The sequence below is a fragment of the Solanum dulcamara genome, chromosome 8 (genome assembly GCF_947179165.1).
Source record: "Solanum dulcamara chromosome 8, daSolDulc1.2, whole genome shotgun sequence".
Taxonomy (NCBI): domain Eukaryota; kingdom Viridiplantae; phylum Streptophyta; class Magnoliopsida; order Solanales; family Solanaceae; genus Solanum; species Solanum dulcamara.
The window spans coordinates 46,793,290-46,865,378 of NC_077244.1; the positions used below are offsets into that span (position 1 = coordinate 46,793,290).

Sequence of the window (72,089 nt, forward strand, 5' to 3'; positions counted from 1 at the left end):
AAGCCAATTCAAGTAGAAACAACCAACATGCACAAGGATTTTATACCACCAAATAAATCAGAAAAGCCTGTTTCTCCTGACAATGTACCAGGGGCGAAGTCAGCTGTAGAAGGTGAATCTTCCGGTCATTCGGATTAAATTATTCATATGCAATTCAAAGCATTGAAGAAGTCCATAAAGAAGTCTCTAAAGAGATACGTAAGTTTTTACTTTAAGATGTATCACATACAATATACTTTTAATTAGGTGATACATTCTGATTTTTCATATACATGTATCAAGGTTGACCGGAAGTTCAAGCGTTTGGAGAATAAAATTGATTCAAATCACATTGATCTTTTGAAAGCCATCGATAGTATGGCGAATCGAATGACTGGCACATCATCTCAAGTTAAAACAGATGATTTTGATCAAACATTCCATGTGGTTGAACAACAAGAAGCACCTACTGGATTGGAGGTGCACAATTTTGCAAATAAATCTGACCCACCCCAAAAAAATGACAAATCTAATGTCCAGGAAGATATTAAGGTACATACATCATGTAATTTTTGATATTTATGCTTTTAAACTTCTGGATACTTTTCATTGTCACGTATCAAATGTAAATGTTATTATGTTTTCATGGACCTGAACCATCCACCATGATAAAACAGGTGGACAATATATCGGAACAAAGAATTTCAGCAGATGTTCCTGAATTATTTGATCAGCAGGTTTATTCTGATACATTAAAGGTAATGTATCAAAAACAAATTGATGAACAATCTGATGCTATATATATATTTTGTATAAGCTCAACCTTTATATATATATATATATATATATATATATATATATATCTAGACATTTAGTACATATATATCATAAGTAAATGTTATTATGTTTCCAGGAAGATGAACCATTCGTCAAGATACAAAAGGTGGATGATGTATCACAATATAACATTGTAGCAGATGATGTATGATATCTGCAGTTTTTTTATTAAGTAATTGGTTTTTTAAGATAATGTATGATATCCGCATTTTTTTATTAAGTAATTGTTTTTTTAACATTTGTAGGAACCAAAAATATTAAATTTTACACCACAATTGAAGGATGTATCAGCATACCAAATGGAACCACAAAGATCAGAAACTGATCAGCTTATTGCTGATTCTGATACATTACAGGTAATGTATCAGATACATTACTGAGATAAAGTCAACATTATTAAGTTTTTTAATGACGTTATACATTACGTGTAGAACACTGGAAAGAAAGATGGAAGAGTAGCCGATGATAAAACAGACTAAGTAGAAGAGCAAGTTGAGGAGATTGAAAAAGAAAAAATTAAACCAAGCACATCAGAATCCAATACTTAAGCATCATTTTCGACCGAAACTCTGGATGTGATAGATGCTCTAATATACGGACTTCCATTACCAGTCATGCCATTGACAGCTGTTAGTCATGAGCAAGTTCAGGATGAATGTCTATTACACGATAGCCAGCTACCAACCACTCTTTCATCAAAAGCCAATGTATTGTCTGACGATGCGAAGACACCATTTCGAAGAAGCAGGATTCCTTCGAAGATCTTACAGTCGCCGTATCTTTCAAACTTTGGGTCGAGTGAAAAGGGAAAGGAAAATTTGTCAGCTGTTATGCATCAGACACACCCTTTTGAAGGTTTTGGTATATGCTATCATCCCCCATCCGAGCTTGTCACAGACTACTCTCAATGGATAGATAAAGGACTACTAAAATCACATGGCAACAAGTAAGTATGATATATTCAACTTATACCCATACAAGTTGTGTATTATATTTGTTATGTTATTAAACTACAAGCTTCCATTCAGGAATTCGAAGGAGGATCATTACAGATCTAAGTGCTCTTTATTCGGCTTTGAAAAAATAGACTTTGTAGTGGCATTTCCTAAAGATAAGAACTGATTCTACCTAATGTCACAGCCGAACAGATGTTGGAACGATGAGGTAAAAATTTTATCATAAATAATATGATACAACTCATACTTACTACCGGATACATACATATTAATGTATCTGATACATATATAGATAAATGTATCTGATACATACATAATCTGATACATGATGCTAGTTGTTATATAACTAATACTTTCTTAAAATGTGCAGCACATCGATGTAATATTTTACTACTTTCGGAAAAAATCAAAGATGCAGTTGAGTAATCAGTATCGATACACAACGACAAACTGCATTTTCAAAATTTACATCGAATATGCACACACACGCTACTATCACCTTCCACCTAACATTTCTACACAAGAAGATATGGCAAGGGCCACTGTTACAGCTCATCACGAGAGATCCATGAAGAATATAATAAGAGGTTTCTCAATACCAGCCGGTTTGCCATGACATTTGGTAGATGAGGTATACATTCCAGTAAACTGCGACAGGGATTTTCATTGGGTTCTTGCGGTAGTTATTTTGAAAGAGAGGTTGATACGTGTGTATGATTCATCGCCTAGACGAAGAAGTAGCAACCCTTCCCTAGAGATCCAAAAGATAGCAGCAATGCTACCAACATACCTGCAAGATAGTGGTTTCTTTGACAACAACGAACGTACTGATTGGTCGTCTCTTGATTCATACAAGGATAAATCAATCGGTAACATGATTGAACTACATCACCCATTTGCAGTTGAGTATGTTGAAGGAATTGCGCAACAGGGAAGTGACAGCTTGTGAGTATTAACATCGGCTATGTATACCTAAATCATTCATATGTTAATTTTACTTTTTTAAAACTTGTGTATTCCTTTCTTTGCAGGGATTGTGGAGTTTTCCTGGCCATTTTTGCTGAATATCTTAGTGATAGAATTTCTATTCCAAATACCGGACTAAACGCTGAATTCTTCCATTCAAGATATGCCACACTCTTATGGAGATATGGTTGTCAGAAGGCCATGGATGGTTATGTTAGCGATAACGACGATCCAAAAAAACCTAGGAGAGACATCTCTCCAAGCCAAGGAGAACTGATTGATGCCAATAGTTTTTTTTTGATAGTAAACATTTTAGGTCATTCTGATTCTTTTAATGTATCTGATACATAAACTGTAATGTATCAGATTTAATATGTTTTAATATTTCCATATATCAAATTTATTATGTTTTTCTCTAATTTCAAAATCGAATATAAAATCAAAGTTTATGTTTTATATTCTACTGTATCAAACTTGTATCGAGTATAATATTCATAAGTGTCACATTTTGTGAATTCTGATACATGAATCAAGTTTATTTATTATGATACATCATGCACATGTATCAGATTCTCATTTCTCAACATTTAATGATTCCGATACATTAATTTTTTGCATAAGAATTCTATGTCTCAAGATTTAACGTATATGATACATCTTGCTTATGTATCAGATTCGCATTTATCAAGATTTACTGCATATGATAATCTACAACCTATATCAAATAAGATCTTATGTATCACCCACAACTCTTGTGTAATTATGGTTGTCAAAAAGATAAGAATGTTTATGTTTGGGAAAATAACGATCCAAAAAATAAACCATGTGAGATTTCATTATCCAAGTCAAGGCGAACCGATAGACGTCCTGTATTTTATTTTAAAAAAAATTGTAGCAATAAAATGTTATAATCTTGATACATATCAACTGAAAAAAGATTTTTATATTTATGTCACGTGTCAAACTCAAATATAAAATATAAAAATAGATGTTACAAATAGAATGTATACCGAGATATCACAAACATCATATCTATTTAGGAATGAAATTACAAGTCTTTCTATTGTGGCCTTCGTGGCCACAACGTCCACAAGAATTTGTGCTACTTGTTATCTTCTTATTAGCGAACTTTTTTCTCCCTTTCTTTGGTCTTCCTGGCATCCTTTTGTATATTGGCGGCAAGACAAATTCTTCCAAAATTTCCTTCGGAGCAGTCCAATCTTTCTTATCTGGCATTGGAACCATTGGTAATTCATAAGTATTTGCCAACGCCTCTGGTTTGTAGTAATCAGAATAGTATGGGTGCAGGTCAGTAATGTTCTTGCTCTTCAACACTGCAATTGCATGTGGACATGGTATCTCGTCTAGTTGAAATCTACCACAAGTGTATGTTTTCTCTCTAGACACACAATGTATCTTATACCTAATTCGTAAACAGAATAAAGATATTCTGATGAAGCAACAACCTGCAGGAATTATATTTCAAATATATGTATCAGTACTGCTTCCTCACATACACAACTATGTATCAGAACTGATGTAAAAGGATAATAATTATCACAGGATATAAATAACAGATGAATCAACAGCCAGCAAGAAATAAATTTCACATATATGTATCAGAAAGTATGTATCAATTATAAAAATGATGTATCAAAACTGATGTATCAGTATGTATTTTAAACATGTTATGTTTATATGTGTCAGTACTTATGTATCAACTACACATTTGATGTATCCGAATTGATATATCAGTGTATAATGAGCACAGGCTATACCTGAATGACGAAGCAACAAACTGATATAAATAAACTTCACATATATCTATTAGTACTTATGTATCATCTACACAACTAATGTATCTACACTGATGTATCAGTATATATTTAGAACATGTTATGCATAACTGATTAATCATCAGCCTGAAGGAAAATAATCTTTACATATATGTATCAGAACTTATGTATCAAATGTAGAACTTATGTATCATAATTGAAGTTTCATTATTTAATTAGCACATGTTATACATAACTAATGAATCATCAGCCACCAAGAAATAAATTTCACATATATGTATCAGAAAGTATGTATCAATTACAGAAATGATGTATCAGAACTGATGTATCAATATATATGTATCAGAAAGTATGTATCAGAAAGTATATATCATGTACCAGAACTGATGTATCAGTATATATGTATCAGAAAGTATGTATCGTGTACCTTCATTCGCGAACACTTGATCGTGTTTGAAACTAGGATATCTTCGAATTTTCTTCCCAAAGTATGTTTTGTATAAGATGCTATTTCCCTATTTTTGCAGGTCCAAGAACCAAATAACATTCTCGTTTGCTCCAAAAAGTCAATTATAGGCAGCTCTCGTGCTTCAACAAGACATCCATTGATACATTCTGCGATGTTAGAAGTCATCATTCTACCCCTGTTGACAGTGGCATGAACCCTTGACCACTTTTCGTATCCTGCATTTTTTAAATATTGTGCCACCCGTTGATCGATTCTTTCAACTTTGGCCATTAATTTATCGACTTCATCTTTTCGGTATGCCTTGGCCATTGAATAGAAGATGTCACTTAGTACAGCTTTGCTCCTTCTGTATTTAGTACACACATTTTTCCATATATGCCATATGCATGCAAAATGAGGAACATTGGGAAATACCATGCTTACACTCTTGATTATGCTTTCGTTCCTATCTGATACAACACACATATTGTCCCTCTCACCAAATGCATTCTTAAAATTCTGAAAAATCCACATCCATGATGCATCATTTTCCGTATCAACAATACCATACGCCAACGGCAATATGCAACCTAATAAATCAATAATAGCGATACAATAGTTATTAGAATTTATCAGAATCACAACAAACATGAAAAATGAGATGACACACTGTTATTCAATAAGAAACAGTATAAGAAAGTAATATCTGCCCCATCAAGTGTGCTAGCTGATACAAACGTCCCTTTATAAGGTCCATCAAGATGTGCACCGTCAACAATAACTACTGGTCGACAAAACTGAAACCCCCTCATCAAGGGCCTTAACGCTATGAACAAATACATGAACTCATCAGTTGATGACTTGTGCATACTTATGTACGAATTTGGATATACGGTTTTTAGAATATGTATGTATATAGGCAGCTGTCTATATCCATCAGCAGGTTTTCCCCTTAACATCTCCAAAGCATGCTCTTTTGATCGCCATGCCTGTTAATAGGTAATATCAATTCCATACGCTGATTTAATATCCTCTCGTATATCATTAGGGGTGACAATTCTCTTATGATTAACCAATTTAGGTGCCGTGAATGCACTAACAAAAGCCTTTGTAGCATGAACTTTGTTGAAAATCCTATCTCTCAATGCACATGAATGTTCACTATTGAAATATCTAACTTTGAATATATCGGATTTTTTACAACATGAAGCTTTCATTCTCCAACAACAGCCGTCTGAAAGGCATACTAACACATAACTGCATTTGTATAAAAAAATTGAAATGTATCATACCAATATTTTTTCATATATAATATCAACAAATAAAGTGACATATTGATAGGAAGTCTGTCAACCCATGTACTTGATACATGCTTCTTTGTATGTATTATTAAAAAAAAAACATCTGATACATAGAGTCATATGAATCTGATACATACTGACAACATTATTATCATTTTTTAACTGAGTTACAGAAATGGAGTTTTGATGTATCATGACAGAAAAAATTATTTTATTTTAAGAATGTATCAGATACACACATTCATATGTATCTAATACATACTGTTGGATAATATCCAACATCAAAATTTCCAACTGCAGAATACGCGCATACCTTTTACTGTCGGATCTTTTAACCTTGAAATTAAATTCATTATTGATTTTGTATTTGGCCATTACATCAACTAGAGTTGCTTTATCCTTATAGAATTGATTCTCCTTCACTTCCGCACCATTTGTATCATCTATGTAGTTCATCAACTCCAATTCTGCTATATAACAATTTGCAATATTACCAGATTCTTCTAAACCAAAAATGTGGGACTCATTCGCATTTGATTCAGCACAAACGATTGCTCCAGATGTACTGTCGAATGATTTTATCTCACATCTTTTTATATCAAAGCTTGATATGCACAGGGGATAATTCACGAAACCAAGCTCTTTCTTCTTCAACTCTATGTAAAGATTAACACCCATATCATTACGAATATATATTGGCGACGAGTTACCTTCAACTATGTATCAGATTTCAATTTTTTTCTCTGATTCATCCACACTCAATTCAGCAGCTATTGCTGCTTTTAGATTTGAGTAAGATACATTGTCACCGACAACGATTCCATCACTTTTGTATTGTTCATAAGTAATATCGGATTGCCAAACTCCAGAATATCTCAGTAGTATCGGGATATTCATATCGATTAATTGATGAAACGCGAAGTTTGCTTTGAATTGATGCTCTGTTGTTTTCCTTGGAGTCGATGCTTTGACTTTTGGCTTCAAAATTCATGTACATAATTGTCGCCTTCTTTAATAGATCAGTAATTGATATAAAGAGCCAATCTTTTATCCATAAATAGCTGATGTGCATTAACTATTCTATAGCTAAAGTTATGTATCAGATACATAACTTATGTATCAGCAAAAGTGAAAAAATAATCGAAATCAACTTCAGTATGAATTGATGCTCTGTTTTTTCCATCCAGGACGACGCTCTATTTTTTGGCTTGAATCTTCATGGACATAACAATTGATTTTTTTAACAATTAATGTATCAGATACATAACTTATGTATCACCAAAACTGAAAAAAAAATTGAAATCGAAGTTGGTTTTAATTTATGCTCTATTTTTTTTGGCTTGAATCTTCAACTACACAATTGTTATTTTTTTAACCAAATTAATCCCATTAATTAGTTCAGTAATTGATTTAAAGAATCAATCATCCCTTATATAAAGATACTATCCATAAATAGATGATCTTCATTAATTACTCATTAGATAATTGATGTATCAGATACAAAACTAATGTATCAGAAAAGTTGAAAAAATGGGATATCGGGTAATTTTGATACAATGAGGGATGTATAATAATTAGACTTTTCCATTATGGGATTTAGGTAAAGTTTACCAAATTTTACTTAAATTTGAAGAAGTATGTATCCAACACAGTGCCATACACATTATACATGAAAATTTATGATTCAAAAACTTAGGATTATGTATCAAAAATAATATTTGAATATGATACATTACATTATAACTTGTAACGTATCATAACGCTGAAAAGTACAGATTATACATGATTTAAAAAGTAAAAAACCACTACATACATTAGAAATAAAAACCTTTGGTAAAGAAGAGTTTTTCCATAAAATTACAGATCTAACTTTTCTCCCCCACCCTTTTTTTTGGGGGGGGGGGGAGTTACACATTAAGTTTAGAAGAAGAAGATACATCCTTCTTCGAATTGTCCTTATCAACATTCAGATTCATCATTGCTAATTGATGTAATTGATCATGCACTTGTCTGAATCTGTTTTCAGCCCAACCATCATCATGAGAATCATAAACACGACCAATATTAATTACGTTCACTTTGATAATACCAATGCTAAAAGAATGAGTATCATCCATATGTATCAAGACTTTGAATATGCAAAAATAAAATAAAATATGAAGTGTAAGTTGAAGAAAAGGAAAAACTGCCTATTGAGGAAGTTGATATAGATTGACTGGAGAGAGAACTAGTTTAAATTTCAAACTTGTAATTAACTGCTAAGATTGTGGGAGTAAAAATAAGAAAAACCTGGAGGAGTGGAAAAAGGAAGAGGGAAACGTGGGTTTGGAGGAGAGAGAAGCAATGTATCCGATGGAATTGTGTTTTGGATTAAAAGGATGAATTTTTTTGAAATATTTTGAAATGGTAGGGAATAATAAAAAATATGGTAAATAAAGATGTGTAGATAGATAATTTTTCCAAAAGATAATCTAAAAGAAAAGAGCATAAGTTAGGGGGTTTGTGTCTTATATTACTAATCCTAATGAGTAAACAAGATAAAGAACCTCTACTAATTAACAAGCATTAAAAAATCAAGAAAATTAGATATTCTATAATCATGTCACAACCCGAGATTACCCCCTAGTCGCAAAATGATGCTTAGAGCCACAAGTGATTCCAAGCTAACCCCATGGTCTGGAATGATACTAAGACATACACATAAGCAATAGAAACTGAAATATAAGTGCGAAAGCCTAAATCTGAAATATATTTGTACAGCTCATAACATTGAGATAGACAAATATCTAAAAGATTAAACATAAGGTGAATCTATGTCTAACAGTCTCTACTAATATGAGTTGCTAGGAGAATCCCCTAACTAACTCTAACTGTTTGAAAACTGAAAGTAATTACTGAAAATAAACATAAGGATTGTCCTCGAAAAGATGAAGACTCACTAAACAAGCTATTGTGCTAATCAGAGATAGTACTAACTGCGATCGGAATGTTGAACGTTCGAACTTATATTATTAAACAATATAGACAGAAAGTATGCAGTCGGTATTTTGAATGTACTAAGTATGAAGGATAATGCATAATAAATATGATACTGAACGGTAACGACATGTTGATGCATTAACCAAGTAAATAATATGAATATTGAATAAGTTATACTGAAATACTGATATACTTAGTCGATGAACCCGCACCATATTTTTTTCGAATCGAAAGCCCCAACTAGAGAGCAATAATTGAAAAGATTGATTGTGGGAGATACTAAAACCGACATATAATCACATGAGCTACTACATGGAGTTTGATATAATCCCCATCAAAAGGATCAATATAATTTGCCAAGGTATAAAGATTGATCTGAGCTAATGTGTATCCACTAAACTAATATCTATACAGACTAAGGAGTCGGCCTCAACTGATAGAAAGCCCCTTAAATCCTATGGTGGCACATAATTCTAGGACTTAGAGATTGCTGCTAAAGGTTCACAGACGCCGACTAGAATTCTTCATCCCTAAATTTGCTCGGTGTTAAGTATATCTCCCATAGAAGACATGCAACTAAATTAAAAATAATAATAATATGATAATACTATATCATGTTGATAATTGATAAATACTCAGTAACTTATAAATCATGATAAGTGATATACCGAAAGATACTTTATCTGAAAATATCATAAATTATGAAAAACTGATAATATGAAATATTCATCTAAAATAACATATATGGAGTCATGAAAATACATATATACTGAGGATTCATGAAAAATACTATTTAAACATGAAATTAATATTAATACATGCAATCAAAGTCTAATCATGAAGAAGAACTAAATTGCATCAAGAATCCATGAAAATCATAGAAACTCTAAGTTTGGAGAGTTCACAAATTTGAAAATCTGAGGTTTCTTTGGAACTCAAATGGGTGAGAGGATACCCATTGATGAAATTTCACATACCTAGACTAAAGAACCTTAGTTTGAATTGGGGCTTGAAGCTTGGAACCCTAGTCCTTGCTTGAAAGAAAACGTGTAACACCTTGGAAGTTGAAAAGTTAAGTTAGAAGAGGAAAGTTCAGAAGTTTGTTGGTGCACTAATTCTACGATCCTTTTGTACGGATCGTAGGAACCAGTCGTAGGTTGAGTGTAAAAAGTTGGAAATTTTTGTTAAGTCTCAGATCAAGTCTATATTATGATCTACAGACCGTACAAGATCCTAATGTCAGTAGATGGGGATCGTAGGAAGGGTCCTGAAGGTTTGAAAAATATTGGGCCACTGAACTTGACCTACGGACCAACACGACGGTATGTAGGAGCGTCGATGGCCCATATGTGTGGTCGTAGATGATATTATACTTGGTGTGTTTCAGGAATTAAGATCCACGAGTGGTCCTACAGACCACAGGAGGGGTTATGGGCCATAGGTGGCCGCCTACATAGAGAATCAAAGAGTTGGTTTGTGAGGCTAAACAGAATGATAAGATCTCCGGATCGTAGATGGATGTATGGCCTATAGGAGTGGTTCGTAGGAGGAATGTCAAAGACTTAGGAATTTTATACTATTTTCCACGAGCCCTTTTGATGACCTATAAGAGGACCTACAACCCGTAGGTCAGCTCGTAGGGTCACTTCGATAGTTATTTTTCAAGACTATTTCAGTCATTTTCTATTCTAAAAAGTATCTAAGCTTTGCCATTTTAGGCTTATTCCTAAGTTCTATAACTACACTTACCCTTCAAAAATTATCCATCTCCTCTCATTCACTCAAAACTCCAAAACTCTCTCAAGGTTTCTTCTCCAAGGTTCCCTCAAGTAAAGCTAGGGTACTTCAAGTTCAAGTCTCCATTGAAAGATCTTTTTAGGATTTTTGATTCAAAGTATGTGGGAGTTTCATCCACAGTTCTCTTTCTATCAATGGAATCCCAAAGAATCTTCAATTTCACTTTATGATTTCTTCCAAAAATCTAGGGTTTTCATGATTATGCACTAGGTTCAATCAATTATAGTTTTATTCATTCTCAATGATCTTATTATGCTTGATTTGATCTTAGTTATACGTTTTCAAGGATTATTACATGAACCCATGCATTATGCCTATTTTATGATTATGAACTATGTTTGAAAATTATACATACATCATGAATTTAATAAACTATGATTTAAGGATGCTTTTTGATAAAGTATCAAGTATGATTTTATGAAAATAAGCTTGCTTCTAATAAATTATTCTGATTATGGAGGATTTCCATGATTTTCTATGAAAAAGCTTATCATGATATAGATGCTTTAGATAAGTGTCTTTTATAAATATGTTATGAAATCATGATATGTTAAATGAGCTATTCTTATAATTTATGTATGTTATGATGAATTTGGTATTACTAGATTCTTACCATTTTCAAAGCTTATGATGTGTTATGTATGATATTCCGTTGAGAGTTTACTTAGCACCGAGATGACTTTGGGATGGAGACTCTCCCACTAGTAGAGGTGGAGTCCTTTAGTAACAATCCCCTAGTCCCATAACTATGTGCCGATGTCATCGCCTAATGAACCATTTTCTCACCCTCACAAGAACATCAAACTCGGCAATAGGAAAAGCAAATCGGTGATACGCCGAGTTTACTTGGCGAGCCTGATGAAGCTCGCCGAATTGACTCAACACAAGACCTCCTCATCTATTACAAACGGCGATCATGGGGTACATTTTGTGCATCATTGAGTGCTTGGCGTACCACCAAAAAGGCACAAACCCATTGCCTACATGCAACCTATTTGGAAACACACTATGATTCAACAATTTAAGAAATTTCAACATAATTATTACCCTACCCATAATGATTCTAAGGAACGGGGTACGGAGACTTCCCCCAATTCGATTCAAACTCAACAACTTGATGATTTTCCCTTAAGAAAGACACCATCCAATCTATCATCGGGTTAAATCAAGTCGATTTTTCAATTAAGAGGCTACTCAGGCTCACCCAATTATGTACACAATATGCAAAGCATCTATCACAACTACAATCACTATGAGTAATACGAAATACCCAACACCCCATTCAATTTTATAACAATCCATTGGCCTACAACAAATTCAATTCAATTTCAATGTAGATGCTCAATGTAAAACTCAACTAAAATCACATGATGCATGATAACTAATTTCAAAGTAAACACAAGACCCTTGACATTATTCAATCAGTTTCAAAATTAAACAAGGCCAAGAAAGAATTTCAAAAAAATCGACCTCAATAGAGTAGATATCAATGAAAGCAAGGCGAGGGAACGAGGGAGATGCATTTCCACAAGCAATAAAATCTAACATGATGATATTATTTGCAAGAAAGTAAGACTAAAAAGAAAAGAAATCGGATGAAGGAAGGAAGGAAGAAGAAAGAAAGAAAAGAATTTAAAAGATAAAGAAAAACCCTTCAAGTTTTAGCACTTGGGACGATCGACAATCTTGACTAAGCCCGCCGAATGAGCTTGACGATGCATCAAAAAGAACGGTGATGCCCTAAGTCAAGATGTAACCCTTCAGTGGTCTGGTAAGTTTAATGATATGAGCACCATCGCTTAATAGAAAAATTGGTGACTCGCCAAATGGAATAGGCGATACACGATGACAATCCCAAGAAATGGGTGGTCCGTTACTTTCGGCGATCCTATTCGGCTATAAGCCGACTGACTGGGAGGTTTGTAACACTTAAATTAATAGAAATGCATGTCATTGTCATATATGAATTCGTCTTTTGTGTAAGCACAAAAACGGATGCTTGAGGACTTAACTTACTCCAAGAAAGTGAAGTACCATGACTCAAAATCTCATTAAACTGTGAGGGTGCCCATCATTCCTTATAGACAAACTTCATTCATTGATGAATCATTTAAAACGAGTAAAAAAAGCATAAATCATTTGAGACATTACTAGAATTAAGATTCATATCCCAAGTCATAGTAGAAACAAAACAAACAGAATCCATAAGATTTGATGATACAAGTACAGGAGCATTTAAAATTTCAAAAACACAAGTTGTCTAGAAAGAAAGACAGTAGAAGCAAATGAATCTAAAATCTAGTCTGAACTATAGTCTAAAACTCAGGTCCTATGATGCCTCAACCACCACTAGTACTTGGTACTGAAACTACACACAAAAGGTGTCGAAAAGTAAAGATGAGTACAAAAAATACATGTACGACTTAGCAGCTTCATTGATTGACCCTTAAATGAAGTGATGACGAGGGTTGGTCCTATACTACCCTTTTCAATATCTGATTACCTCAAAAATTATATCACACATCCCCACAAGTCATAAATGATATACAAAAGCTATGTAAAGGATTATAATAGGGAAAACACATAAAAAAACTCAAAACGACTTCAAGGGTCGTTACATCATCCATCACTAAAACTCATGCTCGTCCTCCAATGTAAAGAGAAAGAAAGTATTTGTATTTTAAAGAATCTGGGGAAATCTGCTCCACATGTCTAACTCGGTCTTCCAGGTAGATGTCTCTACCGAACAATGTCTCCACTGCACCTTCACATATTCTATCTCCTTAGACTTCAACTTCTGATTTTTCTTATTCAAAAATGACTTTCGACTCCTCCTCAAATGTCAAATTCTGATATAATTATATCAAATCCAATTGGATCACACAAAACTATCAAAATGATATTTCTTTAGCATAAAAATATGAAACACTAAATGAGCACTTGATAAATTTGAAGGTAAAGTCAACTCATAGGCCATCTCACCAATTTGCTACAACACCTCGAATGGACCAATGAACGTAGGCTGAAATTTCCCCTCATAACATAGTTCATAAGCGATACCATTAACCAAATTTTCTCGCTAATCATGAACTCCAAGTCACAACTCCTCTAATCTGCATAACTCATTTGTCTACTTTGAGTTGTGAGAAGTCTATCCTAAATCACTCGATGGAAAAACCCTAAATCGATGTTGTAAACAACAAATTTTTCGGGCCGAGAAAAATAAATAATCAAGACCGGAAAACTGGAGTAACAAAGTGTAATATTTGATTTCAAAATGTAATGCGGTTACAATCTCTATAATAATCCTCTGATTCTTCAAATAATATGAAACGCGTTGAACTTGAATTTGAATTTGATTTAGAGTCAAGGGCTTGAATAGCTTGATCTTGAATCTTCGTCTTCGAATTTGGATTTGAATTATTCGTCACGAACACTTGTATGGTTATGAAGAACAATAAATATGAACAAGTAACTTGATCTCAAACTTTTTGATATTTATCTTCGTTCTTGATCTAGAACTTGAGCTTGAATTTGATTGCTTGAACTTTGTAGCTTTGTAGAGAATTTGCGGCCTTTGATCCACGAGCTCTCTTCTTGCTTCTTGTTCTTCAAAAAACCTCATTCTCAGAAAAATGAGGACCCCTATTTATAGTTGTAGGGAGTGGTATGAGGTTGTGATTTGATTGGTTGGTTTGAACTGACCAATCATATTTTTTTGTTGAAGAGTTTTAATTTAATTGGTCAGAACATGTCACATAGACACGTGACATTATTCTAGTGGCTCATTTAATTTGACTTAGATTGCCACATAACTTTGACATGTGACATAATTTTAGTGGCTTATTTAATTTGACCTAGATTGCCACCTAACTTTGACATGTGACATGATTTTAGTGGCTTATTTAATTTGACTTGGATTGCCACCTAATTTTGACATGTGGCATGATTTTAGTGGCTTATTTAATTCGACTTAGATTGCCACATCATTTGGACTATTTACTTGAATTTAATATAGTCTAAATTAATTTACAGATTTAAATCCAATATAATTCTAATGTTTACAAATGCCCCCTACTTCAAATCTCGTCGAAGTATTTTATACAAAGACTAGATTTGAAGTATCAATCAAACGATAATAGTATGTCGTGCAATTTAATATGCATCATGAACATATTAAATTAATATGTTCCTCCGATTGGAGTAACATAGTTGAAATAAATGATGAGACTCCAATTGGAATATATATATATATATATATATTATTATTTGAGTCTCTCTCTTCTTTTTTTTCGTTTTTTTTTTTGCAAATGTCTACCCTTTATTCTGTCATCCAAATCCAATTAGAATTCTAAAAGGATACACTCCTTTTAGAATATGGATAGCCCAAATTTTCACAATTTTACATCCAATTAGAATTTGGAGAGAATAAATTTGTATCAATTTACTAGAGTCCTACCCAAAAAAGAATTATAATTACTTTGAAAGAAGGACTCCCTCACCATCATTACTTGTCTATAAATAGACTCTTTCCTTCTATTTATTTTCATCATTGGTATTGACAATTTTGATACTCCATTTTGGACATCCTCTTGAGTTCAACAATACACGAGGTACGTTTTTTTTTATTAAAAAAAATCGCATTGTTATACATATATACCCGTAGTGATGTTGTAAACGACTTTTGGGAGAGTAAAACACAGGTTTTTTTTTCATTTTTTTTTTCGTTTTTTTTTTTGCAAATGCTACCTTTTATTCTGTCTTTCAAATCCAATTAGAATTCTGAAAGGACACACTCCTTTTAGAATATGGATAGCCCAAATTTTCACAATTTCACATCCAATTAGGATTTGGAGAGAATAAATTTGTATCATTTTACTAGAGTTCTACCCAAAAAGTAATTACAATTACTTTGGAAGAAGGACTCTCTCACCATCAATATTTTTCTATAAATAGACTCTCTCCTTCTATTTATTTTCATCATTGGTATTGACAGTTTTGATACTCCTTTTTGCATATCCTCTTGAGTTCATCAACATATGAGGTACATTTATATATATATATATATGTTTTTTCTAATATTATTTCGTTTTTTTTTTGCAAATGAAAATATTACTTCATATGCAATAAACTTTTATTCTATTAGTCCAAGTCAAAGACTTTACACCATCTGAGACAAAGATTTTACATGATTTGTGGTAAAAACTTTACACCGTCTGAGTCAAAGGCATTCCATAGTCCAAGCTAAAGACTTTACACCATCTAAGGCGAAGACTTTACATGATTTGTGGCAAGGAAAAGGCAATCCATAGTCCGAGCTAAAGACTTTACACCGTCTAAGGCAAAGACTTTACATGATTTGTGGCAAAGACTTTACACCGTCTGAGTCAGAGGCATTCCATAGTCCAAGCTAAAGACTTTACACCATCTGAGGCAAAGACTTTACATGATTTGTGGCAAAGAAAAGGCATTCCATAGTCCTAGCTAAAGACTTTACACCGTCTAAGGCAAAGACTTTACATGATTTGTGGCAAAAATTTTACACCGTCTGAGTCAGAGGCATTCCATAGTCCAAGCTAAAGACTTTACACCATCTGAGAAAAAGACTTTACATGATTTGTGGCAAAGAAAAGGCATTCCATAGTCCGAGCTAAAGACTTTACACCGTCTAAGGCGAAGACTTTACATGATTTGTGGCAAAGACTTTACACCGTTTGAGTTAAAGGCATTTCATAGTCCGAGCTAAAGACTTTACACCGTCTAAGGCAAAGACTTTACATGATTTGTGGCAAAGACTTTATACCGTCTGAGTCAGAGGCATTCCATAGTCCAAGCTAAAGAATTTACACCATCTGAGGCAAAGACTTTACATGATTTATGACAAAGAAAAGGCATTCCATAGTCCGAGCTAAAGACTTTACACCGTCTAAGGCGAAGACTTTATATGATTTGTGGCAAAGACTTTACACCGTCTGAGTCAAAGGCATTCCATAGTCCAAGCTAAAGACTTTACACCGTCTGAGGCAAAGACTTTACATGATTTGTGGCAAAGAAAAGGCATTTCATAGTCCGAGCTAAAGACTTTACATCATCTAAGGCGAAGACTTTACATGATTTGTGGCAGAGACTTTACACCGCTTGAGTCAAAGGCATTCCATAGTCCGAGCTAAAGACTTTACACCGTCTAAGGCAAAGACTTTACATGATTTATGGCAAAGACTTTACACCGTCTGAGTCAGAGGCATTCCATAGTCCAAGCTAAAGAATTTACATCGTCTGAGGCAAAGACTTTACATGATTTGTGGCAAAGAAAAGGCATTTCATAGTCCGAGCTAAAGACTTTACACCGTCTAAGGCAAAGACTTTACATGATTTATGGCAAAAACTTTATACCGTCTGAGTCAGACATAGGTTTTGCTCAAAGAATATAATCGTTCATTATTGAGTTTCATTACCATGATTATTGAATTACTAATTTAAGCGCTAATATTTTTTTTTTACAGATTGAATCATGATTTACTTTAGAGATTTGACTTCCTCTTCTTGAGAGTTGCGATACCTTTTGTGTTTTGATAGTACAAGAGATATATCATTGTATGAGAGCACCAAGCCAAGATAGGCTCAATTTATTAGAAACCAAACTTCTTAACATATCCAAAATTTATAGTTCAAGTCCTGCAGGATAGTTCTAAGCAAACTTCAAAAATGAATTTCACATACAGAAAAGTTGACAGATTCACATTCGCATGATCTTATTAAAAGAAAATATTCGTATCTTAGCGTAGAGAATCCAAAAAAAAACTACAACATGTACAATAATCACAGCTAATAGCTTTATGGATTTGTACGAATATTTCTTTGAATTCAATTCAAATTCTGTCTTGATTGGCCCTCTTTAATTCACACATCATATATGACAATATACAAGAACATTGTGATGCTTAAATAATAGTGTGCCCCATTTCTTTTGAGCTTATGAGACTAAAATTAGGATGTAACTCACGGACTATGGTAGAGAGGGTCAAGAGAGACTATGGGCTCTTTGGATACTCATGCGACTGAACTCAGAATGTAATTCTAAGCGCCTACGTACCTCAGTGAAGAGGATCAAGTCATAATGTAGTTCTGAGAGAATAATTTTTGTTTTTATTATTATTTTTTGTCCTAACTTTTTCCTAGGCCGCCTCTTTCGAGATTTTCAATCTAGCGGATATTTTTTTTTGGGTGTCGTGCATAGTTTATACTCTTGTGGGCCAGGAGTAATATGCAGTTTATACTCGTACCTTAAGGAGTGTGTTTCTTTTCTTCAAGGATAGTATCTCTTTATGAACTTTCCATTAATGGGGCCAATGCACAATCCTTCTGAGTGAACCAGTTTATAAGCGCCACTTGAGTATACTTCTTGTACCACATATGATCCATCCCATTTAGCGGAGAACTTGCTTCCAGACCGACGAGAAGTAATAATGGGCCTTCTTACAATAAGAACTTGATCACCCACTTGGAAGCATCTAAGACGAACCTTCTAATTAAAAGATCGAGCTAGACGAGCTTGATAACATTGCAGACTTTGTTTGGCCTCTAGTCTTTTTTCATCAAGGGCCTCCAATTCTTCAAGGCGCAACCGAGCATTTTCTTTATCAGTGAGCCCTTCTTGAATGGCAAGGTGCAATGACGGAATTTGATGTTCAAGTGGAAGAACTGCTTCAACTCCATAAACAAGAGAGTAGGGAGTCGCTTGTGTTGGCGTGCGATACGTAGTCCTATATGCCCAAAGAGCCTCTTCCATTCTTTCATGCCAATCTCTCTTAGACTTGGAAATAACATTTTTCAACAAGTTGCAGAGTGTCTTGTTAAATGCTTCAGCGAGACCATTAGCAGCAGCATAATACATAGAGGAATTGCGTTACTTGAAGCCAAAAAGATCACATATCTTCGTCATTAACTTGTTATCAAATGGCTTGCCATTATTTGTCAATATGTATCGAGGAATACCAAAACGGTAGATAATATTAACTCGAATGAAGTTGGCGACATTCTCTTTCTTTACTTCTCTAAGAGAAATAGCTTCTGCCCATTTTGAGAAGTAGTCAATTGCAGCCAGGATGTACAAATGTCCACCAGAGGACTTAGGCAATGGTCCAACAACATCCAAACCCCAAGCTTCAAATGGCCATAAGGCAATAGTTGGGTGCAATACTTCTGGGGGTTGATGTATAAAATTCGCATGGAATTGGCAAGCTTTACATCTTCGGATGTAATCCAAGCAATCTTTCACCATGGTTTGCCAGTAATATCCCATCCTTTTTATGTGAAAATGAAGTTTTGGTCCAGACTGATGCGCTCCACATACTCTAGAATGCGCTTCTTGCATAGCTTGAGTAGATTCATCTGCCCCCAAACATCGTAAGAGAACTCCATCGAACGACCGCCTGTAAAGTATATTTTTATAATAAAGAAAACGAGGGGCTCATCGTCGGATTTCTGTTCTTCTTCGAAGGTTTTCTAGCAATATTCCATAACACAAATAATCTATTATTGGTTATCGCCAATCGTCAATTTCAGCTTCTGAAGTGGCGATAACTTGTCGAAATTCTTCTTCATGCTCATTTGAAGGCGGAGTTATCCATCTTTGGCAAACCACAACTTGTATTTCATCAGGAGATACTAATGCAGAAGCTAAAGCTGCCAATGCATCAGCCTTTTTATTGTCCTTTCTTGGGACATGTTGAATAGTCACCTCTCCAAGCCACCCTATCATCTTTTGAGCGTAATTGCAGTATGGGATTAACTCAGGCTTCTTTACTTCATAATTACCCAAGACTTGATTGATCACCAACTTGGAATCCCCAAAAACTTATAGTTGCAATTGTTTCATATCAATGTCCATCTCAAGCCCAAGTAAGAGTGCTTGATATTCAACAACATTATTGGAGCAGTTTTGTGTTAGAGTGAAGGAGTATGGCAAAACTTCTCCATGGAAAGTGACAAATACCACTCCAGCACCGGCTCCTTCACGATGTGCAGCACCATCAAAATACATCTTCCAAGGTGGCTGAATTTCTACTAGCATTGCGTCTTCATCAGGTAATTCATCAGATAACTTCCAATCATTCGGAATTGGATGATTGGCCAAGAAATCTACTAGCACTTGTCCTTTTACTGCCTTTTGAGATATATAAACAATCTCAAATTGTTGAAACTGGAGGTACCACCTTGCTAGCCTATCATTTAAGACAGGCTTGGACATGACAAACTTGATAGGATTCGCTTTAGAGACAAGTTGTACAATATGAGTCTGGAAGTAATGCTTCATCTTCTGAATTGAGAATACGAGTGCCAGACATAACTTCTCAATAGGTGAATACTTGATCTCATTTTGTGTCATCATCCTACTCAAGTAATATAGGGTATTTTCTTTCCCTTGATCATTTTCTTGTGCGAGAAGTGCTCCTACTGACCTTTCTTGTGCTGCAATGTATAAAATCAATGGTTTTCCAGGTATAGGAGCTACAAGTACTGGAGGTTTCATCAGATAAGACTTTATGTTCTCAAAAGCATTGGTACAAGCTTGGTCCCATTCAAAAGGAACATCTTTCTTCATAAGGCGACTGAATGGTTGACATCTCCCAGCCAGATTTGAGATAAACCTCCTAAGATATGCTAATTTTCCTTGTAAGCTTTTCAACTCATGAATATTTTTTGGCTCAGGCATCTTCAAAATAGCATCTATCTTATCTTGATCAATCTTGATTCCTCGATGTCGAACAATAAAACCGAGAAACTTTCCCGAAGTAACTCCAAAGGCACATTTTAAAGGATTCATTTTGAGTTGGTATCTTCGAAGTCGTTCAAACACCATTCTCAAATCTTTCAAGTGGTCATCACTCTTCTTTGATTTCACTACTAAGTCATCGACATAACACTCAACATTTTTATGAAGCATGTCATCAAAAATATTCTGCATGGCTCATTGATAAGTGGCTCCAGCATTTTTTAAACCAAAAGGCATCACTTTGTAGCAATATATACCTTTGGGAGAGCGAAATGCAGTAAGTTCTTCATCCTTTGGTGCCATGCGAATTTGATTGCATCCAGATGAACCATCCATGAAGGACATTTCCTCGTATGTAGTTGTAGCATCAATCATAAGCTCAAGGATTGGAAGAGGAAATTCATCCTTAGGGCATGCATTATTAAGATCTCTAAAGTCAACACAAACTCGTATTTGGCCATTCTTCTTTCTTACAGGTACAATGCTCGAAATCCATGTAGGATATTTGACTTCACGAATGAAACCTGCTTCAATGAGCTTGTTAACTTTAGTTTCGATCAAAGGAACCAATTTAGTTCTAAAGAGACGTTGCGCTTGTTTAACAGGACGAGTACCTCGTTTTACAACAAGACGATAAACTACAACTTTAGGGTCTAACCCTGGCATCTCTTTGTAACTCCAAGCAAATACATCCCTAAATTCCATAAGCAGCTCAATATATTTCTTCTCTTCATCGTCATCCAGCGAAGCACTCACATATGTAGGTCTTATATCATCATCAACCCCAAGATTTACTTTCTTCAATGCATCAACAGTATTCTTTATCCCTTCCTCGAGTTCAGGTGGCGCATCTTCAGCATCCTCATCTTCTTGAGGATCACCATCATTAAAAGATATGTGATGGCATGCATGAATATCAACAAACCCGTCATCAATTTTTGCATATAGTGGAGTACTTTCTTCATCACAAATTGTGATGTGATTTGATGATCCCATACTTTCTTCATCTTCATCTCGCTCCCTAGTGTGAACTATGGTATGAGTTCTTACTCTCAGAACATCTCCACATGAAACTACAAGTTTTGTTTCTCGCCTCATTCTAGAAGGGATCAAACTAGGCCAATTCTTGGGTGAATTATGCTCCTGAGCATATACCCATTCTTCCATTATTCTATAATTTCCTTGGCGCTTGTATTTCTTCTTCATTGGTCCCAATTGATCAAATACTGAAATTTTTTGAGCTGATTCTATTAGCCGATCAGATGCAAAAACATTAGGAGTCGTTCCACTAAGTCGATCAAAAATAGAAGGATTATTGTTGAACATCATCAATTCTTCCACATGGTAATGTAGTTGATGCTTATCCTTTTTATAGAGATTCGGATTGGTGACGATTGTTTGTAACCCAGGCCTTCACGCGATTGCTTGACATCATACCCTTTCTCTATCATCATCCTTTGAGTTGGATTTAGGCCATGATTTGCCCTTTCAATAACTTTATTTGGAAGCTTCCCTACTTTAGAAGCTTCATTGGGATTGTATCCTGCTTTCACCAACAACTTATATGCATTCGGGTTAAAACCCTCATTTGTACGATTTTTAGGGAGTGATTCATGTGAATCATGATTCGATGGTCTGACAAATCCTTGTATCATTTTTGAAGGTGATTTAATTGCATCATTTTGCTTGATAGGGAATGTCAACTTACTACTCTGCAACTTAGAGGGTGGGATCTTGACTTTGTTTGTCTTTGGGACATAGTGAGAAACAGGACTCATTCTCTTACTTAAAGATGCCTCACTTGTCTTAGGTACTTTACTCATATCTGAAAGCATTTTATCCTTTTCAATCATGACCCTCGCATTATCAGGTGCTACATCAACCCTTTTTGTGATATCAACAGGTATCGCGTTATCAATTTTAACTTCTTTTGAAACATGATTCTTTAAGTAGAATTTTGCATCAGCAAAGTGTGCTTTCGTCTCGGTGAAAGGTTCATCATTAGCAACTACCTTCTTTTGAACCCTATCTTCAAAGTATTTGAAACATTAATGGTAGGTGGACGGTACCACTTTGTTCTCATGTATCCATGGTCTTTTTAACAAGATGTTATACGAGGTCTTTGAGTCAATAACATGCATCCATGCACTCGAACGCATATCCCCCATTGTTATATCTAATTTGACAGCACTAATGGCTCTCTTCCCCCCTTGGTTAAAGCCTTGAATCATCAGACGACTTTCAGACAGTTCATTTATCGGTATTCCAAGTTCTTTCACAGTACAAATAGGGAGAATATTGACCCCAAATCCATCATCCACCATGATCCTAGTTACTTTATGTCCACACACAAAACCTACCATATATAAAGGACGATTATGCAACACTTCACCCAATAAAAGATCATCATTAGTGAATGTAAACTTCGCATCACAAGTGTCCACTTCTTCAGAGTGAGGCTTTATAGGGCCTTCATGTGATGGAGGTAATGATGGTGATGATCTTTCTACCATCGTCTCTTCTCTATCAATATTACAACACGAGGCCTTGGTGTCACGATGAGAAATCTTTTCACGAAACCAACTTGGCAAGAATTCCTCTAATGTCACCGGAGGACGTTGCTTTTGATAGTAATTTCCCTCGACTCTTGACTTCTTCACATTCTTCTTTACCCTTTGAGTTTTAGGGGTAGGTGGATGGTACCACTTTGTTCTCATCTTCACTCTAGTCACTTGCTTATTTGGTTCTCTTTGCAAGCTCGTTTTATGACGTCTTCATCGTGTCACTAAAATCCATCCTTCATCATCAGTATAAGCACCACAAGATTGGTTTTCCTCTAGAGGTTTATCTTCCCTTATTACTTCATTCATCAAAGGAACAAGCGATGATACGTTAACATCTATTGGTTTGAAGTCACCAAATTTAATCATCTTTGATGGTGATGTGGCTAGGTCATCACCACTATTATGTATTTCGACAAAGTTGCAAAGAACTATGGGGTCGAGTGAACCAAAAGTGACAGAGACTTGATTTGAACTCTCCTTCTCATCTTCAAGCAATATCTTTCCTTCACGGGCTAAGTCCATAATCTTTTCCTTAAAGATAAAACACTTTTTAATAGGATGGCCCATCAAATAGTGATATTTGCAGTAATTTGGATCATTAGTCCTCCCAGCCTCATCTGGACGCTTCATTTCAGGTAGCTCAAAGAGTTTTAATGCCAGAAGCTCTTCGAAAATTGCTGGAACATCTGAGTCCAAGAAAGGATACTCTTTTGCCTGCATTTCCTTCAAAGTCAGCTTTCTACCAGTGTTATTCTGAAAAGTCGTGGTCTTTACCCTTTGATTCTTGCTTAGATTTGTAGCCACTTTCAAAGGTACAGCATTAACACTCATCGACTCCTTGTTTCCAAACTTAGGTGCCAATTTTCCCCCTTTCTTTACCTCCAACTTGTCTTTTCCCTTGAGAGACCCATAAATAATTGGTCCTTTAATCCCGCTTGTAGACATGCTCAACTCCATATCATGAGCACGTGTGGCTAGTTCCTCAAATGATTTGGGTTTAATACCCTGTAGGATATAACGAAGTCCCCAATGCATTCCTTGAATACACATTTCTATTCTGGAAGTTTCACTAAGCCTATCCTTACAATTGAGGCTTGAATTTCTCCATCAGTTGATGAACTCAATGACGGGTTCATCTTCCCATTGACATGTATTTGTGAGTTCAACCATGCTCACAGTACGCCTTGTGCTATATAAGCGATTAAGAAATTCATGCTCAAGTTGTTCCCAACTATCAATAGAGCCTGCCTCGAGATCCGTATACCAGTCAAAGGCATTTCCTTATAAGGAGCGCACAAATTGCTTGACCAGATAATCTCCATATATTCCAGCGTTATTGCAGGTTTCAACAAAATGGGTAATGTGTTGTTTTGGATTTCCCTTTCCATCAAATTGTTGAAATTTTGGAGGTTGATAACCTGCAGGCATCTTCAAAACATCGATTCTTGAAGTGTATGGCTTTGCATACGTGAATGATGACTTTGAAGACACGTCATACTTATCTTTGATAGTTCCCATAATGAAGTCCTTCAGTTGATGAATGAGAATTCCTCCTTCAGCAGATAATTGCAGCTCATCACCCATATTTATTTGCTTTGTAACTGAATCTCCCTTTTCTTGTATCATCGGACGTTTTCCAGGTGCATGACTTGAGTCCCCCTCCATAACATTCTCAACTATGTCCGTCAACTTGACAATTCAATTATCCTGATTTTGCACATATTTTGTTAGACCTTCAATTGCCTTTGTCAAACTCGCCAGTTGTTCTTCAACAGTTGAGGTGTTAGTCATCATCGCTTGGATGGCCGTTATGGATGATGGGGCAAAGTATGGATTTTCCCTCAAACTGAAATCTGTCTGAAACAAGTTACGCGGAGTGACTGAGGCAAATCTAGTGATCAAGACATCATCTTCATCTTGAATAGTGCGATTCCTCGTGTTAAAAGGACTAAGTTGAGCCAACGACTTTTCAACAATATCAGCTATATTCTCTCCTTCTTCCAATTCATTCGGAAAGAATCTTGCCCCCTTTGAAGATGGAAGATCAAAAATAGGAACTGATGCGGACGACACTTGAAGTGCTTGTTGTCCTAGCAAGTTTGCTCTGTTCCTAGTGATGGGTCCCAAACTTCCTATAGTAGCATCCAGTATGTTCTCCACCTCAGAGGAAAACTTGGAATCAGTAGCCTTAGCAATAATAGTCCTGGAGTCAAACTTCTTAGATGCCATTTAAGTGTTCTTGAAGTTTGATGATCAATGTGAAGAGATGAGAGGTAGAGATTGTCCCACTGGGCGTGCCAAAATTTGTAAACAACAAATTTTTTGGGCCGAGAAAAATAAATAATCAAGACCGGAAAACTGGAGTAACAAAGTGTAATATTTGATTTCAAAATATAATGCGGTTACAATCTCTATAATAATCCTCTAATTCTTCAAATAATATGAAACGCGTTGAACTTGAATTTGAATTTGATTTAGAGTCAAGGGCTTGAATAGCTTGATCTTGAATCTTCGTCTTCGAATTTGGATTTGAATTATTCGTCACGAACACTTGTATGGTTATGACGAACAATAAATATGAACAAGTAACTTGATCTCGAACTTTTTGATATTTGTCTTCGTTCTTGATCTTGAACTTGAGCTTGAATTTGATTGCTTGAACTTTGTAGCTTTGTAGAGAATTTGCGGCCTTTGATCCACGAGCTCTCTTCTTGCTTCTTGTTCTTCAAAAAACCTCATTCTCAGAAAAATGAGGACCCCTATTTATAGTTGTAGGGAGTGGTATGAGGGTGTGATTTGATTGGTTGGTTTGAACTGACCAATCAGATTTCTTTGTTGAACAGTTTTAATTTGATTGGTCAGAACATGTCACATAGACACGTAACATTATTCTAGTGGCTCATTTAATTTGACCTGGATTGCCACCTAACTTTGACATGTGGCATGATTTTAGTGGCTTATTTAATTTGACTTGGATTGTCACCTAACTTTGACACGTGGCATGATTTTAGTGGCTTATTTAATTTGACTTGGATTGCCACCTAATTTTGACATGTGGCATGATTTTAGTGGCTTATTTAATTCGACTTGGATTGCCACATCATTTGGACTATTTTCTTGAATTTAATATAGTCTAAATTAATTTACGAATTTAAATCCAATATAATTCTAATGTTTACAGATGTTCCTTCCCATCGAATGGAAAACAATTCACATCCCTTGTTAACAAAGTCACAAAGTCTTCGTACTGATTCATCCACAAAAGAAGTTGCCTTGGAACAAGTAAACCGATTAAACAATGACCTTTGATGTCAAGATTTCCCGATAATATTGTGCGCAACACTTGCAAATCTAGAGCGTCTGGAGACAGTTTCACCGTTATTGCTTGATGGAGTCCCTCATCTTTAGCAAATTCTTCACATTCCTCCATTGCAAATTGTAAGGTTAGTATCACATGAACACGTTTTTTTAGGTTTTAGTATCATTGTTGGTAGGATGTGGTATTTGGTTTTGATTAAGCATGATGCATATAATAGTTTTGTAGTAGGATTGTGGAGGTTCTCCTTAGGATTTGAGATGGCTCTACCATAGCCCAAGGCTGGGGAGAGACGGTGGTAGGCATGAATGCCCTAGCTCACCATCTCGAGAGGGAGAAGAGAGAGGTGTATACGTCAGTCAACTAGTTGACACTACGATAGAACAAGTTGACTATTCACTTAAGGTGTAAAAAATATCTATACACTTAAGTCACTTACAATATATGATAAATATTAATTAGTAATCTGATCGAATAATAACTGACATGTTATAATAGGTCAAATGATATTGATAGCGTATAAGAAAATTATATTATCGATGTATATAATTAGTGGAGCAACCAGATTTTCACTAAGGCCTCAAATTAATACAAAAGTAAAAACATAATAATAAAATTAATTTATCTATTTAGTGTAATTTTCTGATGGGAAAATTCACTATAATGGATTAAAACATATAAATAATGATTCTTTTTTATAGTGTTATTATGCATAACTTAAAATTCTAGCTATTATTATATACTCTTTTTAGTGTGAACAAATGATAGAAAGTCGTATCTCCGTACTAAAAGAAATGTAAGGGTAATTGTGCCTACATTTGGTCAAAGGTTGTCTAAAGACAAATTGTAAGCAAGAAGTTTAAGGGGATGGGTGAAAATCAAAGATGAAATTATTCTAAACATTGGAGCCATGGTGATGCTTGCTTTTATGTTGCATGTGTCCACTTGAGTCATGCATTAAGGAAGCTTTGAGATCCGCTTCTTCAAAAAAATAAAAAAATTGGACTCATAGAACACATTCTTTTTTTCTTTTCACCTCGTATAAACATAAGCTATTTCTAATTATTACTGTCTTCGTTCTACTTTACGTGATATTTTTTGATTTTGGTCGATATTGAGTTTAACAACAAAAGATTATAAGATTTATGAACTAAAATAAGACTATAGATATTTGTGCAGTCATGAATCATCTCATTAAGTGCCAAATTAAGGAGAAGTTTAAAGTTAATTTTTTTAACATATAGAAATATATCACGTTTTAGATAAATTAAAGAGAGACGTGCATTACAGAAATTGAAACAGAGAGAAAACATAATTATTAGAACGTCTCCGAGTTATGTAAATACACAATGACAAGTGTTTGAACGACTTGATTAATAGTGTACTAGTATATTGTTTTATGCATTGCCGCACATAAGGTTTGATTCTTCTTCCGTTCTGTTTTATATGACACTATTTTCTTATAATCTATCATCTAATGGTTAAAGTTAAGAGATGCAAACACTTACTATTTTTTGATTTTTTGTACATGTTCAAGAAAATAGATGGGCACAATCATATAATTAGCAGACTGTTGAACTCATTAAGTGAGCTACTCCAAAGTATTGAAGCAAATAGAGAAGGATATTCTGAGCTTCTATAAGGGGTTTATTGGGTGATGCTGCACATTAATAAAATATGTGGTGTTGTTAGACAGTGCATTAAAATTTGGGACTATGTCCAGTCTTGTGCTCCAATTTTGTTTTGATTTTGAGCTCTCACTATTTCATTTGGTAAATTAAAAATATTTTACTTACCAAAAAATATTGATACCTTTTATATTTATAAATAATTCAAATCTATCCATATTTTTATATATAACTATAGAAATCTAATGTCATATTTAAATCATAAGTTTAATTATTTCTTTTTATACCCAATCAATTAAGTATATCATATAAATTAAACTTGTGTAATATTTTTTATAAGATCGATTACAAGCAATACTTGGAGATAGGGGCGGTAAGTAAATCAATTCAAATGGATAGAGAAATTTTAGACCAGAAGTAAGCTCTATTTAGCCCTTTCTAATGTTGATCAATAAGCTCTTCATCATTAGTGTCTTAGTGAGATTGAGGGATTCAGGGTGTTGGATGGAGTTTTCTAGAACTAAGTATTTTCTTATGTGTCTTATATTTTTATTGAGAAATTCAGTAAATGTATAAGAACTACAAGTTAGAAATTCATCAGTAAAGTGCATTGTTGATCTAATGGCAGAAAAGAAACTTGTTAAGCTCTTTCATTCTCTTGATTGAGGGTTTGAATCCACTTAATTACTATGTAAACTTTTATTTTTTTAAATTTAAGATAGCAATAAAAATTCATAAGCTTCAAATCCTAAATTTATCTCTGGGTGGCAAAAATAGTGGCAGATTTACCTTGTCCCAAACGGTACCCGTGACATTGCTTCATCTAATTTTTTTACCAAATAATGCGCAAATATATATTAGGTCTATATACAAGTGAAGACATCACTCGGCACTTGTAACAAAAGGGTCCAATTTGCTGGTGAAGAAATGTCCCATTTTCCTCTGAGAGGTTGAGAGTCTGAATTATGTCGATTTAGTACGTGTTACAAAAGTTGAGTCTCTATCTCTCTAAATATTGACATTGTTATGAAATATTTTGTGTATGCCAATAATGCTGATGTGCAGATACGTGTATATATACTAATTCTCTCTTAAAATATCCTTAATCACTTACCTAAAAGTGATTAATTCGTGAGTTTTATTTTCCTCTTTTGTAGCTTCCTAAAACAAAATTAGGTAAAAAAGAAAAATGCACCAAACCATATTATATGAGGCATCAGAATTGACTAAACAGATGCCATGCCAAGGACATGAAGAAGCAGTTGTAGGCTATTCATTTTAATTCTAAGATTTAGGTCCATATGTATAAAAAAAACGCCAACGAACAAACTATTGCAAGTCAATTTAGACTTCATAGGTAACCGTCCTAGATTTTTATTTTTTTTTTAAAACAAGTGCACGTGGTTAGTCCACAAATTATGCAATTTTGTTAGCTTAATAAGACAAAATCAATCGAGTAATTAGCTTACGTGCTACAATGATATTATAATCATGATATGTTTTTTTTCATTATATGCAATCATTGGTATTTTATTCAAACTGATTTATATCATGTTTGGCCAGTCTTCTTCTAAAATCATCTTATTACGAAAATTATTTTCTTGCTTTTCCATTTTTGGTAGGAAACGAATTATGTTTGATTAATTAATTTAAAAAATTAGTTTTAAGTAATAATTAGTATTTAGCCAAACTCTTACAAGTGATTTCAAAAGTGTATTTTTCCAAAAACTACGTTTCAAAAAAGTAATTTGGGGGCAACTATATATTTTCTTTAGCTTTTGAAAACAGTTTTTGGTATTTCCCAAAAATACTTATTTACTCTCAAAATATTTAATCAAACACCTCATGTTTTAAAATAAGCTAATTTTTTTTCCTAAAAAAAGAAACTTTTTTGCTACCCAAAAACTTGGTCAAACAAATTATCAATTTGTTTGTCTTACTTTTCTTTTTAGTCTGTTTGAAAAAGAATGTTTCTTGTTTTAGCAATTCTTTAATTTCAGCTTTTCACATGACATATGTAAGACCACAAAATTAAATAGCATTTTAATATATTTGATATATTTTTAATTTAAGAACAAGAGTCAATTTTTTTTAATGTATTTTTCTCAAAATTCGTGTTAAATTAAAATTTAAAAATCTAAGAAGCGGATGAAGTAGTGGTTACTATGAGCCCGTTTGGATTGACTTAAAAAAAGTAATTTTTATGTATAAAGTGCTTTTAGAACTTTGAAGTGCTGAAAGTTATTTTTATAAATAAGCAGTTGGGTGTTTGGATAAAAGTGCTTATAATGTGAATTTTAGGGTTAAAAGAATAAAAAAAGATAGTTTGAGAATTTAGTTAAAATATAAGGGATATAAAAGTAATTTCCATGGTCAAAGAAAATGACTTTAAGCACTTTGAAAAAAAAAGTTAGGAATCCTAACTTTTCATTTTTGACTGACTTTAAGAACTTTATGACTTAAAGTCAGCATTAGACAAACACGTCCAAAAGCTAAAAAGGGGTTTTAAGTTGGTTTTGACCAACTTAAAGTCAATCCAAACGGGCTCTATAATCTAAGAACGTTTAAGTTTTAGGGCCTACCATGTTATGGTAACATGCAAGAAGCGGACATTGCGGTCCCTAGTATCGGTACGTCATTATCTTATCTTAGGCTGAGGGAAATTATTATTATTATTATATAATAATAATAATAATAAGCATGATTTTTGTAAAATCCAAATGTGAATGGACTTGATATTTTAAATTAATAATAAAGATGCCTCGGTTGGTAAATGAATTCTTAAAGAGTTGTTTGAAATGAAAAATGAGACGTCCAATTACTAAACAATTTTTCTTTTCTTGCCGTATCTTCAATTATTGTCGTTTTCACGTTGAGAATATATGAAGTTGCGTTTTGGGATTTATAATTTCCAATTCGAAAATATTTTGCTTTAATTCAGTTTGATTAATTAGTTGGAAACACATGATCTTGATTTTTGAGCTAAATATCTCAAGATATCATGAATAATGGGCATACTCATATTAATGTTATTGAACTCTTTGGCTATATACGATATATCAAGTCAAAATTTATGATTAAAAATTGAAGGTTTTAAAATTTAATGGCCAGAAATAGTTGCTTCCTCCGTTTTAAAAAGAAAATAAAAAAGATTTTTCAATTTTGTGGTTTTAAATTAAAGTTATGTGAAATATACTAAAATATTTTTTAATTTTATGCTCTTAAAGATACCACGTGGAAAGAAACTACAAAAATTAGATCTTTTTTTTTAAAAAAAAACGATAGAGTATTAAACAATAAAAAAAGAAAAGAAAGACTAAAGCTAACTTTTGACATGTAGAAAAATGCAAATATTTAAAAGTTTGTTGGCTAATTAAAGTTCCTAATATGGGCATCATTTTCCTTCATATTGAATACTGTTCACATTCAGCGGTGGATGGAGGGTGTTTCGACTCGAAATTATATATATATATATATATATATATATATATTATTCTGAATTCATTAAAGTTTAGATCATGGCTGATGATATGAAATGTAATGTGATGCTACACCGCATTTTTCGAAAAGAAAAATGGTAAAAAAATAATGTTAATAAATAATCAACATCTCATGTCAATTTTATTTGTAATTATTATAATATTGTTATATTTGAATAAAATATCCCATCATGGTGAAATAATTTATAATGCGACTATATTGCCGGCCGGTAAAGGGGAAGCCATTTTGGAGAGCAAGACTGTACTAATCTTAATCGCAAGTGGGAAAACCAAATTATTAAATGTTAAGTTTGGAATAATGTAAAGCACAAAAAGGGCATGTGTAATTTTATCCTAATGTTATTTGGTTAGGAGCCAATAGCTAGTGAGAATTGTCCCTTTGTTCCTACTAATTTGTGAGCCATATATCTCCTAGTTGGAATGCTATAACATGGGAAATGGACCCTAATACAATGTACCTTTTCTGCAAGATGGGTTGCCTCCTACTATACAAGAAGTGTGTCCAATAGAGATTCAAGATAGAGGACACAATTTTACAAATATTGGATGCTATTTAATGACATGGTCACTTAGAGCATCCACAAAAAAGCCCCACACTTGATTTTCCATATCACAAGTGTCTTTTCTCTACATTTGCCATGTGCAATTCTGTGGTCTGCTTATTTCTTAGGGCATTTTTGGTCCCATTAAGTTAGTTACTAGTTTATTTTCTTATTCATTTTATGAGACTAGTGAACATTATATTTGAAATATATATGGAGTGAAACGTTTGGTGCCTTTCAGAGTTATTTATGACTCAGTATAACAAATCGTTTTCGGTTTATACTAGTCTGTTGGATTTATCTACTTTCAGGGACAGACAAGCATTTTTTTTCTATCTATCACATTTGAAAATAGAAAAGCACTTATAACAAACAGAGAAAAGATATATACATTAATTATAAGAGTTATACATTGAATAGCTATGCTATAATATGTTTCTATTTTCCTTCAAAAAAACAGAGCGGGGCAACTTTTTTTTTTTTTTTTTTTAAATGGGCATTTGATGTAACGTCATTAGATACAAAATATTAGACTTTAAGAATCATGTAGTTTATTTGTTGCGTCTTGCGTGCTTTATTTATTGTCAAAGCACGAATTCTGTAAATCAGTAATGAAAGAATGGTTCCTGAGCAACAACTGGAGATGTTAGAGGGGTACTATTTCAACATAAATGAATGATATACAGTGAGAAATCTCTGGCATAAATCTGCTACCAAGGAACTAACAAACTTCCCCTTAACTAATTAACTGTACAAGTTAGAAAGTCACTCAGTTAGTTGGATAATTAGCTTGGCATATTACATTAATCAAAAGCTAAAAAAGAAAAAGAATCCTCGGGAAAAGAACAAAAATATTGTAATAAATACAAAAGAGAAATCCTACGTACTCTCTTCCATTCAACATTGTTCAGATATAGCATCTTTGAATCATTAATGTTTTTTACTGACGAGGTGTAGAATAGAAATCTTAGCCCTCTATATTCCTCCAATTCAATCCTATCCAGAATTATATCCGTAACTAGTCTTTCATCTATTCCATTCCCTCTGGTGGAATCCGAAGCTAGCTCCCTTGATTTTTATCTATTACATACAAATGACACCCCAGTTACGACCAAACTCAACATTAAGCCACTCGAACAAAATACTTTACCTAGCTGATAAACAATGGACCCAAGGAGCCTGCATTTGTGCATATCAAGTCCAGCTGCTGAATCTTTCAGTAACAACCTGTCTACTTCCATGAGTAGGGGTAAGGTCTACGTTACACTCTACTCTTACCAGATCCCACTTATGAGATCACATTGAGTATGTTGTTGTAAGTCCTGCCAATGAAATGAAGTGAAAAACATGTTCTACTCCTCAGTGGCAAGAGAAACCGCGATAGGTAAGCAACAGGGGAAGTTTACAATGAATTATTAGTACTACTTATGGAGCCATACATTAGTTACTCAAAACTAGAGTGAAATAGTTCAGTTCACACACTAAAGAATGCAACAACACAAAGTCGATGACACTACAAGACCTCACACCAGACTCTATAGCCATCGAGTAGGGGTGACAGTGGACAACCTTCCTCTAAGCATTACAAGGTCTGGTTCAGATTACGAAAGGAAACAGAAACAGAAACAGAAATATCTCATGACCTGTTAAACCTAGACTCGAGTCTAATGGGACAAATAACTACTCAAAAAAATTTAAGAATAATGAGGTTCCTGATGTTAAATACATGTCAGTCTATGGACAGTTTAATAAATAGGGTTGGGAGGGCAATGCACAAATTGACAACTCAATTAGAATGTACTGCTGCTTTCACTGGCAGAAATGGAGGGGGCTTCACTCTTTACAAGATGAGAACCCCTGCTACTGATATCAAGACCCTGAAAGCGACCGAGGGGATCTTGTTGCATTGCGTCTGCCAGAGCCTGTGCATGGCCAGCAAGTAGAGGATGACGGGGATTAGACATGCTTCCCTGGAGGTGGTGAAACTGCGGCATCAGTATATTCTGTGATTCGCTTGGCCCTGACTGCGGTTGATGAGGAAAGAATGCTGGTCGGTTATGTTGAATTTGCTGCATTCCTGAATTGTATGCATCTGAGGAAGCTGATATCTGCCCTGTAGCTATTTTGAGTCTTTCAACTTCCTGTTTCAGTGCTTCGTTCAGAGCTGTAAATTTGGAACGGCATGAGAATGATTTGCACAGCATCAGTAGTTTCTCTATCACAGATGAAACTTTTATTGTTTCACTGTAGAGAGATAAGGTAAGTCGTTTTATTGATTAAAAAAGTAATATTAGATTTTGTTTATTCAGTCCATCCTCCAGGCCCGGAGTTTATAAGTAGCTGGCAATTTCGAGATGGGAGGGAAAAATGACTATTTAAATCAAAGACAATATTGCAACAGTGCAGCGGAAAGCAATAGATGGGGAGCATACCATCACGTAATTGAGCTTGTTGTTCCATAGCTTGCAACCGGAGCTTAAGCTCTGTATTCTCATTAGTAAGCCCAGTTGTATCCCTCTGCAGAAGGAAACAAAAATAGCCATGATATTAGATGATTGCAAGGAGAAATACATGAAATTATTTCAAAGGAAATTATTGCTGAGATATACAGGAAATTGACTTGATGAGCACATCAAAACTTCTTTGAAACTTCGACAACTGTATTTTTTGTTTTTTCCTTTGTATACCCTTCTGCACTTCCCTGTGAAGGAGGAATTCCTCAAGGGCACATTACTTGCAAAATTCATTGTAGGATTCTTTCCATACATGGAAGACTTATTTCAGAAGAAAACCTTAAAATTTTGGGAATATATCTAGGTGAAAAAAGATATTTTTTACCCAGATGATGGAAGTTATTTTAAATTTTCTCCGGACATGTTAGACTTTCAGAAAAAGGAATTAAGTTTTTGAATTCTGTCATCAAAGATTCTATTATTTAAACAGCTATGGTTTGAGCTCATTCAAAATATTGTTCTAGCCAATTACCTATTTCCTGAAAAAAAAAACAAATTATTACTCTTGTATAGTTTACAGACGAAAAATAACCAAAGTTGAAGGAGTAAGTTGTATGTTTCTGCAAGTATCTAGAGATTTTAGAACTTAGAACATAAGTTCTAAAAAGGAAGAAGTACCTGGAAAAGGGTCAACTGTGTAGAAAGAGTGGTCGCTTCTGCTTGAAGGGTCTGAACTTTTCTCTCAAGTTCAGATATATAACGGGCCTTTCTCTCTTTAGAACGAGCAGCAGACTGCCGATTCGCCAAAATCCTGTGCGAAATTCTCAAAAGTCAGAAATATAGCAGATCTGAAATTAAATTTTTTTTCTCTGTTTCTTCCCTTATCTATACGTATCAAAGTGATACTATGCATTTCATCTCAATAGAAAAAATTGTTCATGTAAGTTGATCATAAACTGATATGGTATATGTATCTATGTACCATTTTGACTTAAATTTTGTCATTCGACGCATTGAGACTCTTTTTGGCACATAGTCGTTGTGGAGCGCTGGAGACTCTTTTTGTGCTATAGGAGCATGAATACTCCTAGTCAAGATGCGGGTTAGTATGCATGAAAGTACTTGCAATAAGAACTCTGAATTCCATAGCTTTGTTTCGGGTAGTTTTCCCGCATATATTTCATCAGTAGACAGTATATACCAGTTCCACTATCCTAAACTATGTTAAGTAGAGATATCCTCTTTACACATATCTCTACTTAACATCTATCCACTTTTACTAGTGAAAACAATAAATTTATGATATCATGCAAGTCTTATGATTCTATACCTACATAATGGTAGTAAATCCAGACGAAATAAGGCTCTTGAGAAATCAGAATCTGGCAATCCACAAAGTAATTAAGTGAAGAGCAATTAATATTCATGTTCCATTAAAGGCATCGAGTGCCCTTATCAAGTGAAAGCTCATTCTAGGCAGCTACATCAAAATTATTAGATATCACAAAATCAAACTTTACAACAGACCAGAGATAGAGTCTTCTCAAAAAGAAAGGTAGTTTGATACTTCCCATCTCTATTTCTATCAGCTTCCTAAATCATAAAGCCAATATTTATTCTGAAACTGGACGTCATGGATTGTTAAGTATTACTAGAAACATAGTTTTGGCTCATATATACTTTACTTCAAGGCTCATGCATTAAGCTCTTTGATATAATTTCAGGACTTTAAATCATGTGAAACTAGAGGGACAAGCTAGCTTTTGGAGCAGAATGAAAAAGGTAGTGATTGCCGAATTTTTTGGACAAGCAATCAAAATATCATGGAAAAGCATCCCTGCTCATCAAGTGCTTAGCCTGATTTAAGCAAACAAAATCATCCGATTGGACTTCTTTGCTCAAGTTGGCCATCTTAGAAGAAAGAAGTGAATGTTACTGGATCATGACATTACTTCATTTAAACAAGTAGATTTTGCCTTATCATTCATACAGTAAACAGAAAAAGTTGAACTTTGACCAAAAGTTAATAGCGAAATATTAGGCTCTATCGAATTTTGGAACTACAAAAAAGAAGGTTCACCAAACTAGTCGCAAGACCTTTCTAAAACAATGTCGATTCTAAATGAATAATTATTAGGAAATGATGATCACGATTGAAAATTCAGGTTAGACTTTGGAGGTGTTTAGAAAACTCACTAATCAGGATTTAATGAGCAACTTGGGGCGTGCGTGTGTGTAATTATATAACTGGTATAATTTTGAAATGATAATAAGGTTTCTTACAGAGTTTATCTTAGAAGAGACATGGTTTAATATAAACTTATACAAAGTTGATTAAATGCAACAAAACAGATAAATTGAAATACAATTGGATGTACAACACATCTTCTTACAGCCAAGTTACAGTACGAAAGAAGAAACAAGAACTAAGCATCTCCAGGAATTTGCTTGATTAACCTTATCCAATCTGATTGTTAAAGCTCCGAAATGAAGCCTTGATAGAAAGATAAATCTAGGGCACACAATGGTTCATTGTGAGAAATGAAGAATTAGCTATTTCAGACTCCAAAATCTGGTATCCTAATGTTCTCCTTGCAACATACATATGCACTTTTCGTGGCTTGACTCATTGCAGAAAGGTTTGATCAATGTTCTAGTATAAGAACTTGTTCTAGCTTCAGATTAAAAGCTTTGATTTAACTCATCTAGGGGCTTTGCTGCCCTTCTTTGTATTGTTAGTGTGCTTTAGCATTTGTATTATACTTGCTTCAAAGAAATTTCTACCTACTCTGTGTGTGTGTGTTTAGTAGCTCTTCTATTGAGTTGAATGACATGGAGTGTTCAATAATATTCGATACCAAAAATGAGAAAAACAAAACATGACATTCCTAATTCATTTCGCTCTTCAGCAAAGCAGTGAAGAGCGCAAAACAACTTGATTAGCTTCATAATCGTTCTTCAATAGGAATTATTTCCTCTGCAAAGGACCTAAATAACAGGAAGGTGCCTCTACTGCATTAACATAGAAAATCCAGATCCACAAAAGGAAAGCAGGGGAGCATAAGTTAACCGAGAAGAACAGAATTGCGGCAAATTAAAGATGCATCATTTTGTAAATTGTAGGGAAACAATCTAGAGCCTTTTTTAGCTTTTGGACGTGTTTGCCTAATGGTAACTTTAAGCCATAAAGTTCTTAAATTCAGTAAAAAATGAAAAGTCAGGATTCCTAATATTTTTTCTAAGTGCTTAAAGTAATTTTCTTTGACCATAAAAATTACTTTTATATCCCTAATATTTTAACTAAATTCCCAAATTACACTTTTTATTCTTTTAACCCTTAAATTCACATTATTTTCATCATTTAAACTTTTATCCAAACCGTCAACTGCTTATTTATAAAAATAACTTTCAGCACTTCAAAGTTGTAAAAGCAAAGTGAAAGTTATTTTTTTTTTTTTAAGCTAATCCAAACGGGCTCCTAAAACAGACTTGATCAAGCTAAATATTTAAGAGAAATGGAGATCTTCTACTAAATTCTATATTTCCAAATCTTATCACTAATCCCTTTGCATTCAAACTGAAAATCATCACAATTAAAAGGTACCTTTTGGCACGTTTGGGATCAATGGTCCATAGCTCAGCCAACTTATCAGGAGCCATAGCTTTCTTAGCTTCAATGCTTTCAGTCATCAACAAGCTTGAGCTATCGACAGAATTACTATGCCTATGACGTGGCCTCATCATGCTCTTTTCTCCATCACTACTCTCAGCTCCCATTCGAACAGCAGCATCGATATCGGTTGGGTTAGATCCACCGCCAAGCTTCTCAATGTCCATGTAAGTAGAGAAGAAATCATCCTCTGACCCGATCTCCTCGAAACTTCCTGCCGGAGCATCGAATGGGTCGGACACCAGATCTAGATCCTCCGGCAACCGGAAGTTCACCTCCGAGTGAGCTCTTCGGTGGTGAGATGGACGGAATGCAGCTGTGAACGAGGTTAGTTGATTAGGCAACTTAACAGCATTTGGATATGATGGATCTTGCATTTTTGAGTTAAGGAAAAAAAAAAGAAGTTTACAGAATGAATCAATGAAGTTGAAGAAGAAAAAGAAGATTGCTAGAGTTAAGAGTAAACTGTTTGGAAGGGGTTTGTTTTGACTTTGTTAACTGTAAAAAGGTTTCACTTGATTTGCAAAAGAAAAGGGGATGGATGTCGTGGACTTTTGTGATTTCATCGGATTGGGTCTGCATGGGCTTGCTCCCATCTCGGTCCACCAAAAGGATAACAGAGCAGGATTAATTACCTTTTTGAGTGTCATTTATAAAATATTTATTGATTTTAAATATATTTTCTATTTATCATCTAGATATACTATATTATTTTGAAAATATTTATTATTTATAGTCACTTTACTATATATTAAAAAGTAAATTATATATATATATATATGTATTATATTTGGTCTGGTAAAAAAAAACTACATTATACATTAAAAAAGAATAATGCTTGTAATATAAATATATTATATTATGTATAAAAATAAATTTTGTATGTAATATATATATATATTATAATTATTTTAAAATGCATTAGACTTGTTTTGATAAGAAAATCTATATTATGTATTAAAAATAAATTATATATATAATATAAATATATTAAAATTATATAATTATAAATAATAAATATTTTCTAAATATAACGTATTTAAATAAATTTCTCAATAGAGTATTCACCATTGAGCTCCTGATCTACGTTCATTTGTTTTGGGCCCACTTGGAGTTGTGCTCATCTTTTCATCATTATTGATTGTCCATGTGAAAATTATCCATTTCTTTTAATCTAGAATAAGTGCATAAATGTTGTGAAATAATAAAAATCAAGAAATATAGAAAAAAAATTGGGGGTGAAAGGGGAAATAGAGATCTTATTTCTCTCTAAATTAATGTACAAATAAATTGAATTGACTTCATATTTGTTGAAGAATACAAGTTGTTGTGCAAGCTAGTTGTCTAATTGATTTTAAGTTTATGCAATTACAAGTTTATCCAAAAAATTGTGTATTAAATAGACATTTATAATATGGTGTATTTATAATACAATCCCTTAGATATTCATGATAGATAATGTGTTTTGTCAAAATTTTACTAAAAAAAAATTATGTGGAAAAAAATTCTAGTGAAGAAAAACAAGTACACGTATCTAATACTACACATGACTAGCTACCTTATTAAAATCTTACTAGAAAAACTTAATGGGATATAATTTTAATTAAGAAAAAAAAGTATACAACGCGTATTTCATTTTCCTTGATTTTTATTTTTTTAATTAAAGATGAATCATGCCACTTATTATAACAGCAATAATATGAAAAGCAAAAAACATTAGCAATTGGCATACCCAAAGCCATCATCGAAAAATCCAAAATAAAAAAAATTAAAAAGGCCCCAAATAAGCCCAACCCGAAAAAATCTTACCAAATATCACAATCCCAAATTAAAAAAAATCCGCTTCATCTTCCTCGCCTGAAGATGGAGTTGATGCAGCTGCGGAAACGATTCTCTCCTTTATTATTCATTGAAAATTCATTCAAGAAGAAGCTCGATTTCTTCTTCTTCTTCGCCGCTGCTACTCCGGTAAGGCCTCTTCTCTAATGTCACGACTTAACCACTTCTATGAACTTGAGTGAATTACATCTAGGCCTTTAAACTCTAATAAATGCCATGGAATTATCCTCCTAGAAAACTTCTTCAGCTCAAAACTGAATTTATTGATAATAGATCAAAAATTTGGCCCAACCCTAAAACCCAATCAAGAGAACACCTAACGCAAAAACAACCTCCGTAGATCTTTCACGCTGAACAGAATGAGTTTTAAGAACTAATATCACTATCTAGCGCTTTAGATCTAGTAGGTAAGAATCTTTATCAGTTATTTTATTTTGATGATAGAATTAGAACAAAGATATCTGATTATCCAGATCAAAATTTATAGTAGTGTGCCTTATTCATCATCTTTAGTTGTGTCTCCTAATCATGATCTTATAGACTTGTACATTATTCAGCTGCTTCCTGTTGCACTTAGGTTATATGTCGACTGTGATTGGCTGCTTCTGTGAATCCCTTAGTTTGCATTTTTTATCCTTAGATTGAAAATTTTCATCCTTTTCAGTTGTAGTATAGCTTGAGTTTATTGTGATAACTCCTGTATATTATGATATTACTTTAAAAAAAATTCTTCAATTTGTTTCCTTCTTTATATGATGAACTACTTGAATATTAGCACTCATCATCCACTTTTTTATACATCTCACATTCAAGAAATAAGCTAAAGAACCTCTTAGACTCCATCCAAAATTTTCTTGGTGATAAGTGAGTTTGTTTCAATATAAAGAGGTAACAATCATGTTGCAAACAATATTTTAGTCTAATCTTAAGAGCTTTGACTTCAGCTTCAATAGTTGAACATTGATCTAGGACTCTTGATTCTGCATAGATCAGATCATCATCACCATTCCTTATGCAAAAAACAATCGAGTCAGGCCCAAGATTATCTCTTCTAGAACCATCAGTATTACGCTTGAAACAAGCCAATGGAGGATGCTTCCAAATCACTATCTTACTACATATTAAAGAAGTGTAATCCTCTAATAATTTAACAATCATTGTCCAGAAATTAAGAAATTCAATCAATCATGAATATCTAATTTTTGTAAATAAATACAGATTCATGTTTATCTCCATTATCATGATATGATTAGACATAATGTCATCATGTCTAACCATATTTTTTCTTTCAAATTTGTCAGATTATATAACCAAGGACAATTGTAAATAAAGACTTAAGTTTAGAACAATAATCTGCCTCCCACCATATGTCAATGACTTGTTTCAGTTGAATCAAAGAATCTTGTAAACCTGCCTGCGAATAATTTTCTGAGACTATTAAAATATGGCAATGAATAAATTAAATCAATAATTTGAGTAGGTATATTCTCATATCTAACAACACAATCATTATGTTATGTCTAATATCAGGCATAATATTAACAATAGAGTAATTTTCTAGAGCAATCCAGCATTATAATAATATAATAACTTAACTTAAGTAAAAAGATGTGGGTCCAACACTCTTCCATACCTTATCCCGCTTTGATCAATATTATTCCGGGTATTCATCGAGACTTTTAACGAATATTTCAATCCCAACCTGTTTCCAGGTAACTTCTCTAACGCTCCTTCAGAATAACTCAGCACAACGTAGATTCGTTTTCTACTTTTAGGTGTAAGGATGATATGGAAGGTGAGACTGCTCTTTTTATAAAAGAAAAGAGATTATAACAAAAATAATAAAATTTTGCTCCAGAAAAATACTCACAAACTTTTTCTTTTAATCTTTTTGTAGTAATAAAGACTTTCACATCCAATCATTATCGGCATTTTTGGATTATCACAGCATAAGCTTATTTTCTTTCTTAATTCTTTAGTTGCTTTTGCTAGTATGACATCTGCATACCATGTACTAAGTTTATCTTTTAAATGGGTTATTCTTTTTCCTAAAGTATCTGCTGTTTCTGGACTGTATGTATCTATTAATTTTTTGCCCCAAGGGTCTGGAATCTTAGTAAAAACATCGGTAAATACATTTCTATATTTTTTACTCTATTATACACATAATAATAATAATCTTGGAAAACACATAAAGTTTATGCCTAAGCTAGCATAATCCTGTAAATATCGAGCAACTGTTGGTGGAGTATTCAGCGTCGGTGCTATCATAACTGAGGAGTGCATTTTCTCTCCTTCGTAGGTTCTGAATCCTTTTTTGGCACAACTATCGATCCCTTGTAATATTATCCGAAGCCCAATGACTCTTCGATAATGAATATCAGTTTCATTGAATCTATTAAATTCTTTTATAGTGTTATCATGTTGAGTAATATAAAAATCTGTATATTTTCCCAATTGTATCAAATGATAGACAGGGTATCGTTCTTTCTTGGAATAATCTGATCCTGTTGTTGACACCCAATCCATTTTTTGACATAACACTTGCTGAGAAGAATTTGAGAACCAAAGTATCTTTAGGGGTGATAGTAGGGTTGTTTAGGTAACAATCTCTAACACCATTTTTTATCCATCGAGGGAGTCTATCAATTTCTGTAAAATCGGGTGTAGTTAGGTCTATCGAGTCAATGGCTTCGAAACCATACCAATAACGAATCTCCTGTGGAGAGGAATCTTGCAAATAATTGATTCGGGGATAAATTCCTCCAAAATCGACATATCTGGTGGGAGTATTTTTGAGAGAAAATAAATCTCTCATTATCATTTCCTGACTTTCAGTCGTGGGCTGTAGAGCGCTTAATCTTTCTTCTATCGAAATTCCTTTTATAGGCCTTTGAGGCCTAAAGGACATTTGCTCATATTTATCAATTGTTGTGGTCGTAGTTGTAGATGTAGTATCAGATTTTTTGATTTTGATCAAACTGTTGATCATATTGTAGTTGTCACCGTATTGTCCAACTTTGGATGTTATCTTAGCACATATGCTGATTAGTTTGTCAGCAATTTTTGAGTTACAATCGAAATTAGCAATTTCGATAATATCGGAGATTGAAGTCTGAATATCATCAAAGCATTTATTAATATCTTCCAGATGTGTTTCAGCTGTTGCTTAATATCGTTGTTTATCTCTTGTGAGAAAATCTGCTGCAATACTTTTATCAGACCGAATAATTTCAATATGAAAAGAATATTCAGATAACAACATCTGCCATCTAATAAATCTTTTATATTCCGGTTTAGATATTTTCCGATTTAGAAAGAAGATTATTATGAATAAAGGCTTTTACCTGTGTATTATCAGTTCTAAGGGTAAATTGTTTAGGTAGTAGAAAATAATATAACTTTTGACAACTTTCTACTACTGTCAATAACTCTTTTTCATTGATGTGATATCGAGTCTGAGTGTCAGAAAAAGTTCCAGAGCAGTATCAGCATAAACTTTCTCCCGTCTTATTTTTATTGGAATCATAATCTATCCTTTTTAATACTCCACTTCAGCATTGTTCCGAAATATCTGTTTCTAAAATTAAATCATCACTATCTTTAGGTAATTGTAATTTAGGTAGAGTTTGGCAAATAGATTTGATATCTTTTACTTTTTTCATTAAAACTTAATTAAATTCAAAGCTTTTATCCCTTTTTAATAATTCTTGAAATGACTTTCTTAATTTTGCCAAGTTCTGAATATAATCTGAAGCATAGTTAAGTATTTCTAAAAAGCTTTGCACTTGCTTCTTATCGACTAATTTATCCAGGAAGATCGATATCTTTTCTACTATATGATTTTGTAGTTTTATGTCATTTCCATCAATTATCATTTCTAAAAATTCAATCTCATTTTTAATAAGCTTTCTTTCTTTTTGAAAAGAGCTAATCCATTTTCTAAGCATAAGTTGGTAAACTTATTTAAGTGTGTCAAGTGTTCTTCAAGACTATCAGATAGAACTAAAATATCATCGACATAGATAAATATATAATCATAATCTTTAAAGATATTATTCATCTTTCTTTGAAATATCCGTGGTGCGTTCTTTAATCCAAATGACATGACTAACCATTCATACTGTCCTTATGGGGTTGAGAAGACAATATATTGAATGCTATCTTTATTCATTTTTATCTGCTAAAATTCACTTTTACAATCAAACTTGGAAAATATATTTTTGTTGGCAGTTCTATTGATTAAATTTTCTTTATGAGGTAAAAAACATCTATCAAATATGATATTATCATTTAATTTTTTATAATTAATAATCATCCTTTGTTTATTTCGTACTATCTCTGCATGGTTTTTAACCATGAAGGCTGGTGAACTATGAGGAGAGTTACTAGGTCTTATTATTCTAAGACTTAATAATTCTTTAATCTTTTTTTGAAATTCTTCTTGGTCTTCAGGACTGTATCTCATTGGTTTTACTCTAATAACATTATTTTTATCTTTCATTTCTAGCTTGACTTTTATCCTATTTTTATCCCAAAATTCTACGGGATTTTCAGAGAAACATTGTTCTAATTTTTGTTTGATTATATCTATATTTTCTTCTAATTTATAGAAAGTTATCTGATATTTGAGCAAAGAATATTATTGATTTATTTCTCGAGGATTATCCCAATCAGTATCATATTGTAGCAAGGGAGTGCTTTTTTGAAAAATTGATTTGTTTTGATATCTTATACCATCACGCTGGGCTGTGTGGGGTTTAAATTGAATAGGTAATCTTTTTGAATAGGCAGTTTTAAAACGTTTTACTACAATCGTATGGGGACAGGGAGTCTTAAACTTTATTTGGAATATAACTCTATCGTATAGTACGCTATGAAACATTTTTAGAAAGTTATTTCCTAACAATATATCCTGTCCAGTGTTATAAAAATAGAATGAAGGACATTTTATTAAAAATTATCCTAATAATATAATCGGTTGAACAATGCCTCTAGACATTGTTATAATATTATTTGATATATCTCTTCCTTTAGTAATAGATAACTCTTGGTGATATTCTTTGGAAAATATTTCTGGTCTGCATCAACATTTTTTCGATCTGGTATCTATGTAAGCAGCAAAATATTCTGTTTTATAATCTTTGTAAGTTATTCCAATAGGTATATAGATACTATATGAACTTGTCATTTTGATATAAATATTATCTTATCATTATACATAATTTTGATACCTTGATCAAGTATATGATATGGCTTTACACTATTTAGGAAAGTAGTTCCTAATAGGATTTCTAAAGAATCGCTATTTTGTTCTGGTTCAACTAACAACCTTATTGGTATAGTTTCATCTTCGAATGTTAAAATGGTTTCTATCATATTTGTTATCTCATGTCTTTTTTTCGTTAAAATCATTATAAAAGTGTTTATCTTTTAATTTATATTGTTGGAGTTGATCACATAATTTGAGGCTAATGTAGTTTCTACTAGCTCCTGTATCTACTAAGATGTTAACGGGAATAAATCTTATTCCGTTAAAATATTCGCCTTTTATCTTATAATTTTTTATTTCATCATTTTTTGCTTCTAGAATAGGTCTTATATAAGTTTCTGACTGTGTTTTTCTTATTATCGCAGAAGGGTTTATGATTCGAGTTTCATCAAAGGATAATCGAGAGGTTGAATCTTGTTGGTTATATAAAGGTTTAAGTTGTAAATCTAAGTCTAATGGTGTATCTTCTATTTCTTGTATCTGGACTATACTAGGCATTTGCATCTGACTGACTTCGAATAGATGGGGATAATCTATTATATCTTTTATGGCAAAGCAATCTGAATGATGCGTATTTGAAATAGCATATGAGATTACATAAGTTATTGAATAGGGTCTATTGTATTTGTGGAAGAAATTTCTTCTTTTAAAATCTTGTATTAAGCTTAGTGTTTTATTAAAGTCTTTATCTAGGAGATGGTAAAAAATCCTAGGATAAATATTAAACTTAATCTTTTCGTATTGTAAATTTCCTCGTAATATTCCTAAGAAGGTTTTTTTCCTGTTTATTATCTTATTATCTATAATAGCTAAATCTATTGGGGTATCTAATCCTTCCCTAAAGGTGAATTTTATTATTATCTGGATTGCTCCTATATGTATCCATTCTAGAGTACTTATTTCAGTTTTTATTTTTCGCAATTTATCTTGAATATTTTTTTTGGATAATAAAGGTATCATTACTTTATTAGAAGTAACAGAAACTTCTAAAGCTCTTTCTTGGATATTTAATCCATAAAATAGATGATGCTGTCGTTTTCTTAATCTGAATCTTTCGAGTATAGTTACTTCAAATCCTGAGTAATTAGTTAAAGAAATTTTTTCTTTTTATATTTGTTTTAATTTTCTTTTATCTATTAGTATATTTTGTTTATATTCTCCATTTTGTTCTATCGTTTCTTCTATTATATCTTGAATAGTTTCTATTTCATTATTCATTTTGGTTGTCGTCTTCTGACGAAGAATAATAATTCGTATCAGTTAATATAAAAATTGTATCGTCTGATTCAACTTTTTCAAAATTATTTAGTTGTATAAATTCTAACTTCTGAATTTATCATTTATTCGATATCTTCATCGATTTCTATTTTCTTGTTATTATTAGCAAATTTCTTTGAGCATGTATTGGCATAGTGTTCTATCTCTTTACAATAGTAACATCTGCATTCTTTGATTTTTGATATTGTGTATATCCTTTCTTTTTGTAATATCTAGCTTTCTTTTTTAAAAAATATTTCTTTTTAAAGAGTTTCTTCTTTTTATATTTTCTTTTAATCGTTTTGTAGTAATAAAGACTTTCACATCCAATCATTATCGGCATTTTTGGATTATCACAGCGTAAGCTTATTTTCTTTCTTAATACTTTAGTTGTTTTTGCTAGTATGACATCTACACATCATGTACTAAGTTTATCTTTAAAATGAGTTATTCTTATTTCCTAAAGTATCTGCTGTTCTTGGACTATATGTATCTATTAATTTTTTGCCCCAAGGGTCTGGAATCTTAGTAAAAAACATCGATAAATACATTTATGTATTTTTTACTCTATTATACACATAATAGTAATAATCTTGAAAAACACACATATATTTATCTATTTCACACATGTCACGTAGTTGTAATCGTAACAAAGCAATCTCATATTTTTTATCATTGCAGGGTATTTTAAAAAAATACCTTCTCCAACAAATTCTAATCTTATAGCTTCTGTAGCTCTTGTAATTAGGTTAGCGATATTATCATTTGTTCCAAAAGTATCAATTTTAGTGGCTTCATTTAGGTTTTGGCAAAATCTTAATACACTGTTTAACAGACTTCTTTCTATAAAGTGTTTTGTCGTATCATAATCCATTTTATTTATTGTAACTGCTATCCTTAATGAGGTTTTCCATTTATCTATAGCTTCTTCAGTATTATTAATGCAATCTAAATCTAGGTATATTTCAAATGGATTAATTGCTTCTCTTTTCATTGATCCTATTGGTGTATGACTATCTTTTGCTCTTAGAGCAGCATTTATACTTGCATAAGCCCTAGAGGGTTTATTAAAACTTTGGCTAGTTTCGACCTTTGTGAAAGTTCGGTAATGTTAAGATTAAAATCTATGTCTTCTGGTTTGTTAACATCCATTTTTAGGTTTATCATGTCACCTTCATCTTTTAACTTGGTGCTTTTTATATTTATTATGAGATCTTCTATGTCAGAATTTTCTGATTCTGAGCTTACCATTTTAGATTATTTCCTCCATATCCTTCTGGTATTTTTATGTTGGCAATATGAGATCCTATAGTTACTATGGTTTTAACTACAGGTTCTTCATCAATCTTTATTTCTTTTTGTGTTAGCATATCTTTTAAATTTTAAATTTCTTTAATTATTGTTTCCAAAATAAATTATCGTTCTTTGTATTTCATACAGATCTTGTTCTATTTTTAAAGAACCTTCTTTATTTAATAATTTATAATGAAGTTTGTTGTCCAATTTATCTGAAACTGGCTGATTATTTTTTAAAGTAATAATTTTTTAATAATTTTAGATTATCTTTTTCTGCTATTATCTCATTATCATTAGCGATTAGTATTTTCTGTATTCTTCTTATTTGTTCAATATTAGTAAGGTCTATTTTCTGTAAATATCGTTTATATGATTGATCTTTCATTTTAATGAATTATAAATTTCTTCAAAAAGTCCAATATAATTGATAGTTTAATCTAATATCTGAAAAAGATGATGGTTTTTCATTATTCAAAACTAGAGGTGTGAGTATTGACTTCGTTTTTAATATGTTGTATATTATCTATAAGTCCATCTATAATTCTATCATAATCAAGTAGTATTTGTTTCGATCTAGCTATAACAGCTTTATATGTATTGTCTTGCTTAACTAAGTCTAACAATTTTTTGCATTTTTCTTTGCCGTCAATACTATCATGAAGATGCTTTTTGAATTTTCATAGAAATTTATTATCTATTTTTATTTTAGCAAAAGTCGGATGTCGTTTCATTCTATATCTATATCATTAAAATTTTTATTACATCTTAATTCTTCAGTTACTCTATCGAATTTAGATTCATTATTTTCTTGTCTAATCTTGATATCTAAAGTTGACATGTTTTGTATAATATCTACTTCTATGTCCTTAACATCTATAATGACTCTGATACCAACTGGGGAGGAAATCCATAAAATCGCTGGTTCGATAAATCAATAATCTGAGTAGGTATATTCTCATATCTAACAACACAATCATTTTGTTTAACAAGCAATATCAAACCTTCTGAAGGGGAATATGTTACGTCTAATATCAACATAATATTAACAATAGAGTAATTTTCTAGAGCAACCCAACATTATTACTATTACTATTACTATTATTATTATTATTATTATTATTATTATTATTATTATTATTATTATTATTATTATTGTTGTTGTTGTTGTTGTTAATATTATTATTATTATGATTATGATTATGATTATAGTTATGGTTATGATGATGTTGATGCTGATGCAGATTATTATTATTATTATAATAATTATTATTATGATTATTATCATGATCATGATTATTATTATTATTAAGCACAGACAAAGGCTAAATAATAATAATAATAATAATAAGATTTATTTCAGACTTTTGCATGAGATATATTTAAATGATTTTAAATATTTATTTTATAAAGCTTTTGCATGTATGTTTAGTCTTCCGCTCTATAGTTAGCCAGACCAAAAATTCACTTGGGATCAACAATGATTTTAGAGTGTCGGCCACATACAGAGTGTAGACTCGAAGCATGAAAAACTAAAACTTTGTATTAGTTAATGGTCAAACTTATGATTTTTTTCACTTTTCTAGAAGAGTAAATCAAGAAGATTCATTATTCCTGCTTTAGCAATTATGTTTGTTGAGGTGTTGTCTAAGCTTTAAATCATTTATTTACAGTTATGAATTTAAGAGTTTTGGACTGCCCAAATAGAGTAATTTGATTAACCATCTTGCATATACAGATGACACAATTATCTTTGTTTCTGCTGATAAAAGTTTATACACTTGGTAATAAAAATTATCAAACTTTATGAAGCTCAATCAGGACAACTAATCAATAAGTGAAAGAGTTTCTTTTATATGTTTAATAAGGCTGCTCATTTTATTATTCCGGAGAAGGAGAAAGGTGTTGATATTGTAAAAGGAAATTTTCCTGTCTAGGATGCCTTATTAGACATGCTAAGAAGAAGAAAGTTCACTGTGCTGAATTATCAAGAAAATTCAAAATAAGTTACAAGTGTGAAAAGGTATGTTGTTATCATCTGGAGGAAAGACTATTTTGATTAGTAATGTTTACAAAGTATTCCTATTTACTTGTTATCATCGATCAGTCCTCCTAAGTGTATAATTTATGATATTCATAGTATTTTTGCTAAGTGTTTATATAATTTTAAAGAAAAAGGTAGAGCTAACCACTGGATAACTTGGAGAAACTTATGTTTGCCAAAAGAAGAAGGATACCTTGATTTCAAATCTTTGTTTGATGTTTCAAAGTCTCTTCTTACAAAATTATGGTGAAATTTTATATCAAAAAATACATTATAATCCAATTTTATGTAAAAAAGTATTGTAAAAAGCATAGGCTACAAGTGGTTGAGTGGAGAGTGTGTGTCAAGTTTGGAAGTTGATGTTACAAGCTAGAGACTTCTTTAATCAAGAAATTTGATGGGAATTTAGAGAAGGGCATTCTAGCATTTGGTTTGATAACAGGACTCAATTGGGTGCTTTACACTTTCATATGCCTCTTAATCATAATTAGGGGCACCTAGAAGAAGTTAAACAACTATGATCAAAGGAAGGATGAAACAATTTTGTATTAAATGTGAATTTTATTGAGGAGGTGTGTAAAAAAATTCATTCTATTTTAAAAAAAATACATATTTCAGATGAAAGAGATAAGACATGGTAGATGGCTATTGAAACTAGTAAATTTACAGTGGATAGTGCTTGAAATTTGGTTAGACAAAAGCAAGATAAGAAGGAGAAGATTATGAATATTTGGAAAAGAGGGTTACCATTCAAAGTTTCCTTTCTTTTATAGAAACTGTGACATATGAAAATTCTTATAGAAAGTTATCTGATATTCGAGCAAAGGATATCATTGATTTATTTCTCGAGGATTATCCCAATCAACATTATATTATAGCAAGGGAGTGTTTTTTGGAAAAAATGATTTGTTTTGATATCCTATACCACCACACTGGGCTGTGCGGGGTTTAAATTGAATAGATAATCTGTTTGAATAGGTAGTTTTATAAAATGAATAGGTAATCTTTTCTGACCGATAGCAACCCTTTTGTCATTTTGTAATAATAAGAAGATAGAAGATAAGGATGTAAAGAAGATAAGGATGCACTTGGTATGCAAAGAAGATAAGGATGCAAAGAAGATAAGGATCCATACCTATCCCGCTTTGACCGCAAATACTCTGGGTATCCGCCGAGACTTTTACTGGACGTTTCAGTCCCAACCTATCACCAGGTAACTTTCCTTGGCGTTTCTTCAGAATACCATAACACAGCCTAACTTCATTTCCTACTTCTAGGCATAAGGGTAATATGGAAGGGGAGTTCTTTTCTTTTTATAAAAGGAAAGGAATTATAAAGTAATAATAAAGATACTCAAGAAAGAAACTCACTTTATAAGGATGGAGAAGAGAGGATTCAAGTTCTGATCGATGCCTCTTTTGTTTACAAATTGTCTCCTTTTATAGACGAAGGAGACAAACTTAATCTGACGGACTTCAAACTTACATTTACATATGTTTAATAGTGACTTGAAAATGACACTCTATCTACTAGTAAAAGGAAGAAAATAAGAAATGACTCTTCTTCCTCCATTTTTCAAAGTAAACAAACTAGTTAACAAACTAGTAGGACCACCTATGCTATCACTATTTACAAAATGACAAAAGGGTCTTTATCATACCAAGTGCATGCTTATCTTCTTTTCATCCCTATCTTCTATCTTCTTATTATTACAAATTGACAAAAGGGTCGCTATCGGTCGCTATCATATCCTTATCTTCTTGCCTTCCAATCCTTATCTTCTTGCCTTCATATGTATCTAGTTTTGACTTTATGCTTATCTTTTACCATATCTACCTTGTGTCTATTCCGAAGATGTTGACATGGTATCTTCTATCACCTTTTTCCTTTTTTGAAGAGCAAAATTCACACGTGCCTTTGTTATGTTGCCTAAGCTGGCATAATCTTTTTTGAGCCTGAGGGCTTGACTTTAAAATTCCTTTTTCAATCATATTATATTTTTTCTGTAAATATCGAGCAGCTGCTGGTGGAGTATTCCATGCAGGTGCTATCATAACTGAGGAGTGAATTTTTTCTCCTCCATAGGTCCAGAAATCTTTCTTCGAACAACTATCTATTCCCTGTAATATTATCCTGAGTCCTATGGCTTTCCGGTAGTGGATATCATTTTTCAGTGAATTTATTAAATTCTTTGATAGTTTTATTATTTTGAGTGATATAAAAATCTGTGGATTTTTCCAAATGTATTAAATGATAAGCCGGATATCTTTATTCATTAAAATAATCTGGTCCTGTAGAAAAGAATTTAAGAACTAGTGTATCTTTGGGTGTGATCGTGGGATTGTTCAAATAACAATCTCTAACTCCAGCTTTAATCTAGCGAGGGAGTTTATCAATTTCAGTAAAATCAAGAGTAGTACGATATATCGAATTAATTGCTATAAAATTATACCAGTATCGGATCTCCCGAGGAGATGAATCTTGTAGATAATTAATTCAAGGATAAATTCCTCCAAAATTAACATATCTTGTGGGAGTATTCTTGAGAGAAAATAAATCTCTCATTATCATTTCTTGACTTTCTTCCTTAGGCTGTAGTAAGTTTAATCGTTCTTCAATATAACCAATCAAGATTCCTTTTAAAGGCTTTTGAGGCCTAAAGGACAGTATTTCATACTTATCATCTTGTATCGTGGTAGTAGTAGTTGAAGTCTTATCCGATTTCTTTATCTTGATCAAGCTGTGGATCATATTGTAATTATCGCTGTATTGCCTATCTTTGGACGTTATCTTAGCACATATGCTGATTAATTTGTCAACAATCTTTGACTCACAATCGAAATTGGCAATATCGATAATATCTGAGACTGAAGTCTGAATATCATCAAAGCATTTATAAATATCTTCTAGATGTATTGTCATCTGTTGCTTATTTTGTTGTCCATCTCTTATGAGAAAATATGTTGCAATATTCTTATTAGATCGAATAATTTCAATATCAAAGGAATATTCAGATAACAACATTTGTTATCTAATAAATTATTTATATTCTGATTTTGAGGGAAGATTATTATGAATAGAAGCTTTTACCTGTGTATTATCGGTTCTAAGGGTGAATCGTTTTGATAGTAAAAAATAATATAATTTTTGACATCTTTTTACTACTGCTAGTAATTGTTTTTCATTAATATGATATCGAATTTGCGTGTTCAAAAATATTCCAGAACAATATTTACATAGGCTTTTTCCAATCTTATTTTTATTAAGATCATAATCTATCCCTTTTAATACACCGCTCCAAGAATATTCTGAGGCGTCTGTTTCTAGGATTAAATCATCACTATCCTTTAGTAATTATAATTTTGGTAGCTCTTTGCAAATAGATTTAATATCTTTTACTTTTTCCATTAAGACTTCATTGAATCTAAAACTTTTATCCTTTTTTAATAATTCTTGAAATGACTTTCTTAGTTTAGCCAAATTCTAAATATAATCTGAGGTGTAGTTAAAGATTTCTAAAAAGCTTTGTACTTGCTTTTTATCAGTTAATTTATCTAAAAAATAGATATCTTTTCGACTATATGACTCTGTAGCTTTATACCATTTCCATCAATTATCATACCCACAAATTCTATTTTATTTTTTATTAGGCTTGCTTTCTTTTTAGAAAGGGTCAATCCATTTTCTAAACATAAGTTTGTAAACTTATTTAGGTGTGTCAAGTGTTCTTTGAGACTATCAGATAAAACTAAAATATCATCAACGTAGACAAATATATAGTCATAATCTTTAAAGATATTATCCATTTTCCTTTGAAATATCCGTGGGGCATTTTTTAATCCAAATGACAGGACTAACCATTCTTACTGTTCTTGAGGGGTTGAGAAGACAGTATATTGAATACTATCTCTATTCATTTTTATCTGCCAAAATCTGCTTTTACAATCAAACTTAGAAAATATCTTTTTGTTAGTAGTTCTATTAATTAGACTTTCTTTATGTGGTAGGAAATATTTGATGGATATTTTTTACCTCATAAAGTAAGTTTAATCAATAGAACTGCCAACAAAAAGATATTTTTCAAGTTTGATTGTAAAAGTGGATTCTGACAGATAAAAATAAATAAATATAGCATTCTATATACTGTCTTCTCAACCCCACAAGGACAGTATAAATGGTTAGTCATGCCATTTGGATTAAAGAACTCACCATAGATATTTCAAAGAAAGATGGATAATATCTTTAAAGATCATGACTATATATTTGTCTATGTTGATGATATTTTAGTTCTATCTGATAATCTTGAAGAACACTTGACATACTTAAATAAGTTTACCAATTTATGCTTAGAAAATTGATTAGCTCTTTTCAAAAAGAAAGCAAGCTTATTAAAAAATGAGATTGAATTTTTAGGAATGATAATTGATGGAAATGACATAAACTACAAAGTCATATAGTAGAAAAGATATCGGTCTTCCCGGATAAATTAGTCGATAAGAAGCAACTGCAAAGCTTTTTAGGAATACTTAACTATGCTTCAGATTATATTCAAAATTTGGCAGAATTAAGAAGGCCATTTCAAGAATTATTAAAAAGGATAAAAACTTTGCATTTAATGAAGTTTTAATGAAAAAAGTAAAAGATATCAAATCTATTTGCCAAACTCTACCTAAATTACAATTACCTAAAGATAATGATGATTTAATCTTAGAAACAGATGTTTCGGAACAATGCTAGAGCGGAGTATTAAAAAGGATTGATTATGATTCTAATAAAAATAAGACGGGAGAAAGTTTATGCCGATACTGCTCTGGAACTTTTTTTGACACTCAGACTTGATATCACATCAATGATAAAGAGTTAGTGGCAGTAGTAAAAAGTTATCAAAAGTTGTATTATTTTCTACTATCTAAATAATTTACCCTTAGAACTAATCATATATAGGTAAAAGCCTTTATTCACAATAATATTCCTTCTAAATCAGAATATAAAAGATTTTTTAGATGACAGATGTTGTTATCTGAATATTCTTTTGATATTGAAATTATTCAATCTGATAAAAATATTGCAGTAGATTTTCTCACAAGAGATGGACAACAATATTAAGCAACAGCTGATAACACATCTGGAAGATATTAATAAATGCTTTGATGATATCCAGACTTCAGTCTCCAATATTATCGAAATTGCTAATTTTGATTATGACGCAAAGATTGCTGAAAAACTAATCAGCATATGACCCCATCACCTACCTTCTAGATGCATAACTCTAGTTACATGCCTCAATCAACCACCCTTCTCACTATTTGGTTTCTACTCTTTAACTCCATCTTTCTAGCTCTAGGATCATTCTATCAATTATAGCTTACAATACCTCAAATCATATTCTCTTGGGTGGTAACACTAAGAAATTTGGGACATAACTTCCCTATAAAAGATAACATCTTAAGCAAGGTTTACTGAAGAGAGTCTGAGAGTACATCTTTCTTTGGCTCAATGCACGATTCAAATGAATACGAGTGCATTCTTTCAAATTAATAGACTTAAGAACACTAATTGGCTCCTCTCGAGCCTGGTGTCGTCTATTTACTCTTTGAATATTTTATCTGAAAGTAAATCATCAATAAGAATCTGAGCTTTATTGTTCCAACTACCTTGAGTATGAGGATAGTCGAATGGATTTGAGCAACACACGAATTATAAGAGAACTTTTATAAAGTTAAACTCTATCGCATGAACTCAGAGTATGTGAGTATTTTTCTGGAGCAAAATTTTATTATTTCTGTGAAATAATGTAAGATCATATAAGGATTAACTTCAAACCATCATCTATCAAATTAAATATCTATGTGTATTTTTTCCAATGCCACCAAGTTTCCTCATTTTTAGTTTGGAGTAGAAAGTTATGATTATTTTGTTGAAGCTTGTACGGATAGGCAACTAGGCGAGGTTACTAGCCAATTTGGTGACTCATCGAATATTTCGGCGAGACCATGACTTAGCTTGCCGAATGGACCTGAAAACCTCCACAAACTGTTATTTTGGTTGATCTAAATTAAAGCACCCTTTTGGCGACTCGTTGAATAGTTCGGTGAGGAGACCTCTAGCTCACCGATTTGACCGATGAGACTCATTAAAATGCTTTTTTTAATTTTTAAGGTTTTCTTACATTTCCAGAAGGGTATTATTAACCTTTTACCCTTAATTGACTTCCATAAATCTACCTTATATCCTTATAACCTTTTGATTCAAGGCAAACCCTCAGGCAAATCAAAATTCACACATTCTAAGTTTTTCTAAGAGAGGAAAAAGCTAGGGTTCCAAGAGCATTCATCGAGTTCTTCAAGAATCTAATTCTTTCAAATATGTAAGGTTAATCACAATGTTAGAATGAGTTCGTCCACATTTCTACATCTAATCCTATCGAGTGTTGAAAATGAGTTGAGTCTAATCTAGTTTCTTAACTTTCAAATGAGTTGATTCTTCTCCTATTGAGTTTCATATAACTATGTATTGAGGTTATTATTATTTTCTATCTCTCAATTGATTAAAATTATTTTTTATGGCTACTTTCCCGTGAATTCTAATTGATTTGATAATCATGAATTTTACATTCATATTTTTGAGTAAAGATGATGGCTTTTATGCATTGATGAAGAAAGGGATTTGAACTAATATTTATATATATATATATATATATATATGAAGGTGGAACATGATTGATTGAAATCTAGTAAAAGTTTTGTCGATATGTAAATGTTTTTGAAAGCATATTTTACTGAAAGAACTTCATGATTTGAGCGAACATTGATTTTATTGAGTTCTTAAGTCATTCATGTTTTTATTGAGTCTTAAATAATGATTTTGATTGTCTTGAAAGAGGATGTATTAAGCATGAGTCAAGTTGATATCTTTAAGCATTTTACTACTTTGAAACATGAAAATTTCTTCGACATAAATAATCATTTTGAGGAAGAGTGATGGAAATGCATGATTGAGTTGAAAGCATGTCTTACATGAAAGCATTAGTGATTGTTGACTTGGAGTCCTGATGAGTCATGAGTGAGCTCTTGAAAGGGTTGTCTAATTGAAAGAAGTGATGATTGAGTTAATGATTGGGTTGATCAGAGTCCAATGTGACTAGATGGAATGACTTGTATAAACTGATTGATTCGAGTCTTATGAGCATATTGAGTCTTGGGAGGAGTATTGAGAACCGACTTGGGTAAGAGCATAGTTACAAGTCAAATTCCATGAACTATGTAGCCAGCGTAGGATGGAGGATTAAACCTCTTAAGTCCCAAAATAATGGACTTTGATTGATTATGGATCTAATGATAGTGATTCGTACCTTATCCTGACAAAGTATTGGACGGGTGTGACAATGACACCGTTTTGTTGTACATCACTGACTCATAGGTGATGGTTGTCGATTAGAAAAACTCCCAATTAGGATATGATCTTGTATGATAGGATTGTTGTAATGATCCGTTAGGTCATTTTGAGAACGAGTCCTCCTCCTTTCATATGAGACCCTTCCCGTAAAATTTTAATGGATTATTTGGACTATTCGATAACTTTGGTTAATTAGTTGAGAGATAATTTTAGAGAATTAATTTAACTGATGGGATAAAATATTAATTTATTTAATACCCTATACCACTTTTCTTATATTTAATAAAATATGTTAGTAGGGTTTGTCACTTTTAGTAGATGATTAATTTAGAAAAGTAAAAAAAGAAAATAAATAATAATAAAAGAAAAATAAATAATATATATATATATATATATATATATATATATATATAATCTGATGGTATTAAGCCATCAGATGAGCGACGGCGACGAAAAAAAAAAATCGAACAAAAAAAAATACGAAGGAAGAAAGAAAAGAAAGGGGAAAAGAAAAATAAAGGAGAAGAGAAAAATAAGGATTTTCAATCCAAAGCGTCAAGGTAATTATTCTCATCCTTTCCATTAAATTTTCATGTGATTATGAACATATTTTTTAGGGTATATCAGTGGAGAAATAATGTTGAAATAAGAAAATATGACCCTAGAGTTCTTCACATAAAATCTTGATTTGGGGGTCGAATAACGATCCCTTTTAGCTGAAATTTGACATGTGAGTTTATTTTATCATGAGTGAACATAATCGGAAAGAAAATTTTAGATTTGACTTTACTGATATAGAATGAGTTAGTTCCCAATTTTTGATATATTGAGATAGATAATTAAATATTAGGTGTATTATATTTTATAATTCTATTAAATTTATGATATTGAGGACATTAGAACCTAACCCTAGGCTTAAAATTTGGAAATATGAGAGTTGACATGTTATTTGACATCAACATTAGGAACTTGATTATAGATTTGGGTAAGTTTTGGGTCTAAGCTAGACATATAATAATATGGGTGTTGTTAGTTTCGAAATTTTATTATGGTTATTTATTTGATTAGATTATACTTATTTGGAGGCCCAACGAAAAGGAAAGGCTCAAGTACCGGAGTAATTGCTTGATTAATTAAGGCAAGTAAATTTCTAAACCTCAGTTTAAGCTTGTAGATGCTTGTATTTCTATGTTATGTGTATTGGGGAGTAATGAGACTTGGACTGGGTTATTGACTGTATAATTGACCTTAAAATTGGAGATGAGGGGTATAAAATGGTGATCTAATGACATGTATTGGTGGAATTAATATATTGTGATTTTGGACATGTGAAATGACTATGTTGATGTGAGATAGGAAAAATTATTATTGTTGTCATGTTATTATCGTGAATTATATGAATATGAATTGATTACATTGGTTATGACATATTGTGTTGAGACTGAAAATGATATGAAACAAAAGGGGGTCGGACCACACGCTCTGTGGCAGGTATTATGAAACAAAGGGGTCGGGCCACACGCTCTGTGGCAGGATATATATATTGAGGGAACGGGCCACGCGCTCTGTGGCAGGTTACATGGACAGAAATGTCCTCCATGGGTTCCAAACTGTGATTCAGCGGATGTGTATCGATAGGACAGGCATGCATCATTTTATTGCACTGCATTGCACCTTTCTGATATTTGTGAATTTGTGTTTACCCCTATATTGCTCTGTATGTACTGAACTTGACTTGGTATGATTCATTGACGAGACTATTGATGAGTATTTGTGGACTGTATTACTATTGTTATTGTACAAGTGTAGAGTTGTGCTGATTTTATGCAGGTTGTAGTTAAGGAGGTTCGGTTGGGAGGACAGGAGTACTTGTATCTATTGAGCTTTGCTTAGTTTTAGTTGTCCACTTGCTGAGTACCATATTGTTTGGTACTCACCCCTTGCTTCTATACTTGTGTAGGTTGTGAACCCGGACTTGCTTGATCTCCTAGTGTTTCCACCATATTCGAGGCTATTATTTAGAGTGTTGAGGTAGCTGTTACATCCATCTAGCGGACACCTCTTATTCTTTTAATATGTTTTAGTCCTATTCTAGAGACAAAGACATTGTGATTGTATTTTCTTTCGTACTTCGATAATGTATTAGTGGCTTGTATACGTGACAACCAGTCTTGGGGATTTTGAGATTATTTATTTGTTTTTGACTAAGTTAAACCTTGCTTTATCTCAATTACTTCTGCATTTATTTTTCGTTGAGTTTTAGGCTGACTTATCTCAGTGGGTTGAGATGAGTACCATCACACCCGTATTTGGGTCGTGATAATTGTTTGATTGACATTGTAGATAATTGAGTTGATTTTGAAAAGTATTGTTAAATTCTAAATTTGCATATGTTTTGAGTTGAGTCCTTTGAGTTGATTGTCGAGATTGAGGTAAGTGTTGTTGACTATCTCTCCTTCTTGCCATTTTACATACCCGTACATTTCATGTACTGACATCTTTTGGCCTGCATTATTTTATGAGATCATCAACAAGCACTCCATTAAATATCTATTTTCTTTTCCTAACAGTGGTGAGACCTTCTTTCTTTCGGAGGAATCATGATTATTTCATTTTTGTTAGATATTTTCTTTGGGTAGCCATTGACTTGTAATTGACACCTTTTGGATTGTGATAGAGGCTTCATAGACGAATAGTGATGATGTTGAGTCATTGTATTGGTTTTCAAACTATTCTTTGAATAAGAGTTGAGTTGAGATTGGTTTTAAAATGCATTATGCTTCTTTTTAAATTATCGAGTTGATTAGACCATATGAAAGTCTTTTAAATTCATACTGAGGTTTTTGCTAAATGCATGAATGAATGTGTAATTGGACCAAGTGGTTAGATTTGGAACCAGTAATGGTCTTCGAGTGTTGGCCACACCTAGGGTACCCTCTCGGGGTATGACAAACTTGGTATCAAAGAATAGAGTTCAAGAGTCCTAGGGGAGTCTATGAAGCCGTGTCTAGTAGAGTCTTAATTATGGGTGTATTGTGCATCACACTTATAATCAAGAGGCTATAGTACGTTAAGAATCATTTTACTTCTTTCATACTCTAACTTTATAAAAGTTCCCTTCTAATTCGTGCGTTGCTTAAATCCATCATCCTCATACTCAAAGTGGTTGGAACAATAAAGCTCAGATTCTTATTGTTGATTTACTTTAAAATAAAATATTCAAAGAGTAAATAGGTGATACCAGGCTCGACAGGAGCCTATTAGTGTGCTTAAGTCTATTGATTCGAAAGAATGAACTCGTATTCATTTGAATCGTGCATTAAGCCAAAGAAAAATATACTCCCATACTCTCTTCTGTAAACCTTGCTTAAGATATTATCTTTGATAGGGAAGTTATGTTCCAAATTTCTTAGTGTTACCTCCCAAGAGAATATGATTGGAGATATTGTAAGCTATAATTGATAGAATTATCTTAGATCTAGAAAGATGGAGTTAAGGAGTAGAAACCAAATAGTGAGAAGGGTGGTTGATTGAGGTATGTAACTAGAGTTATGTATCTAGAAGGTAGGTGATGGGGTCATAAGTGATGTCCCTGCTGGTTTTTATTAAAGAGTAGTAAGTATCGTCTAACTTTCATGATAGACGATAACGAAAGAATTGTTAGTTAGGATGATTTAGAGTACACTCGAACCAAGAGAAGAGTTTTAAATTTAGGTGTCTTTTTGTTAGTAAAGACCTAGTGCAAGTGTTGAACGGAAGGGAGGAGTAGTCATGAGATGGTAGATCTAAGCTAGGCTTATGATTTTGATGAGAGAGCCCATGTTATTTCGAGGGATATGAATATAACTAGGCAATGAGGTGTAATTGATGGGTAAATAGTACTTAGGCTATGATAGGAGATAAGGTGATAAATTTTAATTAGACAGATAGTGAGATGAGGATCAGTTACTTTTCATGAGATCTTAGTAGGAAAGTATTTCTTAATTTCTCCTAGTAGTTGTAAGTTGGTATAGTATGCAAGCAGTGTGTGATGTACATGTTAGTACTAGACCCTAAGCTTGAATTTAAGATGAGAAGTGTGAAGAAAGAGGTGATAGTATTATAAGTATGATAATGCTAGTTTTAAGATTTGATTTAGTAGGCTTGGCATGACGTATGCGAGAGATTAAAATATTAACTTGTGAGGAGTGTGTGTTACGAATGGGGGGTATGTGACACTTAGATGTAAATAGTGAATTGAGGCTAAGTCATTTGGTAAGAAGGGGCTCAAGATGTATATCTGAGATAGTATAAAGTTGTATGAGGCTCTAATTTTATGAGATACTTTGGGTACCTAGTTAATATCCTTTAGCTACTAATGTGGAGAAGGTTGGATGTAAGTTTTTCTTTTTATTTAGTATCCATAAGAATTGGGTCAAAGGGAGTTATATATAGATAATGATGAGTCTTCTGTTATAGTTCAAGTTTCCTCCAACTAAGTTAGGAATATGTGAACCTAGAAGATGAGTGTTAGCAGGCTAAAGAGAATATGTTAGATCATAAGAGTTAGAGAAAATGGATGTGTACGCCAATAAGAGAAACAAGTATAGAAAGATGCCTAAAAGATAAAAGAAAGTTAAGGGAAGTATCTTAGAATGACACCAGTAGTAGTCTGGTATCTTTGGGTATAGCATAAATGGAGAGTTTAAGTGTTCTTATGAATAGTGATACTCTACCATGAGGAGAAGTGTGCTTATAGGTAAGTGTATAGAATTAGTCCGCAGGCTCTGAGTGGTGACTTTCAAGCTAAGGGGGAGATGATGAGGTAATGAACCAAAGTGGGTATTGAGTTTTAAAAAGTGATGAGTTGACTAGGATGAGACATCAGTGTGTTTCCATCTCTTATATTCCTTATACTGCAGTCGAGGTGATACTCTATAACACGACCCTACCTAGGGCCTAGTCATAACACGATGATTGAAACCCCAAAGAGGCTCCAACCAAGCCTCTTGTACATATCATAAGCATTCATAAGGTAAAGCAAAAGCGAAAACATCATAAGAAAGTCTAAATCATGAATAGTAAATAAAGAATGTCACATGAGAACATAGACTCAAAATATTTATCCAACTAGATGCCTCTACATATGAGTATGGGAGGGGGCTAAGACATGTCTCTAGCTCACCCTCAATATTATGACTAGTCTCCGATAAATGAGGACTCACCACAAACACCGCAGGATAGAAAGGCTTAACTAGCCACATGGACAAATATGATCTTCAACCTCAACCCCTATATTATGCGACAATGTAGGCAAAAAGTATGCATTAGTATGTTGGAATATACTAAGTATGTAGGCAATGAAACACATAGAAAATGATGTTTTTACAAATGACCATTTTAAATAGCATGATAGGAGAAGTAGTAAAAATCATAAGTAGTCTTTAAGAAGGATCAATGCATAATAAACCATAAGAGTATCATATAAAGTAAAAGATAGAATTATTCATTTAGAACATAAAAAGGACCATACATATGTGGGATAGGAACCATAACCAACAGTAAGACCATGCGAGCTATAACATGAAATTCCGTTGTCTTCCCATATAATGTAGAAAAAGGGGAATCTACTTGCCAAGGTAGACTCTACCCCGCTAAGCAGGTCATGCATATGCTATATGTAGATCTAATAGCTAAGCCATGAATTCAACCTACGGTGGCACGTAGTTATGAGACAAGAGACTTTATATTTTTCTTCAGGTTTTGACCCCTTGATTGATATTCCAAACTCATATTTTTCAAAAAGATTAAAGATATGGCGTTACATGAGAGGCCTAATCCAAAGGCATTCTTAAGGCACTTATGAGCATTTTTGAGAGATATTACACCCTACCATTGTCCTGTGTATGAGAGCCATACCCACGGCCCAGACCCACGTACTTCATATTGATCCATGTTCATGCTCAGTTCCTAAAGTGAGAAATGGTAACTTTCTTCAGTGATCCTGATCCTATTCCTTGATTCAATGAATTTCCAGCCATATGTTATATGAGACATGATATATGCTTTCGTGTTTTAGAGTATGTTTTAATTCATAAACACATGATAGGCCTTAAAAGGCTAGTGAGATAATGTTACATTATGAATGTTTTCAGATTAGATTTCTTGAATGAATCGTACTTATGATCTGTCGATCTAAGCCTTTCCTGTGATACTTTCTTTTTAATCTTGCTAGTGATGTGTATGATAGTAGATGAGTGGTGGTAGATGGGAGAGAGTGGGTGTTCCTTATTATGATAGTTGTGGTGTGTTATTCCATTTAATGCTATAGATGTGGAAGAATAGTCAGATGGGATCTTATTGTGTAAAATAGATAGATAAGAGTTTTTTGGTGTACCTCTTGGTATAAGTTAATGCAATTGATGGTGTAGAGATGCTAAGATTGGCATGAGAATTCTTAAGAGATGTTGACTTCAAAGAATCCATAAAGTGGTAAGAATGATAGGCTTGCATGTGTGGTGGTCATTATGTGAGTGATTGCAGTAGGGTAGTAATGTCCTCTTGTAAAGTTTTCAAGTGAATGTATTGGTAGGGTTATAAAAATAGCCTTTAATGTGGTATTGATGCCATGTGAATGAATGCACGATGCATTAAGAGATTCTTGATCTGGACTCGAGGTTGGTTGAATTTAATGGAAAATAGTAGTATTCTTGAGATGAGGTTCTCTATAGAGGTATAGAACATGAAGCTTGTGGTCTAGATTGGCATAATTATATTAATTGTATTACCCTATGACTTAGCATTAGGATTGAACATAATAAGAGCATGAAATTAGACTTGGAGTCCTAAGCCTTGGTGAAGGTAGTCATATGGATTGTTGTGAGAGTTATGAGTTGCAGTAGAGAAAGAGTTGTATGTAGAAAGAAGAGTATTTAAGCTCAAAAGCTATCAATCATGTTTCTTAATTCATAATGTTCATACTCTTATATCAGGCTCATAAACCTCTTTTTCGAAGTTGAGAAATTTTGATGAAAGCGTTTGAGATTATAGCACTCCTCTCATTTTTGCTTTAGTGTCGATGTTGAAGGTAATGTTCCTATTTCTATCTCTGAGATAGTGCCTTCTTGAGTTTGAGTAATTGAGTGAGTTATTTATGAGCTTAAGGCTTTGAGTTCTTTCATTGCATTCGTGGCTTCCAATGATGATATTGATGGTAATATTCCTTTTTCCTATCTTACAGTTGATGTTCATTTAGAGTTTGAGTATATGATGAGTATTCTTGAGTCCAAAAAGTTGATTCTTTGATTGGGTATTTGTGTCTTGATTGTTATTCGTGCCTCGAGTCTATCCTTGGTTTACTCATCACTCTAGGACAAATAATCCTAAGGGGGAGATGTTGTTATACCCCAAAATATTTTAAGGTAAGACCCGAGCCATTCTTCTTATGCGTATAGGCCTCAAACCTGATGAATTCTAATTGTATGTATGTTTTAGGATCAAGTCCTAAGTATTTGAATTGTATTAGAGGTGAATTAGGTTTATAAGGAACTTCTAGTACTAAGTTGAGTCCATAGATCCTTTACCGATTGAGTTTTCGTATAATATCATATAAGGGTCAAATTCAAATGACCATAGCTATCAGAATATTAAGATTTAGGTGGCCCATGATCTATCAAAATAAATATCTACGTGTATTCTTTTCAACTCCACCAAGTTTGTCATATTTCAAGTTTGGAGTATAAAATTATGATCATTTTACTGAAGCATGTCTGGACAGGACAATTAGGTGATCTCACTAGCAAATTTGGCTACTTACCGAATAGTTCGGCGAGACCCCAACTTAGGTTGCCAAATGGACCTGAAAACCTCCATAAACTATTATTTTAGGCGATCTAAAGCATCCTTTTGGTGACTCGCCAAATAGTATGGCGAGGAGACCTCTAGCTCATTGATTTGGCCGACGAGATTTATTAAATGACCGTTTTTTAATTCTTTTGGTTTTCTTATGTTTCCATAAGGGTATTGTTGACAGTTTACCCTAAATTAACTTCCGTAAGTCTACCTTATAGCCTTATGATCTCCCTATTCATTCCAAACCCTCAGACAAATCAAAATTCACACGTTCTAAGTTGTTTCAACATTCACACATTATAAGTTGTTTCAAGAGGAGATAAATCTAGGGTTCCAAGAGTATTCGTAGAAACTTATAGGACCCGTTCCAATAATTGGTAAACCCAAAGCACTAAATGTCTGATTCCTTATGGTTCCTTCTATGATCCACTTGTACGATCCGTAGAATATTGCACGGACCATGTAACCCTCTCGTCCTGCCAACTTCCAAAACTTCAACTCTTTGAATCTCCATCTACGGCCCTTTCTACGGACCGTAGGACATTATATGGTCCGTAGATGGGCCTCATACAACAACTCTTGAACTTAAAGATTTTTCTCAAGTACTTATCCCTCTACGACTAACTTCTACAGATTGTAGGTACTTGAACGATCCATATATCAGCTCGTGAAAACTGACACCAAAAACTTTTCTGAGTCATTTCTTTCCATCTCAACTTTTTAACTTCCGACATATTATAATATCTCCCCTTTGAAAATATTCATCCTCGAATGGGACTTAAGCTAGCATGAATAAAGTAGTGAAAGAGATGTAACAGCCCAAAAATAACAATAACAACAACAACAACACCAACAACCCAGTGAAATCCCACAACGTGGGGTCTGGAGAGGGTAAAGTGTACATAGACCTTACTCCTACCAATGTAGGACGACTGTTTCCGAAAGATCCTCGGCTTAGTAAAAGCATAAAAAGATGTAACAGCCCAACATGAATGCAAAATACATTAAAATGCATAAATTTAAGGAGTAATCAATCCCAAGCTAAAACATGACTTTTAAAAATTGATTTCATGAACATACATATATATGTAAACATGAGAATAACTGAGATACATGAATCCCAAAAAAGTAAACATGAGGAACTAATACCTCAAGATAAATTGAAGCAAAAAAATAGATGAGGATAACGGGACATCATATCGTCTTAGGCCTCCCATGTAACACCCTCAACTAATTGATTTCTCCAAAGGATTTTAACGGAAGAAACTTCTTTATTCTTCAACTTTCGGGTTTGATGAACAAGAATCTCAATCGAAACTTCTTCATAAGCTAGAATTTCTTTCACACAAATACTCTCCAATGGTACAATTGAAGTAGGATCATTAATACACTTTTTTAACAAAGGGAAATGAAATACTAGATGTATTGATGCCAATTCCAAGGCAAATCCAACTTATAAGCCACCTTACCCAAATGTCTCAAAATCTAATATGGGCCTACATAACGAGGACTAAGCTTCCCTTTCTTATCGAAACCCATCACACCCTTCATAGGTGATATTTTCAAGTAAACTCAATCATTAACATCAAACTCAAGCTCTCTTCTTCTTAGATCCAAAGAGTATTTCTATCGGCTTTGGGCAGTCTCTGATGAGTCTAACTTTCTCCATAGCTTCATTAATAGACTCGGGCCCTATCAAAGCAACCTCACCAACTTTAAACCACCCAATAGGTGATCTACACCTCCTACCATAGAGAAATTTGAATGGAGCCATTTGAATACTCACATGATATATATTATTGTAGGAAAACTCAATTATTGGTAAATAGTCATCCTAATTTCTTTGAATTCAATTACACACGCTTTCAACATGTCCTCCAAAGTCTGAATAGTCCTCTCAGCTTGACCATTGGTCTGAGAGTGAAAAACGGTACTAAGCTTAACTTGAGTAACAACACATTTTTGAAATAATCTCTAAAACTGAGATGTAAATTGAGTACCTCAGTCCCAAATACTATACAATGGAATACCATGAAGCTTAACTAACCCTTAAATATAGTGCCTATCATAATCCTCGACTATATAAGAAGTCTTGATGGGAAAAAGATATGCCGACTTTGTCATTCGGTCTACAACCATCCAAATCAAATCATGTTACCTACGAGTGCGAGGTAAACCCTTAATGAAGTCCATATTCAAATATCCCACTTCCAATTAGGAATATCAATGTCTTGAGCCAAATCTCCTATTTTTTATGCTCAACCTTCACTTATTAACAATTTGGACACTTAGCCATAAAGTCTGCAATATCCTTGTTCATGCCATTCCACCAATAAACTTTACTCAAATCACAATACATTTTTGTGGATCCTAGGTGAATAGAATATTAAGAAATATGAACTTTTGATGGAATATGTTGCCTCAAACTATCAACATCCAGAATACATAAATGACCTTGGTAACGAAGCATACCATCTCCCCCTTGGGCAAAAGCCTCAATGGCTTTTTAGAAAACCTCTTTCTTCAATTCAACCAAAATTAGATCACTATCTTGCTTTACCATCACATCCAACATGAGAGACGAGTCTTTCAATAATTCAAGTCACACCACCATCTACCGAATCTACTAAACGAACACCCAAATGATCTAGTCTATGCACATCATGAACCAACTCTTTTTTCTCACCCTCAACATAGGCAACACTTCTCAATGGATAATCGACTAAGAGAATTGGCAACTACATTTGCCTTACTCAGATTGTAAAGAAGACTCATGTCATAATCTTTCAACAATTCAAGTCACCTCCTCTAACGAAGATTCAAGTATTTTTTGCTTAAACACATTGCAAACTCTTATGATCGGTGAATACATCCATATGAACACCATAGAGATAATGTCTCCATAATTTAAAAGCAAACACCACCGATGCTAACTCCAAATGATGAGTCGGATAATTCTTTTCATGCACCTTAAGTTGCTTAAAAGCATAGGCTATCACTTTCCCATGTTGCGTCAACATACAACCAAGACAAATACTCAAGGTATCATAATACACAATAAAACCATCGATCCTTCCAGAAAGGTCAAAATTAGGGTAGAAGCAAATTGATCTTTCAACTCTTGAAAACTCTTCTCATATGCTTTCGACTATTGAAATTTCACTTTCTTTTGAGTCAACGTCAAAGGCAAAGAAATAGAGGAAAATCCTTACACAAACCATCTGTAGTAACCGACCAAACCTAAGAAACTCTGAATATCTGAGGAAGAGAGATCTAGGCCAATCCTTAACGGCCTCGGTTTTCTTAGGATCAACCTGAATATCATCACCAAAAATAATATGGACAAGGAATGCAACCGAACTCAATAAGAAATTACACTTTCTAAACTTATCAAAAAATTGAACGTCCTCGAGAACTTGCAAGACAATCCTCAAGTTATCGGTATGCTCATCCTCACTCCTAGAATAGATCAAAGTATGGTCAATGAACACAATGACGAGCATATCCTAATATTGCTTGAACACCATATTCATCAAATCTATGAAAGTTATAAGAGTATTCGTTAGTCCAAAACACATAACAAGAAATTCATAGTGACCTTACCAAATTCTAAAGGCCATCTTCAGAATGTCACATTCTCTTACTCTAAGCTTGTGGTAACCTGGTTGAAGATCAATCTTGAAAAAGTAGATGGCACCTTGAAGTTGATTCAACAAGACATCAATTCTTGACATAGGATATATATTCTTCATTGTGACCTTGTTGAACTGTTAATAATCAATGCACATATGGAGGGACCATCCCTCTTTCAGACAAAGAGAACTGGAGCACCCTATGGAGAGATACTTGATCTAATAAAGCCCTTATCTAAAAGCCTTTAGCTGATCCTTCAACTCCTTAAGTTCCATCGGAGCCATTCTATAAGGAGGAATAGAGATGGCTTGGGTATCTGGGAAAAACTCAATTCCAAAGATGACTTCCCTTTCGCGAGGAATAATAAAAAGACCATCATGAAAAATACTTTCGAAAACCCATTCACAACGGGAACTGACTCAAGAGTAGGGGCTTTAAAATTCACATCCCTAACCCGTACTAGATGATAGATGTAACTTTTATAAATCATTTTTCGAGCTTTAAGGAATAAGATAAACTGACCCTTAAACGCTGAATTGCTACCCTTTTCATTCTAAGACTGGCTCATTAGGTAATTGAAACTTAACCACTCTGGTTCTACAATAAGTAGAAGCATAACATGTATGAACCTAACCCATACCAAGAATAACATCAAGGCCAGTCATATATAACTCTACAAGATCGGCTAAGGTGATTTTATGAAAAACTGAGACTAGGAAATTTCTGTAAACACGCTTAGCTAAGAATGAATCACCAATAGGAATAGAGACTGAGAAAGGTTCTAAAAATACCTCGGGACTGACATCAAACTTTATAGAAGGATAAGGAGTTGTGGAAAATAGATTTTCTATAGGATCTGACAAAGCATAAACATCAAATTGAAATACTCGTAACAAATCAATGACCACATTAGGGAAATCTTCCAAATCTTCCCTATTCTGAAGAGAATAAAACTTGTTTTGACATTGAGCAACAAAATTAGATGAAACTCCTTGCTGACCCGAGCGATCTGAGGAAGTAGACTGAGTCTGATGACTATCTCTAAACTTGCTAGCAAGTAAAAGGGCAATCTCTCACCATGTTACCCTTCTTACCAAAACCATAACATGCTCTGGAACCCGCCAATCAATCACCTCAATGGTTCTTCCCACACTTCTTACATACGGGAACAATCTGACCACTCAGAGCAGTCTCTTGAGATTTAGGGTTGGGCACCCTATCCTTGTTGAACCTCTGATTCAGAGAACTAAATGAATTCTGACCAAAGAACTTTTGTCAAAATTGTGTGAGACTACCATTACTGGATCTCGAATGTGAATAGTCACCACTATCAATTCTTGCCCTCTTGAACTCTCTAGGCTTATGCTTAAGCTTTTCTTCCTCAATTTGATCAGCATGAGTCATCAACCTCAAGATATCCATCTCCTTGATCAATGTTGTAGTTCTATATTCTTTGACCACTATATTCAAAACATCGGAAATAAACTTTCTCCTATAAGCTCTAGATTCAGCTACCAAAAGCTAAAGCATACTTAGACAATTGAGTGAATTTTAAGGTGTACTCCCTCACACTCATATTTCCTTGCCTCAACTTTATGAACTCTTGCAATTTTTCCTCCCTTAACTTAGGAGGAAAGAAATAATCAAGGAAAGCACTCTTTAACTTATCTTAATCCAACAAACCCGGATCATTACCCCTCTCCTCCTTCCATTGCTTTAACCAAACTTGAGCAACCCTTTCTATTGGTAAGCGGCCTAATGTTTCTTTTTCTTCGGAGTCACTCCCATGATATCTTCTATCTTTTAGATTCCCTCAATGAACTTTTGCAGATCTTCGTCCACCTTTGAACCATGAAATTCTATTGGATTCATCCGGGTGAAGTCTCGAACCCTTGTCGTCATCATACCTCTATTTGGGTTCATATGAGCTACAACTTTATGATTTGCTTGTGCTGCCATTGCTTGGGCCAATATTTGAAAAGAATCCCTAAACTCTGCATATGAGATTTTCTCGGCCAAATGATCGACTTGTGGAGCCTTTTGCTCCTCATCCACATTCTCATTCATATTCACATCCCTTCTCATCTAAGCTCTTCTCGGAGGAATAATTCTAAAAATGCATAGAATAAGATTTAGAAGAAAACCTTATAGAGTTCAACTTTATCGTACGAGTTAAAAATGATGAAAAAGTAAAGTTGCTTAAATGCCTCATAGCCTCTAATTCATAAATGTGAAACGCTTCACACCAATGAAAAGGACCACTCGATGTTGCTTTGTTAGACACCCTAGGACACTTGAACCTGATGCTCTCATAATAAATTTTGTCTCAATCCAAGCTAGATCCTAGATTTGACACAATGAATAAAATCCCAAGAAACCCTAAACAATCCTCTTAGCATAACATAATATGACTTAGAATAACATAAGAATCAACATAAGAGAAATGCAGAGGATACGTCTCAAAAGAGAAATCTCAATAAATGATAAATCTAAATATAACATCCGAATAAGCGAAAAACATTCTTGTTTGACACAACCTCTACTATTGTAGATGGGGTGTAGGACAAGCCTTACCGCACCAAAATAAATTGTAACTGAATTAATTATGAAATAAAAGAAGTAAAAGATCTCATAATATGGTTGTATCCTTGAAGCATGAGGACTCACCAAAGAAGCTAAGCTGATAGGATCCGAGTACTAGTCACGAGCATGGGTAGGAGCGTTATGACCTATATTATAAAATAATATAGGCAAAAAAAGTATGTGTCAGTACTTTATGATGTACTGAGTATGAAAAATGTGCAATACATGATATGAAATGTGATGATGCAATGACCAAGTTAAAACATGAAATAATTCTTAAAAATGTCATTTTAAGTATAAAACATGGTCAATGCAAACATGAAAGAGACTTTATAGTCAAATCATATGATATAGTAAGATAAATTGTTAACCAACATAAACTATGTAGGCTATAACATGGAGTATGGTGTCATACCTCCCACACCGAAAAGAGGTT

General features: G+C 33.2%; 2 protein-coding genes and 1 long non-coding RNA gene across 5 annotated transcripts; 1 reads left to right on the forward strand and 2 right to left on the reverse strand.

Moving 5' to 3' along the window:
* Window positions 1-4,925: 4,925 nt before the first annotated feature.
* On the reverse strand, window positions 4,926-6,961 carry LOC129899916 (uncharacterized). The gene is made up of 3 exons (XM_055974913.1): window positions 6,662-6,961; window positions 5,671-5,971; window positions 4,926-5,572 (listed from the first exon to the last, which is right to left on the reverse strand). Exons 1-3 carry the CDS (start codon window positions 6,959-6,961, stop codon window positions 4,926-4,928), a joined length of 1,248 nt encoding a protein of 415 aa, XP_055830888.1.
* Window positions 6,962-33,767: 26,806 nt separating this feature from the next.
* Window positions 33,768-39,096, reverse strand: LOC129900932 (transcription factor RF2b-like). The gene is made up of 4 exons (XM_055976016.1): window positions 38,442-39,096; window positions 35,516-35,648; window positions 34,817-34,901; window positions 33,768-34,548 (listed from the first exon to the last, which is right to left on the reverse strand). Exons 1-4 carry the CDS (start codon window positions 38,882-38,884, stop codon window positions 34,175-34,177), a joined length of 1,035 nt encoding a protein of 344 aa, XP_055831991.1. The 5' UTR covers window positions 38,885-39,096; the 3' UTR covers window positions 33,768-34,174.
* Window positions 39,097-40,287: 1,191 nt separating this feature from the next.
* LOC129901739 (uncharacterized) lies at window positions 40,288-46,201 on the forward strand. 3 transcript variants are annotated; one of them, XR_008769931.1, is made up of 3 exons: window positions 40,288-40,475; window positions 42,059-42,141; window positions 42,649-42,667. It is a non-coding gene; the product is annotated as an uncharacterized LOC129901739 (long non-coding RNA). The 3 variants fall into 3 exon arrangements; XR_008769929.1 differs by lacking the exon at window positions 42,649-42,667 and adding an exon at window positions 45,984-46,201 and having other exon boundaries at window positions 40,289-40,475; XR_008769930.1 differs by lacking the exon at window positions 42,649-42,667 and adding an exon at window positions 42,244-42,443 and having other exon boundaries at window positions 40,289-40,475.
* Window positions 46,202-72,089: the final 25,888 nt, after the last annotated feature.

Coding starts and splice junctions, on each gene's coding strand:
- LOC129899916 (XM_055974913.1), bottom strand. CDS start 6,961: ATGGGTGTTAATCTTTACATAGAGTTGAAGAAGAAAGAGCTTGGTTTC. Junction 5,972..6,661: donor ATAAAGCAACTCTAGTTGAT/GTAATGGCCAAA, acceptor ACCTATTAACAG/GCATGGCGATCAAAAGAGCA. Junction 5,573..5,670: donor AGATATTACTTTCTTATACT/GTTTCTTATTGA, acceptor TTGATTTATTAG/GTTGCATATTGCCGTTGGCG.
- LOC129900932 (XM_055976016.1), bottom strand. CDS start 38,884: ATGCAAGATCCATCATATCCAAATGCTGTTAAGTTGCCTAATCAACTA. Junction 35,649..38,441: donor GATCCCAAACGTGCCAAAAG/GTACCTTTTAAT, acceptor AATTTCGCACAG/GATTTTGGCGAATCGGCAGT. Junction 34,902..35,515: donor CACAGTTGACCCTTTTCCAG/GTACTTCTTCCT, acceptor TTCCTTCTGCAG/AGGGATACAACTGGGCTTAC.